Source organism: Setaria viridis, chromosome 3 (assembly GCF_005286985.2).
Source record: "Setaria viridis chromosome 3, Setaria_viridis_v4.0, whole genome shotgun sequence".
Classification (NCBI taxonomy): Eukaryota; Viridiplantae; Streptophyta; class Magnoliopsida; order Poales; family Poaceae; genus Setaria; species Setaria viridis.
This window is the reverse complement of record NC_048265.2, coordinates 26,375,006-26,447,094: the sequence shown is the minus strand read 5'-3', so window position 1 is coordinate 26,447,094 and position 72,089 is coordinate 26,375,006. Positions and strand designations below refer to the sequence as shown.

The window sequence follows — 72,089 nt, the reverse complement described above, 5'->3', positions numbered from 1 at the left end:
TTTTTGGTATAAGTCAAATTTGAACTGCAAGTGATTGAAATTATGGAACAAAATGAGTAGAAAAATGATATTCATGTTATTTGGCCCAATTTGAGACCTGACCCATGAAATGAAAAGAAATTTCGAACATCTTGTTCAAGAAACACGACCATGAACGTGTGGCAGTAGTATTTTTAAATTGTAAAAAAAACAAGCAAAGTCTGAAAATCATGAGATTTGTCATGATGTGATGATATAATACGTGGAGGCTATGGAAAAAAATTGAGAAGGTTTTGCACATTTCATCATGTACAATGATTACAAACTGAAGCATCTCAGAAGAAGAATAGTAATTTTGAGAAGATTCGATAAGATTTAGAGTCGAAGTGACGGTCGAGTTTGGTTTGACTACAAAACTTTTTGTATAGGCAATAGAGAACATATATTGATTCGTGTGAAAATTTGGTATTTTTTTGAGACGGTTAGATATTTTTTAAATTTTTTTCTAAAGGACACTCGGCAAACAGGCAGCCCACAAAATAAATTAACCTCCCCCGGCCAGCCCCCTCCCCCAACTCCCTATCTTCTCCTCCTACCGCCTCCTGCCGCTCCCTGCCCCCTCCCAGCCCACGCCTCCTGCCGCCGCCGCCGCCGCATGCCATCTCCCTCCCCCGGCCCCCTCCCCTCCCTCTCCTCCGGCGGACGCCATCTCCCTCCCCCGGCCCCCTCCCCTCCCGCCCCCGGCCCCGCCGCCCGGCGCCCTCCGCCCTACGCCCGATGCCCGACGCCCCGCCGCCCGCCGCCCAGCCCCCGGCCCCGCCGCCCGGCGCCCGACCCCGCCCACCGCCGCCCCCTTCGGATCTGGCCGCCGCCGCCCCCTTCTTCCCCTTCCCCGGCTCCCTCCCCTCCGGCCGGATCCGCGCCCCCTTCTTCCCCTCCGGCGCGGATCCGGCGGCCCCCACCTCTCTCCCCTCCGGATCTGGCGCGTGGTGGCGGGCGGTAGCGGCGGGCGGCAGCAGGCGGCAGCGGCGTGGCGGCAGCGGGCGTGGCGGCGGCAGCGGCGTGGCGGCATCGGCGTGGCGGCGGCGGGCGGCAGCGGCGGGCGGCAGCGGGCGTGGCGGCAGCGGCGGGCGGCAGCGGGCGTGGCGGCATCGGCGTGGCGGCGGCGGGCGGCAGCGGCTTGGCGGCGGCGGGCGGCAGCGGGCGGCAGCGGCGTGGTGGCGGGCGGCAGCGGGCGTGGCGGCAGCGGGCGGCGTGGTGGCCGTGGCCGTGGATGGCCTGGGCGTGGCGGCGGCAGCAGCGGCGGCCAGGGGTATGTTTTTTTTATTTTTTTTCTGGAAATAGTTTGCCGAGTGTTTTGTGCCACTCGGCACACCCTTTGCCGAGTGCCCGACCAAAGACACTCGGCAAAGTTAACTTTGCCGAGTAAAACTTTGCCGTGTGCTCGTCGCCGAGTGTTACACTCGGCAAACAAGTTGCCGAGTGTTTTTAGGGTTTGGCCGAGTGCCTGGGGCACTCGGCAATTTGTAGCTTTCCCGTAGTGAAACTTGTCATCCAACAGAATATTGGCAGTCTTCACGTCGCGATGGATGATCGTTTGCTTAGCACCGGTGTGCAGATAATGGAGGCCTCGAGCTGCACCAATGCAAATCTCAAGACGTAGTTTCCATGGCAGAGGTGACTTCTTGGTATTATACAGGTGCTCCTGAAGGGTACCATGGGCCATGTAATCATAAACTAGGATCATCTCATTATTTTCTTCGCAGTATCCAATAAGAGATACAAGATGGAGGTGGCGGAGCATGGATAATGTCTTGACTTCAGTTCGGAACTCGTGTAGGCCCTGCTGAGATAGCAGGTTGCCACGCTTGATAGCCACCTTAATGTCACCATCTATCTTTCCAAGGTATACATTCCCAAAACCACCCTTGCCGAGGAGATAGGTTTCATCAAAGTTACTGGTGGCTGCCTGGATTTCCTTGAAGGTGAAGCGGCGGCAAAAATTTGATCGCAACCTGTTGCACTTTAAATGTGTGTTGCCAGTCCCTTCGTAATCCTTTTCTACCATCTTCTTCCACCTACAGATAATGCACATGCCAAGACAGGCAACCAGTAGAATAGTGGAGCCACCAACAGCTCCACCAATGGCTGCTTGTGCAGCAACCTTTGAGTTTCTTCCACCAGGCTTCCCATCAGGTTCAACAGATGGAAGAGGAGGGTTGAGCCCATTAAGACTGTTATTTCCGTAATTCTGTATCTTGAAGATCTCGAGACCATTCAATATTGCATCATAGTACCCTGGTCCTGACGAAAGATCAGGGTGAAGGGCAACCCATAAGTCCATCTGACCGGAACCAGTTGTGATGATAACGTAGTCTGTTTATGCTGTTCTGCCAATTCCTCCGCTCCATGCGATGACATCCATTTGCTGCTGTGCTGTCTGGTTGTTGATGTAGATGAAGAATGACCTCCGATTGACCTCAGTTTTTGGATACTGGATCTCGCAGAAATGGAACCTTAGCAGGTAATAGAATCCCGCATCAACCGGTAAAATCCATGTAAGGTTGTAGTTCAGGTTGACCTGTGCATTTGGCCCCATTGACCGTGCAGATTCATAGACACCAACAGGTGCGGTGTAATTTGGTACACTGGGTGTATATGTGATGGAAAGGTTTTTGTCTTTCCCATAGGATACCCCAAAACCAGAACCATATATGTAAGGACTGTCATCATCCCATTGGCGGTAAAAGTCAACATCACCTTGTGGAGAGATGGCCTGACCACCCACATTAAGCCGGTACATTGTTTGGAAACCTGTTGCAGGATCAATGGGGAATGGATTTGGGTTTCCACCATTTGCTAGTGTTGGTGTTGGTGTCGTGAAGAGGTCAGGTGTGGGCACGATTTCAATCCCATTCACAAATGCATAAGAGCCATTATAGTGTGCAGATGGGCTGAACGTAAGGTGTAGGTTGCTTGAAGTAACATTTACAGAGTATTCACGAAAGAAGCTGGCAACATTAGCTGCCAAAGCAGTTTGGGAAGCATTGAAGTTGTCTAAAAGGACCAGATTGCTTGCCGTGACACCAAAGTAGGCATTTGAAGGAGAATAGTTGCCATAAGTGCTAGGATAGAAGTAGAGGCGTACAAACGTGCGGCTTGGACCAACAGGAAAGGAATAAGTGTAATTCGAAGTGAAGATGCGAGCAGTCATGTAGGGCGTAGTGGAAGTTAGTGCAGGGTCTTGGTGAGAAGCAGTGGCAGCAGTGCCTTCCAGTGATGGCGCAAACTTGGAACCGGTGTCACTGTCCCAAGTCTGTCCATCAGCACCAGGACTTGTTGGATTGGAGGCTCCACAATTTAGACGGATCTGGCCGGATCCAGTGGAGTTTTTATCAGTTGCCATGGCCATTGACAAGATACATAGCAATGTTAGGCATGTGAGGGTAACTAGCAAGGTCTGGTATGCCATTGTAGTGGTTGGTGTCTCAAGAATACATTAAGTTTGAAGATCTCTTTACATCTTGCTGTAAGATAGCTCTATGAAAAACTGCATCATACTAGAAAATTAGACCTTTTCATCTGCGGTTTTGAGCAAGAAAGAACCATGGAAATGAAGGGCAGTTGGGATAGAACTTTTCTAGTATTTTTTCAGTCAACAAGGCAGATTCAGGTCGTTAAAAACCTGCAATGAGAATAAAGATTTCAACTTAAGCATACTAGTTCTTTTGCAAGAAGAACAACGATATTATTCGCAAAAAAGAAAGAACAACGATAAAAGGATGCAAAATAATAATTAAGAGCGATCATGAAATTTGACTACAACGGATTCAGTCCTCCAAAGTTGGCCCTTTTCCGGCTAACTAGTAGTGAGTCTCTCTGGCTGTGCCACAACCATCCTCATATTTGTCTTGGCTTGTCCAATGCCATGCTCCTCTTTTATTGACCTTAAACCAGCTGCATCACTGGGCTTCCACCCGTAGGGCCTTTGTGGGCACTGGCTACTTCATGAATCATGAGGCTGCAGGCTCTGGTGGAAACGATCCACCGTTCCAGCACTCATGTCATGGTTGTAGGTGATGAATGTGGGAACTCAGGAAGTGGGGAGCAAGGGAGCATGACAAGGCTGCAGAGTGTAACAAGGTAAGATATGGTAACTCGGTAAGTAGCAAGCCACCTCAACCTGCCCCTCCTTCACTGGAATAATCAAGCACTTGCCTTCTTCTTCTTGCTGCTGCTGTGTGGACGTGTGGTGGTGTTGAGCAGAAAAATGGCGGATGGTGTGGGTTGTTGCAGGCATCCTAGTCAACATCACACTGGCCCTGCCTAGAACAACGCTGTGGTGGAGGGAGCACACGGAACACACGAGCAAACAGGGAGATATTATCGGATGACTAACAGTTAACGCTTTATCTCAGTATGTGCAGCTGTGGCACACAATGCATGAGATTCAACTTCAGCCTGGAACTGAAGACATCATCTCCTGGAAATGGGACCCGTCGGGCACATACTCAGCAAAGTCTGCATACCAGTTCTTATTCCAAGGAGTGACGCATTTTCCTGCAGCTGCTGCTATCTGGAAGACTTGGGCGCCGCTGAAGGTGAAATTCTTCATGTGGCTGGCCGTCAGAGATAGGTTGTGGACTGCAGATAGGAGACACAGGCACGGGCTGCAGGACAACACAGCATGCGCACTTTGCGATCAGGAATTGGAGACAGCTGACCACTTATTCGCTACATGTTGCTATACCCAGGAGATGTGGCACGCAGTCAGCAGAATGCTGAGCCTGCAATGCCCAGCTCCTAGTCCTGGACTGACAGCAATAGAATGGTGGCTGCAAAAGAGGCTGGGAATGAACAAATCCAAGAAGAAAGGATTGGACTCCACATTCATGTTGATCTCCTGGAAACTTTGGAAAGAAAGGAACGACAGAGTATTTAGCAGAAATCAAACAAAAACTGCGGCACAATTGACATATGGGATCCTCGAAGAGGCTCAAGTATGGATCGAAGCTGGCGCTAAGCATATGGTTTCCTTGGGATGGCCGGCTGCAGTACAAGGAGTAGGAGGTTTAGGATCCTCTTAGTTTCTTGGCCTTCATCAGAAGTATCTCTAGTTGATTCAGTTCCTATGTAATAGAACTCTAAGTAATCAAACCGTGTGCGTGTGCCCGGTTGGCTAGCATTGTAAAACTTTTTATTACTCTTCTTCTTAATACAAAGATACGCAGCTCTCCTGCGTATTCTCGAAAAAGAGGAAGAGATGAGGTGAAGGGTGAAAGGTGGTCCCCACTGCCATGAATATGCCATGTCAGCAGCCAGATACCGAGACTTTTGCCAACTCAGCACCAAAACCTGGTTCTATTGGATGAGGGAGGTCTTTGTCCAGTTTCCAAAGTTCAGCGGCTAATGCTGTCTGGTACTGGAGTTGAATACGGACTCTTGTGGTAATTGGAGGATCAAATGGACTTCTTCATTATCTAAAAAAACATTGTCCAACAAGGTGAAAGAGGTTGAATAAGGGCATGTTTGGCTCCCACGTGCTAAAGCTTAGCACCTGTCACATCGGATGTTTGGATACTGATTAGGAGTATTAAACATAGGCTAATTACAAAACTAATTGCACAGATAGAGTCTAATTCGCGAGACGAATCTATTAAGCCTAATTAGTCCATGATTTGACAATGTGGTGCTACAGTAACCATTTGCTAATGATGGATTAATTAGCTTTAATAGATTCGTCTCGTGAATTAGCCTAGGGGCTGCAATTAGTTTTATAATTAGCTCATGTTTAGTCCTCCTAATTAGCATCCAAACATCCGATGTGACACGGCTAAAGTTTAGCACATGGTATCCAAACACTCCCTAAATCATCTTTTGTGGAAACGTGTGGGACCCTACATTGAGGTGTTACCTGAAGAGGATTACTGGAAAAGGCCTTTTTGTTATTGGCAAATGGCAAGTTTTAGAACTGGTTTTGTGAATACGCCAGTCATCGGCACGATTTGGTACCATTTTCAAATGTATAGGAGCCTTCGGGTGATGGATCAAAGGTAAGGTCAAGGCTTTCGACAAACATTGGTCGGAGCCAGCAGAGTTGAATTTTTCCTTAGAAAAGGATTAGTGTTTTTTTTTCGGCCTCTGCATGAGTTGATTGTAGCAAGCACAATAATATAGAAACTTTAAGCTTGAGTTGCTGTCTGATAACCGCCCAGATGCCGACTGCAAGCAAACCATGAAGGATTTGAGAAAAACTAGCAAGCATCTAGGGAGGAGCAGTGCTAGTTCGAACCAAGGAAGCACGAAGATCAGGTGAGAGCCTGAGAGAGCCTGAGAGAGAGTGCTCTCTCCCGCCGGTGACCACTCCGGTCCCGGCGTCCACCTCCCACCCGACATCAGTCTCTTCGACTTCGCCGGCCATCTCAAGCCTGGCTTCCCCTTCCTGACGAAGGCGACCCAGGCTTCACTGGGCTCTGCAAGTTTCTCACCTCTTGGAGGTGACATCTTTGGTTGCTTAGAGGAAGATGGCAGTCTTAAGTGTTTCTACCGAGCAAAGATCCTCTATCCCTAGGAAGTGCTTGACGGCAAGGTAATCTGTTATGGATCATGTTGTTGCCCTTTAGCTCAAGGCGAATATCTTGCCTTGGCACGAGCTAGACCCTATGTCTTTAGTTTCGGTTTTCGTCGTTCACTCTCTTCAAAAGCTATCTTCTTCCAAAACTGGTCCTTCATCAACCATCCTTCGCTCATGATCGTTGCGGGCTTTTGTTTGATCCCAACCTTCCTTTTTTGCCAAGTTACGTTCTTGGCTCCTTGAGGAAAGTTGAGTAGCCTTTGGCTTTGGTCCTTCTTTCTCTTGCCTTGTTCATTCCGGATGGATTCCTCCAAATTTAATTTTGGCATTGGGATTGCTTTTGAGAAAAGGATTCAGGATTGCCTTAACTCAAAGGTAACTCTAGATAGGAAGCTAGCAGGAAAAGGCTTTCACCTGCTAGTATCTTTTAGTCAAAACAGATTTCATCTCACCTCAGACTCTGTCAACGTTTGCTTGCAATCTGTTTTGGGTGGCCACTATGACCTCTTCCAGGCTGAAGAACTGGAGGATCAGGTTTTCAAATTCACAGTCAGCTCAAGGGAAGTGGGTTTTCTCATCATTGATAGGGGTCTTTTGTCTTCGGATTTCTTCAAGCTATCCTTTTTTCTACTGAATTCAATCAAGCTCTACATTTTGCAAAGATGGATTCTGGACCCTCATACCATTGGCAGTCTGTGACATACAAGAATAAAGGCTCATCTTTGAAGCAGGTAATTCCAGCTCGTCTTCCTTCGGGATCTTTTCATCCTGGTCAGAATAGGCCTCCCTCTTTTGCCTCAGTGGTTAGACATAATATTCCCCTAACAGGGGCTAATGCTATTCCTATTAACAATAAGAGGATTGGCGCTAGGCCTGATAGTATTTCGGGGAGACCTCTTATCAATCCCAAAGGATTAGGCCTTGCCTCCCCGGAATCAGATTTCTCTTTACCTCGCCTCTCGGTCTTCCAAAGAATCCAGTACCCAGAGAGAAGATCAGTTTTTGAAAGATTACAGAATCCAATGCAACAAGTATCGAGGTTCAGCCACAATTCAAGGAAGAGCTACGTCAGTCAAAAGTCTTCTGATACAAAATCTGGGAAGAGGATTCTATCAGACTATGCTACTGTTCACAGTGGCCAAGGAGAAAGAGCAACCTCCAACCACCTGCTTAGGGCCTTCTCAAGACAGCCTACTTGCTGGCATTGTAAGCAGCCAGGGCATAGGTTCCAAAAGTGTCTTAATTGGCTAGATTTACAGAGGTTTAAAGCCTCTTTCACTGCAGCGCCTTCGAGTAACTTTTCACCGGTCTCTGCTGTAAGTAAATGGCCTAAAGGCGTTGGGCTTAACTGGTTCAAAGGCCGTCTCGAGACACACAATGGGCCTATTTACTCAAGCCCACCAGTTTGCTCCTCCTTGACCGAGTTGGGGCAGGTAGCGCGCAGATATCAAGGAAACGTCCCTTCGGCTACTTCATTTCCCACTACCGATCAGCAACTAGTCCCCTTTCGCCAAGAACAAGCCCCTCCCCTCCTCGCAATCTCCGGCGAAAGTCTGAATCAACCAACACAGATGGCCTTCCTCAATGTCGATCCTGAACCTCTGATGTTCCCTGGATTCAACCGTGTTCTGGTTCAAGGAAGACCAAAGTTCACCAGGGTGGTTACTCCAAGATCACCACCAGGGAATGAAGATCTAGCAATCGTCACCGTCAGCAACTTCCCTCCCGGTGAGATTCCTTTTGCCGACGTCCAAAATGCAGTAGTCGGCCTGATAGAGGATGAGTTGGAACTTCATATCCAAGAAATCCAGCGCTGCCCCTTTCATAGAGCTCAAGCTTTTATCAGATTAAATCGAGCAACAGATAGAGATGCTTTGGTTCAACACAGTCCTTTCAATCGGAATGGATTGTCCTTTTCCTTTGTGCATCACAATAGGGGGCCAAATGCTAGGAGAGTACTGTTCAACAGAGAATGCTGGCTGCTTTTGATAGGATACCCTTTGGATTCTCGGAATCTTGATGATATTAGAGATGCCATTAAATCTTTTGGGAGACTGATATGCTGGCAGAAAGACAACATCATGGCCAGGGTGGTGGTGAAGGCGAGAGTAACTGATTTGGAGGATGTGCCACATTACTTGATTTTCTCAGAAGGTGATGATTTTGAAGGTGTTTCAACAACTGTACAGGTAGAAATAATGCAGCAAAATCCTCTAGGTGGGTTCTTGCAGGATGAAGATATTCCACCTCCAAGATTTGAGGACAATTTCATCTTCCCTGGTTTCCACAATCAGCCACAACAGCATGAACAACATCTACAAAACCACCACCAGCAGCATGAGCAGCATCTTCTGGAACAAGCACAGAACAACCAACAAGTCGACCAGCTCCCAGATCTTAATGAAGACCCTGATGAAGAGGAACATATACAGGAGCAGATGCAAATGCTGATGGATGATCTTCAGGATCAAGCACCTGAGCAAGGAGACATTCAGCATGAAGAAGGACAGATAGAGATGGACTTGCAGTTGAGCCTGTCTGCACCTCTTAATTCATCTTCGACTGAAGAAGGCAGTGACAAACAAGGAAAGTTGTTAAGTGAAGATACCCAGCAAAATGAGGGACAAGAGGAGAAAGTCCAAGTACAGGAGATTGTCCTGGCCATTCCCGCCATCCAAAATATTCAAGGGCATCAACCTGGGCAGGCCAATAATGAATACATGATGTAGCCCCAAGAGCCAGCTATGGAGGCCCAGAACATGCAACTGGACAACTACCTGCCGGAATTCCTTCACCCAATTCAACCAGCTCAAGAGGCAGGCCCAGATAACATGCCAAACAACGACTTCAACCTCAACATGTTCAGGGTAGAAGCTCTTCCCAATTCTGTAGCCGATCCTGGATGGGCTGACTGGCTGAGGGAGGGGAAAAAGGCAAGGAGCACCAGTCCAGACCTGCAACAACTATGGGATAGATTCTTCACAGTGGATGGTTCCCCAGAAAAGGTGATCACTTTACCCAACGAATGGGCACCTTTCTTTACTTTCAACCTTTTGAACTCCAATAAGTTTGAATGGGCATGCTCCTTTTTATCCTCAAAAGCAAGTCAACTGTTATTAACGGGTACCAGTAACAGTAAAACTGTGACTATGTCAATACCAAAATCTTGTCCCAAACAAGCAAACATTATTTGTTCCTCTAGTCCTGTCCAAGATCAAGTTGAGAATAGATTTAACTCTGACTCTAATTCTCGTGGCCAGAAAAAAACAAAGGTTTCAGCACCATTGGTGGAAACAGAAGCCAGGAGGAGTCCAAGAATCAGGACTCGGAATGCAGGTTTCAAGCACTCCAGCTGCACTTCCAGGAACTGCCTTGCATGTGCCGCAGTCCCTCCGAGTCTCCCCACAAAAACGTTGGTAGCCCTGGGAGAAGACTTCTACAAAGTCAGCAAAGGAACCTTATCTAATGAAAAGCTCAGGAGGAAAATAGTTAAAGTCAAGGTGATAGGTGACAAAGAAGGGACAGGATCCAAGAAAAACAAGAAGGATGAGATGTCCCAGGATCTGGAAGAAGGGGAGTGCTCGGGTACAGGCTCCAGGTCCTGAAATCTTTGTGGTCTTTTTGGAATCTTGTCTTCCCTCTACCTTTTCTTATATCGTCAAACAATGTTTGGAATTCTGTGGAGAGGTTAACACCTCATCCAGCTTTGTATTTTGTTATGGGTACTCGTCCTTCGAACAATGTGATGTCTATGGTTGTCTGGAAGGTTATTCAGCAAGTTAGCTGGAACTTTATTATCCTGGCTGCAATGTCGTATTGTTATCTACAGAACATGAGCAAGGCTTTGACAGATGTTAATCGTAGTAGGATTTGCTCTCCCGAATTCACAGAACCCATCCAATATCTATTATGAATCAAATTCAAAGAAATAGAACTTGGGTCATTCTTTCTTGGAATATCAGGAGATTAAATTCTATAGCAAAATGGGAAGCTATCAATAGCAAGATTAAAGAATCTGGGTGTGACATTCTGTGTTTACAAGAAACAAAAAGAGAGGAGATTGACTCCGGATATATTAAAAAGTTCTGCCCCCCTCAAATGGATGCCTTTGTCTTTCTACCCTCGGTAGGAAACTCAGGAGGTTCCATCATTGTATGGAATAGTTCAAAATTTTGTGCAAATCTTGAATTTCAGAATGATTATGCTCAGACAGTACTAATCAATTGTTTAGTATCTGGGTATTCATGGTACCTCACCAATATATATGCTCCATGCACTCCGGAAGGGAAAGCAACATTCATCAGATGGTTTAAAGAAATCGACATTGCAGATGAGGATAAGTGGCTGATAGTCGGAGACTTCAATCTCTTGAGAAGACCGGAAGACCGGAATAAGCCAGGGGCCAACTGTCAAGAAATGTTAGCTTTTAACAATGGCATTAGCAAATTAAGACTCATCGAATTGCCCCTAAAGGGATGCCGCTTTACTTGGACAAACAAACAGAGAAATCCTCTCCTAGAGAGACTGGATTGGTTTTTCACTTCGATAGCTTGGACCACTTTCTTCCCTAACTCAACGGTAATGGCTCTCTCTAGAGACATCTCTGATCACACCCCATGTGTCATATCTGTGCAAACGAAGATGCCCAGGCCGGCCACTTTTCGTTTTGAGAATTATTGGTTGCAACATGAGCACTTTACTCCCATATTACAGCATGCTTGGAATTTGCCGTTGGATCATTTGGACCAGGCTAAAAGAGTAACTGCCAAATTCAAAAACCTACGTCGAGTCTTGAAAGCTTGGAAAGCCCAGTTGCCAAATTTAACCTCTACAATTCAAAACAACAAAACCATCTTGCAGTTTATGGACATAATTGAAGAATCTAGGGATTTAACCATTGAAGAATGAAATTTTCAGGAAAGAAATACAGCTGCATCTGGAAAATCTTTTACATCAGCAAAAAATCTACTGGAAGCAAAGGGGGAAAGTCAGGTGGATCAAGTCGGGAGATGAGTGCACCAGGTTCTTCCATGCACAAGCCTCAGTTCGAAACCGGAAGAATTCTATTACACATCTATTTTCGGAGAATGGAACACAAATAACAGAGCATGAAACAAAAGCTGAATTATTATGGAAATCGTTCAAAGAAAGAATGGGCACATCAGAATACACTCACATGTATCTTGATTTACAACTTTTACTACAAAGAGAGACAAACCTTCAGTGGCTAGAAGAACCATTCTCAGAAGAAGAAATTGACAATGTTATAGCACAGCTGCCAAATGATAAGTCACCAGGACCAGATGGATTTAATGGAGAGTTCCTTAAAAGAACATGGCATATTATCAAACAAGATTTCTACAATCTAGTTCAATGCTTCTTTCATGGGGATTTATGCTTACAAAGTATCAACTCCTCTTTCATAGCCTTACTGCCGAAAAAGGAGAGTCCTCTATATGTTGGAGATTTTAGACCAATATCCCTGCTTAACTCAACCATTAAATTAATAACAAAGCTCCTAGCTCAGAGACTGCAGCAAGTCATAAGGTCTCTTATTCACAAAAATTAATATGGCTTCATCAAAACAAGGAATATTCAAGATTGTCTAGCATGGGCCTTCGAATTCCTACATATTTGCAAAAAGTCGAAGAAACAAATAGTGGTTCTCAAGCTGGATTTCGAAAAAGCATTTGACAAGATCGAGCATAAAGCCATCATAGAAATCTTAAAGCACAAAGGTTTTGGCAGCAGATGGGTTCAATGGATTCAACAAATCCTTGGTTCTGGGACATCTTCAGTCCTTTTGAATGGAGTGCCGGGGAAATTCTTCCACTGTAAAAGAGGAGTGAGGCAGGGAGATCCCCTATCACCTCTTTTATTTGTACTCGCAGTGGATGTTTTACAGTCTATTCTTAATCATGAGAAGGAATTAGGGAATTTAAATCTCCCTATCCAGGAAGGGGCAGGAATGGATTTTCCAATAGTTCAATATGCTGATGATACTCTTCTCTTCATGGAAGCCTGTCCTAATCAGTTGAGGGTCCTGAAGGAAGTCTTACATATTTTTGCTCTATCAACTGGCCTCAAAGTCAACTACACTAAATCTGTGATGATGCCTATCAATATTACAGAAGAAAGACTACAATTTCTAGCACAAAGCTTTGAATGTCAGCAAGGATCTCTCCCTTTCACCTATCTGGGTCTGCCATTGGGGTTAGTCAAACCCAAGATCGAGCACTTCATGCCGCTCATTCAAAGGATGGAGAAAAGATTGAATTCGATGTCTATGTTTCTCAGCCAAGGAGGGAAACTTGAAATGGTTAACTCAGTCCTTTCCTCGTCAGCGGTTTTCTTTTGCTCGACTATTAAATTGCATAAGGGAGTAATAGCTCAGATTGATAAATTCAGAAAACATTGCCTTTGGAGGGGGTTAGATCCAAACTCTACAAAGCCATCAAAGGTAGCCTGGCATATGGTTTGTCACCCTAAAGAAAATGGCGGTCTAGGGGTGATAAACATAGTTGCACACAATGAAGCCATGCTAATGAAATTTCTACACAAATTCTACTCCAAAGAAGACATACCGTGGGTAACCTTACTATGGAACAAATATTACTCAAATGGAAAGCTTCCAGTAGGGCAAAGTAGAGGTTCCTTTTGGTGGAAGGACATTCTTAAACTTCAAGATAAATATAAAGGAATTGCGTCAGCTACAATAGCAAATGGCTCTACAGTGCTATTTTGGCATGACTTGTGGCAAGGGGGCATTCCAGCACAACTCTTTCCAGAACTTCTCTCCTTTGCAAGGGACACAAATGCATCATTCAAGTCAGTCAAAGAAAAGGCAAATTTCATAGAAAACTTTAACACTCCACTGTCAACAGAGGCACATGACCAGTTGATGATGTTGCAACATCAGACCGCCGAAATTCATTTGGACTTACAAAATGACATTTGGTCCTATATATGGGGATCACCTATATTTTCTACCAAAAGGGCATACCATTCCATCATGGGTACTAGGAATGTACACCAAGCATTCAAATGGCTATGGAAATCGAAATGTCAAAGGAAACACAAAATCTTCTTCTGGCTACTGCTTGTGGACAGACTAAACACGAGAGATCTTCTAAGAAGAAGACAGATGGCACTGGAGTCTTACAACTGCGAGCTCTGCATCAGACAAAAAAGAGAGACTACATATCATTTATTTTTCCGCTGCAACTTTGCAAAGGCTTGCTGGAGAAGCATTGGGATTACTTATGTGCATACAAGGACGATCTTGAACATATTAGAGCAAATAAGAAGGAAATTAGGAACACCATTTTCGATGGAGATTATAATCCTGATGGAGTGGAGCATCTGGACAACAAGAAACAACTGGATGTTCAACAATATTGATCCTCTCATCTTGGATTGTAAGCACAAATTTGTCTCTGAACTCAAGGATCTCTTGCTCCGGATCAATTCAAGACATCGTTCTCGGCTCGAAGATTGGATTCACTCTCTTTAATTTTTTCTTCTTTCCGCTTGTATCTTCTTTCCTTCTTTTTCGTCTTCAGTCTTTTTTCTCCTGCTCTTTTGTTTCTTAATTGTATTCCTTGGTTTCGAACCTTTTTTTACCTATATATATAATTAATCAGTAGGGGTTCTCAACCCCTCCTGGATTCTCAAAAAAAAAGCACAATAATATGGGAGCCAAAAATATAAGGATTGCATCTTGTAGAATTAGGTGCACAATAGTAAGTGCTTGGTGTCCTGGCAAAGCTGCCTGGCGCAGGCAGCTTCCCCAGGCGTCTGATTTCATCAGCCTGGGGTGGAGATCGCTGCCTGGCTACAGAGCTGCCTGCCAGGTCCGAAGCAAACAGCCCCAAATGTTTTGGAAGATGTCTTCTGACTTTTGAGCTATTCAGTCAAAATTAGGCCTAAGAAAAATCATGTGCTTATAAAAAGACATTCATGATTAAATTTATGGTCTTAGACAGTACACATGGTGAAGAAGTAACAACAAAGATCTTCACACTGCCTGAATCACAGAATAAAACAGAAACATCGAGTAAAAGCTAAAAGTTGAGATATAAGCATGTTAATCAAAGACTACAACATCTGATGAGGAAATAAGGAGCTTCTGTGTATCTAGGAGCCAAAAGAATACAAAATGAGCTAAAAACTGAAGCTGGAAACGATACAATAAACAAGCTAACAACTTAAAGTTACCTGATGAGGAAGGTGTGCTATCCTGCAGGATAGGTGACTGAGCAGCTGTTGTCAAAAAATTTGGAAGGTAAAGAGATGAGGGGGTGGAGCTTTGCAGAAGAATCGGATGCTAAATTTTTATGAACAATGTTAGTTAATTGCTCAGCTCATTGCTTCTCTCTTCCTTTTGCAAAGTCAATGGAGCAGGTAGAGCTCCTTGGCCGGCTGAATGGCCTGAATGGCCACTGTCTGCCGTGTAAGGCAGCAGTGCCGTGAGTAGTGGGCAGTAAGCCCTGTCATGTATATAGTACTAGTAGTTGGTAGATACACTCATAGGTTTGTGTACTCTATTTTGACTTTGTGCTCTATAAAGAGTGGATGAGCAGCTGCAGGCCTGCAGCTCACGCAGTTCAGCAGCAACAGATAGTTGTGTGTGTGCTGTGCTCTTTCTCACCTTCTTCTACCTCTGGCCTGAGTGTGTGTGGGTGAGGGAGTAAGCTCAGGGAGCTTACCTTGGCCATTGCCAACAAACAAGCCCCTGTTGTTTTATTAATTTTCATATTTTGATTTGAGGGATTCAATTTTAGTACTTCAATTTTCCAAGCCAGAAAGAATAATCTAATGCAAAATTATGTGGATATACTACTTTCTCAATTTTCTAAAAAAGGCTGCATAGATTCTTCTCCTTTTACCTTTTTGTTTTGGCAATCTGGTGTGTTGCCTTTGCATAATTTGCTCAATATAACATGAAAAACTGCAAATCAGAAGTAGAGATGCTTCTAGTTGGAACTGAAAGGCTGCAGTGGGCATGCTAATTGAACATTAGGCAATCATCATCTATGGTTCCAAATCAACTATGACTACAATGTTTTTTCTTTCAAATTTAAATTTGGTTTACAAGTTGGACTTTTCTTTTTGAGATGGCCTGGACTCCCAAGTCATGAATCCTGATGGAAAACTCAAAAATATCTGGGGTTACACCGAGACTAAGTGTTTGGTTGGCGATTGCTGACTCAACCAATCAGAGCTAGAGATGCTTCTGTTGTTAATGCAAAACCTGGAAAGTACATCACCTACAATCATCTACATTTCCAGTACATCAAATTGATGATTTGATGTTTTATTGTTAATAACTGTATGTGTGGACTGCTGGAAGTCTCATGTCACATTCATAGACAAAATTTACATCCTCCCAGTCTCAGTCGTGGGTTCGACTGAATGGCAGCTAGACCCTTTGGAAGATACTGTCCAATGTATGCAAGTGGAACAGAAGGACTTTTGGATTTATGCAAAACGAGTGCTTGGTTGCTGTCGAGTCAATGTTCATCTGCTTTGAACGGTAAACAAGTATAACTAAAGTACTAAACACATATCAGATACATTACACAAGTACAAGCAAGCCAAGTAAAGACACCGTGCAATGCTATGCAACTAGCCAACTATGCAAGTGCGTGTTTGAAAACGTGCAAATAATAAAGGTGCATATACAGCACCTACAAAGCAAAGAATGCATTAAGGTTTGGAAATGCACCCCGTTGGCCTCAAAGGCAGAGGATACGGATCCATATTTGATACTGGTTCTCAGTGCAGGCATTTCATCGAACAGCTAAAGCGCGCCATGGTGGCAACACGCCGTGAAAGAGGATCGCGGCCTCACCTTCGCCTGTGCGCAGTCTCCCTGAGCATGCGGACGACGCCAACTCATGCGTGCGTGCGCCATCCAGTCACCCCGCCCGCATCGGTGCTCGAGCTCGACTCGTCACTTCGCCCTGAGTGGCCGTGCCAATGCCGGCGCCGCTCGCGGGCGCCTTCTTGGCGACCGCAGTAGGCCATCGAGTGGCGGCGGCCGGTGCTCAACGGTACAACGCCGCACTCGCGTGGAGGCCGCTGTAATTTTTTTTGAACGGAAGAGGGCACGAGAGTGTGCCTATTTCATTCATAGAGGAGGGGAAAAAGGAAAAGGAAAAAAGAGCAGGGAGGCACCCAGAGTGTTGTGTTTAGTAAAGAAGGGCCGCTAGGCCTCTCGCTCCCGCTGCTACCCACATGTTGGTTGAGGATTTGATTTTCGTCATTAGTGATGTCATCGGGGAACCCTGGTGGCGGAAGATACGGGAGTTTCGCTCGTTCCATATTTCCCACATAATGAGGAGGGCGAGGTTTCGGGACGCTTTACGCGGGATTCCTATTGTTGATGTGATATTGGTCCACCAATCTATGGCCGTTATGCTGTGCTTTCATTGACCCGGTTGCAGGCTTTCTTGTGACAACCATTGGGCCACGAGTTTTCAAATTTGCTTTGTGTATCTTCATTCGGCTAGGAGATGATGCGCAGTCTCCATCGTGCATCGGCATAGGGTGCATGTTGGGGTGTGGTCCCAGCCCCGTTTTGCTAGTTTGTCCGAAGTCCAGACCCTATTTTGGAGAATTAGCCAGACGAAAACTTTGCATTTTGCTGGTGTCCAGGCTTGCCACACTGTTGCAAGATTAGTCGCCTTCACGCTACCTAGGAGTTGAGCCTTATATGCTGAAGCGGTGGTGTATTGACCGCTCTGGGTGAATTTCCATGTAATTCCGTCCTCCTGACTCGGGTTTAATTGGTACTGTTGGATCAGAGGCCATAGGTCTACGAATTCGTTCAAGAGGGTGTTTGTAAGGCCTGTTGTGTGTTGAAGATCTCTGATCCAGTTGTTGTTGTGGATTGCCTCTCGCACTGTCTTCTTTTTCCTTTTGGTTTTTGCGTAGAGTTGTGGAGCGATGTCCTTTGGTCGCCAGCCTGCTACCCACGCATCCTGCCAGAAACGTGTCTTGTCCCCATTGCCGATTTGGATCGTCGTACATGCAGCGAAAAGCAGTCTATCTCAGTCGTCGCATGGTGTTTCGGTTCCGACCCACGTCTTGTCCGGGGAAGCCCATTCATGCCATAGCCATCTAAGGCGGAGCGCTCTTGCGAATTTATGAAGGTCTAGAATTCCAACGCCGCCATGCTCTTTCGGTAAAGTTGTCCTCGTCCAGTTGATCTTGCATTTTTCCCCGGTAAGCTCGTTGTCTCCCGCCCATAGAAAACGTTTTCTTATTTTGTCGATGTCCTCTGGTACTTCTTTGGGCGTTCTGAGGGCCGTTAGGGTGTAGACGGGTTGTGAGGATAGGACAGACTTGGTGAGGCATAATCGGCCGGCCTGCGTGAGGTTCCTTCCCTTCCGCTTTGACAGTTTGCTCGCCACTTTATCGATCAGTGGTTGGAAATCTATGCGCCGTAGTCGTTCGACCGTTAGAGGGGAAATTCCTCTACGCTACAGGGAGGTGAGGCCGCTGTAATTGATCAGGTTCAACCACCGTTTCGTGATTTTCTTCTCCGGGCCAGGCATTGCCTACGAGCGGGCCGGCGCCAGCTGACGCGGGGCCGTTCTCTTGATGGCCCATTTGTCTTCGCCGCTTACTGCTTGGGAGTTTGTTGGGAGCAGAGTGGAACAGCGAATTCACTAAAACATGAGTATCGATTGAATGTTACCATATACACGAATTTAGTACGATACGAACTACGAAGTATGAACATCAGGTCGCCAATAGTTTTTGGCCGTATAGTCTCCAATTGTTTTTGGCCTGCTTTTCCTTTCTTCTTGTTGAGTTGTTGTCTTTTCTTGCAGCTGTGTCATCCTCTGTATGACATAGCTTAGGATGTAACAATATTTCTTCTCTCTTAATGGAAAACGTGCCAAGGCAGAAGGCACGGTCGTAAAAAAAAAACTTAGTTCTGTAGGATTCCGATATGCACATAGCTAGTTTAGCGATAAAAAAAATATTTGTGGAGTATCCTAGGGAGACAGGCCTGAACTCTGAATGTCGATTGCTCCAGACAAGTGGGATGGCCTGAACTGCACAAGGACCAAACGACTCGTGACGGACGTCCATGCTACTGATGAGCCCAGCTCAGGAAGTGAGCATCATGAGAGATTGGTATGTTTGTGTTCAGGAGACAGGAGTGAACAATTCAATAAAACAAAGGGGTCTTTCAAAACAAAGAAAAACTAAAACAAAGGCTCTAACCTCTAAGCCTAAACTGTGGAGGTTAATGTAACTGTGCTACTGTCCGGGACCATATAACCAATAGAAGATGGCATCTTCTTTCACAGAAGCAAACAAAGGAAATGAAAACTGGATTCCTCATACTTGATTCTACATAAAAAGCACCACTCATAAATTTAAACTGGAATCACTAGGTATATCTTCGGTGGGGATGGAACAGTGGTCCTTCCTCAACTCTGTTTGAGGACAAGCATGGCAAGTTCCTACAAAGTGAACCTACACAAGGATAATAGCACATCTGAAATAGAAAGAGCTACAATCACTCAAATGCTGGGGGGTTTGGTCATATCATTAACAAACTAGGTTAGTTCCATTGTTTCAGCTCCTGGATGCACATTGAACATTCGCAAGATTGACTGTTGCCTCTACAAGCAGCCATACAGGGTTTGATGATTCCTAAGTGGATCCGTATGTATGCAGCATATCACTGATTCACGCGTCTTAGATTTCTTCAAGCAAAGATGCTAAGAAAAATTTCTAATACATTGATGAGTTAATTAGATAATGCCATTCAGTCCTCTGCAATTTCTACAATATCACCAAATCAGTTATGGACCATACAGACTAACCAGAAGTGATACCTGAGTATTAATTAAAAAAACTAGACCTGAAGCTCACGGTTATCGGCCTTCAGCATATGCGATATCCGAGAAGACGACTCCTTGTCCTGCGACACTCATTGTTGAGTCTTTTGCTGGATTTGCAGAATCCACACATGTCTTTGCACGGGACGCCATCGCCTCAGCACCGCTGCTTTTATCCCTTGAGCTCTCCTGCAGCTGGCGAGCGACCTCAAGGTTCGAAAGTACATCGCTCATCGATGGCCTGTCAATGCTACGATCAGCGACACATTGAGCAGCACTCTCTGCAAATTTTATGAAGCACTCAGGAGTTATTTCCCCTTGGAGATGAGGGTCAATAATCTCGCTGAGGACATCTTTCTCCAGGCAAGACAGTGCCCAGTCACGCAAGCTCACTTGCTCCTCCGGGAGCTGAGTGTTAATCACTGGGCGTGCACACAGAACCTCAAATAACACGACCCCAAAAGAATATACATCAGATTTTTGGGTAAGTTGCTTTCTTCGAAAGTACTCAGGATCAAGATATCCGAAGGTGCCCTTCACCAAAGTACTAACATGGGTGTCGTCCATGTCTGGACTGGCCTTTGATAGCCCAAAGTCTGAAACCTTTGCCACCAACTTGTCATCCAATAGAATGTTGGCAGTCTTCACATCGCGATGGATGATTGTTTGCTTAGCACCGGTGTGCAGATAATGGAGCCCTCGAGCTGTACCAATACAGATCTCAAGGCGTTGCTTCCAATGCAGAGGTGACTTCTTGGTGTTGTACAGGTGCTCCTGAAGGGTACCATTCGCCATGTAATCATAAACTAGGATCATCTCATTATTTTCGTTGCAGTATCCAATAAGAGATACAAGATGGCGGTGACGGAGCATGGACAAAGTCTCGATTTCAGTTCGGAACTCATGGGGACCCTGCTGAGATAGTGGGTTGCCACGCTTAATTGCTACCTTAACTCTATCATCTAACTTTCCGTGGTATACATTCCCAAAACCACCCTTGCCCGGAGGCAGGTTTCGTCAAAGTTATTGGTAGCTGCCTGGATTTCCTTGACGGTGAAGTGGCGGCATAGATTTGATGGCATATTGTTGCACTCAATTTGATTCAAGTGCTTGTTGTTAGTCCTTCCCATAGTCACCATGTCCCCAGGTCGATCGGGTTGAGGAACAGTATCAAGGAATGTGGCATGATACTTGCGAAAGTTTGTGACATGCCAAGGGCGAAATTGTTCCTGTGTTCCCGGAACAGGTGTGACGTTTCTATGACGAGGTTCCATGTTCCCCTTGACTCCAGTCATTCCATAATCCTTTGCTACATTCTTCTTGCACCTGCAGATGATGCACATGCCAAAACAGGCAAACAACAGAATAGCAAAGCCACCAGCAGCTCCACCAGCCGCTGCTTGTGCAACACCTTTTGAGTTTCTTCCACCAGGCTTACCAATGGCTGTTGGTAAAGCACCATTCGGGTTCCTTGCAGATGGAAGGGGAGGATCGAGCCCAGCAAGACTGTTATGTTCATCATTCTGTAGCTTGAAGACTTCAAGACCATTCAATAGTGCATCGGGAAACGTTAGTCTGGACGAAAGATCAGGGTGAAGGGCAACCCATAAGTCCATCCGACCGGAACCATTTGTTAAAATAGCATAGTCACCGTATGCTGTTCTGCCAATTCCTCCGCTCCACGCGATGACATCCATTTGCTGCTGTGCTGTCTGGTTGTTGATGTAGATGAAGAATGACCTCTGATTGATCTTAGTTATTGGATACTGGATCTCGCAGAAGTGGAACCTTAGCAGGTAAAAGAATCCCGCATCAACTGGTAAAATCCATGTAAGGTTGGAGTTCAGGTTGACCTGTGCATTTGTCCCCATTGACCGTGCAGATTCATAGACACCAACAGGTGCGGTGTAATTTGGTACACCGGGTGTATATGTGATGGAAAGGTTTTTGTCTTTCCCAAAGGACACCCCAAAACCAGAACCATATATGTAAGGACTGTCATCATCCCATTGGCGGTAAAAGTCAATGGACCTGTTTGCTTCAGCTTATAAGCTGGCTGAAAAGCTGAAACGGCTGATTTGTTGTGAGAGAAAAATACTATTTAGTGGCTGATAAGTCGGATGAATAAGCTGAAGCGAACAGGCCGAATATCACCTTGCGGTGAGATGGCCTGGCCCCCAACATTAAGCCGATACATTGTTTGGAAACCTGTTGCAGGATCGATAGGGAATGGATTTGGGTTTCCACCATTTGCTAGTGTTGGTGTCGTTGTTGTGAAGAGGTCAGGCGTGGGCACGATTTCAATATAATTGATGAATGCATAAGAGCCAGTCTGGTGTGTGGATGGGGAGAAAGTGAGGTCTAGCCTGCCGGCAGTAACATTTACAGAGTATTCAAGAACAAAGAATCCACTATTTGTTGCCAGAGCAGTTTGGGAGGCATTGAAGTTATCTAAAAGGGTCAGATTGGAGGCTGTGACACCAAAGTAGGCATATTCAGGAGTAAAGTTCTCACTGGAATCTTGGGAGACATACGTGATAGGAAAGAAGTAGAGGCGCAAGAACATGCGGCCAGAACTGACACGGAAGGAATAGGTGTAATTTGAAGTGAAGATGCGAGCAGTTATGTATGGAGCAGCAGAGGGTAGTCCAGGGTCAGGGTACCAAGCATAAGCATCGACAGAGCTTTCCAGTAATGATGGCGCAAACTTGGAATTCATGTCACTGTACCATGCCCGATTAATAGCATCAGCGACCATGGGACTGGGGTTTCCACAACATAGGCGGATCTGACCAGAGTCGGTGGAGTCGTTATCGATGCCCATGGCAACTGATAATATGATGCAGAGCAGTGTGAGGAATGTGAGGGTAAGTATCAAGGTCTGCCGGGCCATTGTAGTGATTAGTCTGTGAAGAATAAATAAACAAAGTTTGAGGATGTCTATAAATCAGTTTTGCTGTAAGATAGCTTCAGGAACAACCGCATCATAACAGAAAATTAGACCTTTCAATGTGGGGGTTTCAGGCAAGAAGAAATCAGGGAAAATTAAGTGCAGTTGGATAGTACTTGTGTAGTCTTTGTTCAGCCAACAAGGTGGATTCTGATTGATACGAATTGGAGCTGTACCTGTAATAATAAGGACAGTAAAGAATTCCATCGTAAGTACATTCACTCTTTTGCAAGAAGAACAACAATAAACTGATGCAACAGAATACTTAATGTCTGAGCGAGCATGAAATTGAAATGTTCTTGTGACAGCAGTACCTACAAATAGGGCAGAAAAGGTGGCTGTGAAAAAAAAAAAGCTAACATGTTTCTGTTCCGAGATGGAAATCCTTTCGTTCTTTTTTCCAAATAAATTGGAATAGCAATTACCTTCAACTGCCGTACATGTCCAATAAGCCAGCGCATGACCGGACTTGAAAAGAACTAACAGAAAGATATTGCTCACAACGGTCACCAACTTTGTCTAAGATCCAGTTTGTGTCGATGGTGTCGAGTATGTTGATGCTGTCTAATAGTTGGTCTCATGCACTGCCACGTAATCTCCTCTACCCAGGTAGTTTCTTCTCTCCCCTTTGTCTTCATGCCTGCCCATCTACTGCTCGAGCCTCCCCTCTGCGGCTCATGCATCTTCTGCTCTACGTACTGCTCGTGCAAAACTCTGCTCTACTGATTGGTAATGGAGACAATGTGTTGACAACAACTCTAGCGTGGTACGAGTTTGAAATGTTTGTTCTAATTAAATATATAATAATTCCCATACAAGGATAAACTTGGAGTCTTGATCTATCCATGCGGGATGGCGTACCATGTGCTGCTCCTGGTTGATTGATGCAGCAAAATCACGCCTAGCTGAGCGTGGAGAAAAAATTGGATAGACATCTTTAAAGGTTGTCAGCCAATCCAGAACTTACATTCTAGTTTCTGTACTCGAATTTATGCCTTGTTTACTGATGCTTTGGTATGGTGCGTTTTCAGGCTTGCAAGACAATTGCAAAGCTCAGGCAGGATTTCGTTTGTGATGGATATACTATGCTTGTTGGACATGGGCATTTCAGAGTAGTGCTGGAAGTTCTAAAGCTAGCTGCGAGTCAAATGGCAAGCTCTTCCAGGTGCTATGCACAGGTACAGTAATCTAGTTTGCAAGATGTGTTTTTCCCACACAAATTACATGATGGGAATGAAACATGAAGGTGTTTTGCAGTTTAATGGCAAGTCACAGAGGTGTTGTTTCGCTATCTGTTGCTTGATTGTTAGCTTCAATATTCTAATGTTGTTTCGGATCTGCCATCTATTAACTTCTGCCCTCATTGAGTTTCTATGCAGAGAGATCATGTGATGGCTGGCTCTGAGGATACACACACTCTTGTCTGTGATAATGGAACTGCAATGATCAAGGCCAGGAACTGTATCCCTTTGCCTCTTTTTCTTCTCCCCCACTCCTTATGAAACCAAACAACAATATATATTTCTCAATTGTGATATGCACCGGGTGGACATGCACTATACTAGAGACATTAAGAGATCGTGGTGTGTTACTTTCGAAGCTAACATTAGCTGCTCGACCAATATACACGCAGGTGAGACCATGAATTGCATTCTGATTGAGTCAAAATTTGTAAGAAAATCAAAAGATTGTAGCACTGAAGTAGTCACCGTGATTACTAGACTGTTATTTTGCATAGTTAACTTAGCAGTGAACCATAGTAGTAGAATCTTTACTGGTTAATTACTTCAGTATTTTGGGTTACAGTATCCATTAAAAAAGGACTTGATTGTTAAGTGGATGCCAGACATGAGAGGCAATTACCTTGGTCGACCAGTTATGTGAACCAGTGCAAGTGTTGTTTCTGATCTTGAGTATGTTCTCTTTTACTAATATATTGATCTGTTCTTACAGATTGAATGTTCTGAAATGGCAGATATGGCAAAGGAAATTGTGAACACAAATGGACATTCTAATGGTGAGTTTTTCCTGTCTTGCATATTCAAAGCAATTCATGCTTTATTTATAGTATAGATAGATAATGCATATTTGGCTATGATCCATTAACATTAATTTTCTGACCGTCCTAATAATTGTTATAAAAGGGAAAGTGGAAGAAATAGAGCTTCCTGTTCCAAAAGTAGCGTATCATGGTTAATTGAACATTTCAATTATATTAGGCTAAATGTTGGACAATTGAATTTTCTATATACTATAGGAAGTTGTTCATGCCTTGTAATGCGCTGAATATCTGCTAGTGCTTTTGCTCCTAGTGCCATACCTGAATATCTGAATACACAGAAAATGCTCTGTCCAAGTTATTTTTATATTTAGAAATGAACACATAATTCTAGCTGAAGTTATGCAGAGAGCAAACTGCATTCATTCCAGGGTTCTTGCTATTTACCAAGTTTGACTCTAGCATTGTTTATTCATTTCAGATTCCTTACTATAAGAGTCAAGCTGGACAGATAGAAGCCAACAGTCCAAGCTATGGCAGGCTTAGGTCAACCTTTTCTTCTTCTTTTTAGCTGCATGTGTTAGGAGTCTTGTAACATCTATAGCATGTCATTCCAGATTCCCATGAGAACATAGTTTGATATTTCACCTCATGAGAACATGACTTGTGCGATGTATATAAATATATAATGGATAAAGTCTGTGTATTTCAACTGAACTCATGTTGTTCTATTTGCAGAGTATAAAATCTTTAGAAAATAGCTGGCTCTGAGGATATACACAGAGTCTGTGAGAATGGAACCACAATGATCAAGGTCAGGTACTCTATCTCTTAGCTATTTTTCTTCTCCCCCTCTTCTTATGAAACCAAACGGCAATATGTACTTCTCCAAAGTATATGGTGGATTCTGTTCTTAAAAAAGCATTGATATCAACTTCGTCAAAGTATATGCGCGCATCTGAAATGCCTGATAGGTGTCTGACTTAAGCCCTTGCTCTCTGTGCTTCAGATCAGTGGTAGCAACGCCCAATACTTGGATAGGATTTTGATTAGAAGTTTTAATTTGAGTAAAGTCAAACATGTAAGTTATACAGATTGGTCAGTAGCTGCTATAGCAAGTCTCAACTGTTTTTTGACTGAAAGTGCCAGGATTGTTCTAACAAGAAAAAGATGGATGTAGTACTATCACAATTCCTTCTACTTTCAGTTCCTTTACAGTTGTACAGATGCACATGCATGTGAGTACTATATTGATCTGATGTATCTCATTTCTGTGGATTGGTTGCAGGCAATGTAAATTGAAGATGTAAGAAAAGAAAAAGAAAGGACTAGAGAAAGGAAGGCAATAAGAAATGAACTTAACAGCCACTCAATCAACTAGTAGCACAACAAGTACAACTATTTATTCATTAATGGCAAGATAGTTGTTTCGAGAGAGAGAACAAGAAAACACAAGTAGATTGAATTAGATGAATCAGATGTAGTGGTGAAACTATCAAAGCTTCAATTCATTTTAATGTGTCGAGCAATGGCTAGGGGATGAAAACAGGACGGGAAAATCCCGTACCGACCGGCACCAAGTATATTGTAGATTCCGATCAGATATTATTTTCATAGGAAAAATAGGAAACTGGGAAAAACCGGTGAAACCGGGAGCGGAACCGGTCGGGGCCTTTTCCCAACCGTATCGTCAGTTCCCATATTTGGCCGGGAAAAATCCTGCGGTTGTTTCATGTATTTAGTCCCCAAACTCAGCCAACTCCTTCGCTCGGCCTAGCACTTTAGCCCATCATCGAACCCTAAGGCCCGCCTCAGCCACCCCACGCCACCACGTCATGACTACCCCCTCCCCGTCCCCAGCTCCGCATCGATTCCTAAGCCGCCGCCGCACTCCAATCTCTCTCTCTCTCTCTTCTCACATCTTCAAGTCTGAGGCCATAAGAGATCTTCTGAGTCACCTTCTTCGTCGACCGCCGCCGCCCACCCCCAAGCCCAGGCCTCCGGGCTCCAGGCGCTCAGGCTACTCCGCCCCCAGTTGGGTGCCCAAAGAGGCCGCGGTTAGGCCACTCCGCCGCCGCCGACCGGTCGCCCCAGGGGCCTGGCGGCCAGGCCCCCATCCCCACCGCCACCGGCCGGTTCCCTAGGCAGCCTAGCCACTCCGCTGTTGGCCGGTCACCCTCGGCAGCTAGGATGCCAGGCTCCCACCCCTCTGCCACAGTTCGCGAGCCTACTGAGTTGCTATCCTTTCTGAACTTTGTTTTGTTGGCTGCTGCTGCCCATTGTGGCATGTATGTTTTTTTTATTTGGACTTGCCATCTGTGAATCATGATGTATGTCTGGAACTCTAGCTGGAGTCTCCAGGTTGTGTGCCGTGTGTCTATGACTAAGTAATGTTGTAATGGTGTGGTATGTGTGTTTACTATTTAGCTGTTTGGAGTCATTATGTATCATGGTGTTCCCGTTTTGACTTATCGATTCCCTATCGTAATCGACATGTTCCCGATCGAAATGTTCCGTTTATATCCTGTAATATCAATTTCATTTTTTCCATCCGGCTTTCCTGCAGTAGCAGGAATGGTTAAGGTTTTCCCGACCGTTCCCGACCGCTTTCATCCCTAGTAATGGCAACGTGGGCACTCTAAGCCATTTTGTGTAATAATTGTAGTCTTATGCATCCTGTGATCCTGAGGATGTAAAGCTAGAAATACGTCATCCATTATCTGAAAAACGTTACAACTCCCATTGTTTTGTTAAAAAAACTTCTGCGGTTAATTAATTACTTAGTTGCATTGGCATTAGCCGTGTGGGCGCGAGGTAGCAGATTCAGCATGGAGGAGATAAAAGCAGGTAGCGCAGGGAAGATAACCATTTCGAATTTATTGTAAATGGATGTAGAATTGCGATATTTCCACTACAAAATAATCATGATTGCTCCCCCTTCATGATCTGCCTTTGCAGTAAAGAGAAGGTTATTGGCTCGTGATGCATTGCCATTTGCCAGTACATTTGCATGTAAAGGTGAGCAATTACTGTGAAAGGAACCATTTGGTGCTTACTATGTTTATTAACAATTTGGTGCTCACAATGTTAAAAATCTAAAGATCTATAATTTGGGATGAAGGAGGGAGTACATCAGTCAGTACCATTCGCATGCTTAATCCCTGTATTTGATCTGGACAGCTATTACCATTCACATGTTGAACCATACAACTCTCATCCAGAGGTCCACAAATTATAACTAGTCTTCGTTGACATATGCATTTTTTAGATGAAGGAATTCGTCGACAGATGCTAAAATCTGGATTTGAGATATATTTGAATTTTTGGAAGTGTCTGGCACATTGGGCCAGCCAAAAGTCTAAATTGTTTTAAGTTGCAAACATGTTGCCACAACACCAAATTATGATTGTGACAACGTAAATCATCATTAAATTATGCACGAAGCAACATCCATTTCCTAGAGATGATTCACAAACTTACAGAAAGGAGACACATTTAGCTTCAAATGCATCAATTTGGAAATCCAACAGTTATTCGCATTAAAAGTTTAGAGAGACGGTCATGCAGGAAGACCCAGCCTTTAAAAGAGCATATATATATAACAGAAGTATAGACGTTTACTGGCGTAACATATGTCCACCTCTCGTACGTGAAGAATGTATAAGGCGAGTTCAAGTTCATATCTGTAGGTTCATAGCAAGATACAGGCACACTGTCACTTGTTGGTGGGGATCTTGAGAGAATCCAGGTGAAACAGCTGGTTCCCGCCATAGGTGCCATAGCCAACTAAATTTCCATCGCAAAGTTTCTTCACGGCGAATCTATCAGCGCCAAATATGAGGGTGAAACCAGTATCAGTGAGCTGGCTGATCGAGATGATGTTCTCACCCAAGGCCAGGGACATAGCATACGTCAGGGATCATGAATGGCCCAGTTTTCACTGATCCCTTGCCGCACACCTGCAGCCTCGCCCCCGTGTGCGTCTTAACCGTATGACTTGGTCGGATGGGGATGAAGTCAGTGAGGAGATGCAGATCACCTGTCATGTGCTGACTCACATTTGAAGCAATGTACCAGACAGGTCCTCTGATACGTATGTCAGAAAAAAGGAGTAACTATGAGTCGGTAGTTTGCATATATTATGAAACAAAAAGTTAAAATAATGATACAACAACCAATGCGGGTCATATTTGCTTGGTTATTAAACAATGGGAGACGCTGAACATATGCCTCAGTTCGTCAACAATATTAACAATGGAAGATCTGAGAACATGTATAATCCTCAGTTCATAAATAAAACTAGAAAATTGTCCTCTTTGGTGATCAGAGTACGCATATTCAGTAATTCAGCAAAACGGAATAGCGAAATGAGAATTTCTGATAGAAAAATAACTCATTGAAGTACTGGCAACTTACCTACTGAGATTGATGAAGTCAAGCTCATACAATCCATCAGTTCCCAAATGACCTGTCCCCACCACTGCTTGGTCATCAGAACGTCTGAGCAAACAATGATCTGCATCCATATGCCATTCTAAACCAAGTTGAGGGAGAGATACAACATTCACGTTGATGTCTGGAACAAACCAAACATCGTGGAGAATGATGCCATTGCTGTTAACTGATCCATGGGCCAGGACTTGCGCTGGCGGTCCTATTCCCAGGATGCTTCGTATCCAGCGATCATACACTGGAGTAACATCAGTCAATAGGTCAAGATTACCAGTCATATGATGAGAGCTACTGGTGAGATACCAGACTGTTTCATCTGTATTGGGCTTGCTGGATTTGAAGGGTCCACAACTGGGATCAAGGACATGTCTCAATGCATCCTTGTTCTTCTCCCTAAGAGAAAGTAGATCAACAAATAAACAAGGAAAAAAATGAGCATAATGAGCAAATAAACAAGTTAAATACTCCCTCCAACGTTGGTTAATTCTTTTTTGAACTAACCAATGTCAAATAAAACAATATGGGGTAGTAACTGTTAGTTAACTCTAGTAGCTATATCAGCTTTTATTCCTATTTTACCCCTTTGGTTAGCCACCAAGCTGCCTCTTGGTTAGCAGCCTATATATACCGAAACTGGGATATTGCTCTTGGGTTAATGAGAAAGTGATCCATTTGGGCCAACAATTGGTATCTAGAGCCCATCTTTCTCACCCCCTCTCTCCTCTCCCATTCTCCACCCTCTCGTCCTAGCCCAAAACCCTAGCCCGTAGGGCCCACTCCCACGGCAGCAACGCGCGCTCTCCCGGCCAGATCCAGCCGACGGAGCACCTTCCCCACCTGTCCCGCGCGTGGATCGGGCGTCGGCGGCCTCTTTCCCTACGGATCAAGGTGGCGGCGCGCAGCCTCTTCCCCTACGGATCGGGACGGCGCGAATCAAAGGCAGGCGGCGACTGCTCGGGCTCGCGCAGCTCTAGGGCAGTGGCGGCAGTGGCTCGCAACACGCGGGTGGACGAGGCAGGCGACGTGTGGCAGCTGGAGCAGCAGCGAGCGGGGGTGGCTCGGCAGCAGGATGCGCGTGGCAGCCAGGAGCAGTGCGCAGAGCAGCTCGTGACTTCTCCCTCGACCTCTTCCCCAACCGGTTCTCCTTCACCTTCCCCATGGCTGGCTCTAGGAAAGCACCGGCCACGGGCGGCGCAGCGGCTCTGGTGGCCGACGTGGTGCCGGCACTCCCGACCTGCTTCAGGGGCTCCTTCCGTACCTCCTCCCACCGAGCAGTGCGTGGCGCCACAGGGCAACGACCGAGGAGGAGCAGCGTGAGGAGGAGGAGGAGGCGACGGCGGCGGCACAGCGCGTTAGGAGCAGGAGTAGCGCATTGCAGCCGAGGAGCAGGAAGCAGTGGAGCGGCGATGGGCACGGCATGCGGCTACAGCCCGTGAGGAGGAGGAGCGGCGGGCGGAGGCCGTGAGGCGAGAGGACCAGCGCCGCGGCGCGGCGTTGCGCATCGCCGAGGTGCGAGAGGTGGCTGCAGCTCGAGCAGCACACGCGGCGGCTGTAGAGGCTGCGGCAGCGCGTGCAGCCGAGGCAGGCTGCCTAGCCATGGAGGAGGCACAGGCGGCAGCAGCAGCCGCGACCCAGCTCGCTATCTCCATCGAGACGCTACTCGACCTCTCAACGTTGTCGATCAAGGAGCTGATGGGATGACTCAAGGCGTTCGATGAACGCGACGAGCCTTCTTCTGGTGGGGAGATCATCTTCGGTGGTCAGCTCCACCTCACCGAGGAGAGGTGGCTCGCCTGCCAAAAGGAGCGGAAGGAGGGGAATCTTCTTTCTCGATAGGCGGCCATAAGCACGGCAAGCAGCACCCAAGGCGCGAGGAGGCGCCCAGGGCGGTGCCGCCAGCGAGCACGAGGCTGCACAAGATGACACTTGCTACAACTGTGGCAGGACTGGCCACCAGGCTAGGGAGTGCCGCCAGCCGAGGCTCAGCTAGGCCCATGTTGTGCAGGCTATGGAGGAGGAGGAGGAGGAAGAACCGGCTCTGTTCCTGCCTCACGGGACCATCGAGCTTCTTCCCACGGCACCGCGACGGCTGTCCTCCACCTCAACGAGCCGCGCGCACACGTCTCCCTCCACGACAGTACCAGCGACGACAAGATTAATGGTTGGTTTCTGGATAGTGGTGCCTCACACCACATGACTGGGGGCCTGGAGTACTTCTCCAACTTGAATGTTGACGTGCGCAGCTCCGTAAAGTTTGGCAACTCTTCGGCTGTGGAGTTCAAGGGCGTGGGCTCTGTCATCCTCATCGCCAAGACTGGCAAGCACCGGCTCCTCACTGGTGTCTACTACATTCCCACACTGAGGAACTCGATCATTAGCCTCAGGCAGCTGGATGAGAACGGGTCGCGCGTGGAGATTGACAGCGGAGTGCTCCGCATCTGGGATCGCTGCTGCCGCCTCCTTGCCAAGGTGGATAGGGGAAGAACAACCTCTACGTCCTCTACATGGAGGAGGCATAGCTCAGCACCAAGGAGATGGTGCAGGGCAAGATGGTGGATGGTGGCTGTGGGACCTGTGGGAGTGGGCAGCTCTTCTTCGCCGAGCGTGCCTACCTTAGTCCCTGTGTGGCTATGGCGAGCTCTTGACTGGACTGCTCGGTGAGTTCCAGTGCCAGGACAGGACCATTACCTGACGCGCGACGACGGTGAGTCTCGCTCCTTTGCTGAGACTGAGGGACACGCGGCCTGGCACATGCAGATGGACGCTTGATAGTAAGTCCGCTCAAGTTTGTTGAGGAAGGGAGCGTCAAGGCAACCGCAGGAAGGGTTAAGTCTTTATGGTGATAGAATAATATACTAGTAATGCCTGTGAGCACTAGTATCCATGGGTGGTTCGTGCCTATGTGCACCTTATCACCAATTATACTTTCATTTCTACGTAAAAGCTGCTAGACTTAGGGGGAGATTGTTAGTTAAGTCTAGTAGCTCTATTACCAATATGTGTTCCAAAACTGGGCTATTGCCCTTAGGTTAATGAGAAAATGATCCATTTGAGCCAACAGTTACATCAAATAGTCAGACAATAAAACCTAATTGAAAAATTACTGCATGGTGAACCACACAAACATGAATATGAAAAAGCAGAGCACCAATTTAAAATTGGTACCAAGTATAAGATTATCCACAGAAAATCCGTGGAGAGCGTAATGTGCAAGTGCAACCTATGCAGAAGAATATAGTCTGTAAACACTAAAAAAACGGAATTTGCAATGGTTCTCTGTATTGATTCAAGCAAGATCAGATTAGTGAAAGCTTCTCTTAGTTTAACCATCAATTTGTATACATGTTATACCGAATCACCAAGTACATTCATATGTACCGACACCAAATCGAATCAATGGCACGTGGTTATTGATCAAGCACTATGAACCTAATTAGCATGCAGCAGTGATTGCTAGGACCGGAAACCTACCAGAGACCTAATAAAATCACTGCACTGCCCAACAATTAAGTGTTGGCCAAAACGATGGCGTACATGGGCAAAATCAGACCTATGGAATAATATGCTGCAAGCACATAATCAGCACCGCGCGTGTTTCAATCCATCATGAGTTTCGTTAACGTAGCTCAGATCTACGCAAATCTTAAGCCGCCAGCAATCCCCAAGATTTGTTTATCTACAGATATTGGCCTATCAGGTACGCCGTGTGTTGTCGCGCACTCGCGTCATCGATCGCCTTATTAGTTACCTTGCTCGTTTGACAAAGATTAAATCTTTTCTGGACAATCATCAGAACAAAGGATGCAGGTGCGCGCGCGATCGATGTGTAGTACAAGTGGTATACCTGAGGGCCTCCAGGAGGCTGAGGTCTTCTTTGGCGGGATCCACCTCCATGGCCGAGTAACACTTGGCGCTCACCGTTTCATTCGCCGCCTTCTGGGCCTGCTGCTTCTTCTTCCTCGATGGCATTGCGACGCGCGGAGGGGATTTCGGCGGAACGGCGGTTGCAAGGCGCGGAGGGGGTTGTCGGCGTGACGGCAATGTGGGGGATCGATGCTAGGGCACAGGGGTCAATGGGGGTTTTCTAGGCATCACTGCGATGGTAACCGGCGCCGCTAGATTTCACGTGGGACGGATCAGGTAAGGATTCCAACGCCGGTAAAAGGAATCCATTGCAAGTTTCCAATCATTTTGCTGGGCCATGCTTCGGGCCGGGCTGGATTTTCATTAGCAAAATAGTCCATCAACCCGTGCATCCGCACGGGCTAGTACTTATAAGTTATTATTTAGATTAGGGAGAACAATCAATAATATTTTCTATTTTTTGCTTTCTTTTATGTGTTATTTTCTTTATGCTTATGACATCATATAATTTAAATAGTACATAATACATTAATGAGCATTGGTTGTTATGATTGGTAGTGAGACCAATACATTTTTTATAGTGGATACTATTCTTTAAAATTGGTAATAAGTACAATGATAATAAAAAAAGGAAAATCAATATGTTTCATGTGTCTCCTCGGTACTTCCCAATGTAGCAGATATTAATCAAATTTAAGTATATGAGCATGTGGGAGGCCCGTCTTTTGGAACTCAATCATGTAGATATCTACATTGAAAATGGATATTGTTAGCTCACCTATAAATGAATAATTAGCAGCATACTTGAATATGAGATGTTCATATTTACCTGCAATAGGTTCCCTACATTGTAGTCCACGTTTTATGTGTCTCATCAATTTCTTCATCTTATCTTGAAACACTGTACTGTTGATGTTAGGTAATGGTCTTTGACCTTCTTCTTCCTCAACGACGTTACACATAAATGACACAAATAGTTTAAGGTGTTGAATAGAATGACATATCATCATAGCATATTGGTAGTTTTGTCCCCTGTAAATAGTGCGCCCTTGTAAAGGAGACGATAATATTATCCTTTTTTCAACGTGTCCATCTCTTGTGTCTTCTTCTACAACTATTTTTTCTGGTAAAAGAGTCGTCAGTGTCTACCTCTTCATTTTCAGTAGTTATTGTGCATCCTTTGTATGAGTTGTCTTCTACTTCCTTCAAATAATCAAAAAGAAAATAAATTTAGGTCAGAATTTGTTTCAGCGATACAGTAAACTTATCAAATAGTAAGGATTCAAAAGAAAAGGTGCAATAAACTACTTAGTAATAATGAAAATGTGTTACCTTTTTGACACTTTGCATTTCAATTCTTGAACTGATCTTTTCTGTTGTAAAAGTATCTTTGGAACAGTATAATCAGGTCAAAAACTTGTCAAATTGTACTCGGTCATTCTGAACTAAAAAATCAATGTTTGTCCACATACTGCCGATTCATTAATTACCATTTGTGCTTCCTTGTCAAAAGCTACACAAGTTGCAACTGCTGTTGGATCACCTTTTTGAAGCTTAATTTTATATCTGCAGATATTTTTCTCCTATTAGAAATATGGGTACTATAATAAGATTGTAAAGTACTAAATAATTTACTGTGCTTTAGGTTCAACTCTCTTGTCATATTTATTGCAATAGTAGTGATCAAACTTCTTTTCAAGTTGCTTATTACAATCGCCTCTACTACATGAGATGTAGTTCAAACCAAAATGTTGCATTAGTTTCATTTATTGTTGCTTCAACGGTAAATATCTTATCCTGTAAGTAGAAACAATACCATCAGTATGTATGTAAGTCTTTAAACAGGATAATCTATAATGAACAAACTAACGCATACCTGATTTGATATGTCAAATAATATCGAATTCAATTCTTCTAAAGTTCTTCTGTTGTACTGTATTTGGTCTTCCAATGTCCCTTTTAGATGATCCTCAATATGAATCTCTCTTTGATAATATTATCAATTGAACTAACGCTTTTTTCATACAAAAGAATTTATCATGTTAGAGTGCATGCTACATAGCTTAAATAGAAAACAAATATCTAAATTTGTTTTACCTGTCGTGTGCATCCTTAGTTTCAGGAATAGGTAGATCTACATAAACTTTTGTTGCATTGGTTGATGATATTGATTACCCTGAGAAAATATCAATAATTTAATTTCTTAGGAGGTTAGTTTGTTGAATGAAAAATATTGAATAGCTCATATTAAATGATGACTTAGTGCTAAATTTCCTCACAGTTGTAGATGTTATTGCGATGACATGGGATTTTGTCCTATCATCAACCTCCTCAACTTTGTCTCCCCGAAATTAAACTTTAACTTCATGGTCACTACAAATTTAAAATTTTGTATTTAAATATCTGACTGCAAATTAAATTGTTTGGAAGAGCACTATAGAAGATATTTTGAGTTCAACAGAAGTTCTGTAGCATGCATGTAATCATTGAAAGTTTTGTAGCTGTTTTGGATGAGAGAAAGATGAATTAACTTCCTACTCGATCATGAGCACAATATCACAGATTTTGATCAATCCGAAGTCATCTATACCTAGCACGTAGCAGGCCAAACAATAAACAAATGGTTTAGTAGGCGTAACACCTGCCATGAAAAATTAATCTAATTATAGAAGGGAAATTAAACAAATTGAGATTTGAAAGGTCTAAAAGGTTACCTGGCCGTAGCACTTGAACCTTCAATAGGAATAACAGTTCAAGGCAAGTTGATCGTACCTTTCTGTTGAATAGTAGCAGGGCCTAGTTCTGTTGATGAAAGTAGCAGCAGGCCCTAGTTGATGAAGCAGTACACAAATGAAAAGAGTTGTTTTGGGAAAGACGGCACCTCTCTTTTTATAGTATCTAATTTGTTAATTGTATTAGCTAACAACCCTTTAGGATAGATTGTTTTATGATTTAAATATGGGAGAAAGATTGAAGACAAGAGATTACGCTACATCTGATCGGCAGGCATATCTATATGCACGTACGTATCTAGTTTGTTTGTTAGCCTTTCATGATAGACTCTTTTTTATGATTTAAACACTAGTAGAGAATTGGCCTTTAGTCCCGGTTGGTAGGGTGCAAATCTCCTGAAAATCCATCCAGGATAAACCAACCGGGACAAGGGGGGATCTTTTATCCCGGGTCACTCAACCGGGACTATATAGGGGATGCTATCCTTTTGTATTAACTCATGGGGACCCTTTTATTCCGGTTGGAAACACCAACCGGGATAAAAGACCCCCTTTTATCCCGGTTGGTATTACAAACCGGGATAAAAGGGTTCGAGGGATTTAGTTCTCTTTCAGTCACCTTGTTGAGACCCTTTTATCCCGGTTTGAAACACCAACCGGGATAAATGACCCCCTTTTATCCCGGTTGGTATTACAAACCGGGATAAAAGGCTCTCGACCCTTTTATCCCAGTTGGTGTTACCAACCGGGATAAAGGGGGGGTCTTTTATCCCGGTTGGTGTTTCAAACCGGGATAAAAGGCCTCTCAGGATCTTTTTTTCCCACTAGCCTTTGCAACCGGGATAAAAGGTCCCGGTTGGTGAGCCCCCCACCAGTGACCGAGCTTTAGTCCCGGTTGGTAAACCTTTTATCCCGGACCAACTTTAAACCGGGACAAAAGGGGGCACATCGAAAGCCAATTTTCTACTAGTGAAATGTGAGAGAGATTAAGGGCACGAGATTAATTGCGTCACATGTGACCGGCAGGACATGATAGTTAGATGATTTTTTATTTTATTTCAAGCAAAGAGATTTATTATGTAAGATGTGACCGGCAGATCGTTTAGATTAAAATTTTTCTATAGTGGCATATGTGGGTATTTAGACATAGATATATGGGATTATTTTTGTTAATTATAGGTGGGTAATTTTAGAAATGGCCGGATATTTTGCTTTTTTTAAGAATTTTTAGGATTTCTCTCTTTTTCTAAAGTGTTCGTCTAGGAATCCTAGGTGGATTCACTTGAAGGTTTCAAAAGGAGCCTCCAATTAGTAATAGTAAAATCCAATTAATTTATCCCCGATGCAAAATGCACTCAACCGAATTACCAAAATAGAAATTCGATTACAAAGAAGCAGTGCATACTTCCTCTTTCTGAAAATGTAAAGTATGGTTTGACTTGATACGGTCTCCAACCGCTACGGTTTGACTCAGAGTATATTAAAATATTTATGCTCATGAAATTAATTTGTATATATAGTAATCTACGAATTTAAAAAACAAGGTCGGTCAAATATTAGAAAGTACGGATCTTGGGTTGCATGCATTACTTAAAAAAAAAGATAAGATGAAGTAACTGCTACTATCCGATCAATTAAATATGACATTTCAGACAAACTAAATAGGCCAAAAAAATCCAAGTATTTGTGATGTCGGGATACTCAAAATAGAGTATGCAAAATAACTATAGACGATTGACCCACTTTTCTTCTAGTGATTGGATTCTTCATTTCATTTTAGTGTATTTTTTCTGTTGCATATAACATACAGTAAATTTTATTTGATACGTGGTTCTGACATGCTTTTTATAATGGATGGAACCAAAGAAGACTTATGTCAATTCGAACATGACCATCAATTCGCATTTTTTTTAACAAATGAGATAATTAAAAAGTTGAACATAACTATATATCCAAGTAATTGGATCAGATTGTATTTGAGCCAAATCAATTAAAACGGTTGATTGCATAAGAAAGCATACAAAATAGCTTAACTTTATACCGCAGAACTCTAGAGTAAGTTTAGATGATAACAGAGGATAAAAATAAATAAGTAAATAAGAATAACCTATGTCCACCGCATGGATCAGGTGGCACCCCGGCACAATATCACCATGGCTAGGGCGCCCATGGCTGGATCGACCTAGCAGTACTGCTGATTCATTTAAGAATAAGGCAAGCGAGGTTTACAAAGATTGTATTGCATAAAGAATGAAGCAAGCTAGGAAGCATTGGAGAGGTCGAAGTCCGAAATGTGGTGTACTGACGGGTCAGCAGGATTATGCAAACAAATTTATGATCGGAAAAAATAGAGAAAAATCCTATGTAAAAAAGATCGGTAACAACTCTAGGCCAATCAGTGGTCGGTGGCATGCATGAACCCTAAAATCCAGGTCGCAGGTTTCCAGCCACTGAGAGATCAGACATGGGTGGGGTCGGTGTGGCGGAAGCTGTGGAGACAGCAGCGCTATACCAGTGACAATATGAAAATATAGGGCAAATTGTAGATTGATCTATAAAGAGCCTCATGGGCTATTTATATAAAATTCAGTGACCTAGACCTTAAGCAATTGTGGGAACAGTTTGCATCATTCCGTGATTTCAGCATGGAGGAGATAAAACAGCTAGCACAAACAAGAAAACCTTTTCCGATTTGCTGCAAAATGGATAATACATAATTATGATATTTCTACTATCAATAACCATGCTTTCCCTTTTTGACATGTCCTTTTCAACCAAGAAGCTCATGGACTTGAAGTTGAGGCATTGCTAGATGGTAATTTAACAATGCAGTGTCATGTAGTATGTTCTGATAATTTCATATGGCAGTGCCTCTCAAGTTAATAGTGGACACGATCACAATGCAGGCTCTCTGTGTACTATACACATGAACACAGACAGATGGAAAGGTGGTAGCAACAGGTTTTGCTATGACTACTATGGTCTGATAGTCAAATACTGCACTGAACTAAGTTTGTATCTGCGACAGAGGCATTTTGGTCTAAGAAATGAAAATACAGATTTCCACATGTTGCAGTCAGTTGCCCATTTGACCACATGTTGCAGTCAGTAACCCATTTTAACCTTGTATGTCTCCCGATTCGTGTACTATTAAGTAAAGGAGATTGCTGTCAGGGGAACTAAATAGTGACACCTTGCTTGCACATGTAAATTTTACAAATCGATCCTTAAGTGAGATTCATATCTCTAAAAGCTTTTCAATGATAATGGAAAACACAGTACCTTGGCAATAGCTATACAATTACAGTGATTTCGACTAGACAAAAATATATACCGGTTCTATATAATAGGAGCTGAACATGTCTATATGATAAATATACTAGTTAGTTATATATACCACGAAGCTGGAAATACATAGCAAATCTGAAGATATTAACTGCAATTCTAGCTTACAGTTGGCTTTCACCGGCCACCTGGATTCATGAGCTGTGAGAAGACACTGCTTGGGGTCAGCCCGTCTGACTCCATACTTGCAAGGCTCTGCCCTGTCAAGCTCATTGTGGTTGATGTGGTAGTGGTTGTGTCTGTCGGTGGTTCATCCGAGTGAAGCCTGGGCACGATAAGTGGTGATGTGTTTGATGATGTCCCATTGGTGAGGCTGCTGTTGTCCTCTGCACTCTCCTGCAGCTGGAGTGCAAATTCAAGGTTCCAGAGGACATCGGCCATAGATGGCCTGTCAATGCTGTGATCAGCCACACACTTCTCTGCGGTCTCTGCGAATTTCATGAAGCATTGGAGAGAAATTTTCCCTTGGAGATATGGGTCGATGATCTGGCCAAGAATGCCTTTCTTCTGGCAGTGCAGTGCCCAATCGGCAAGGCTCACTTGCTCCTTTGGAAGTGAGGGGCTCAGGGCAGGGCGCGCGCAGAGGACCTCAAACAGCACAACCCCAAACGAGTAGACATCAGATTTCTCAGTGAGCTGCTGCCGTCGGAAGTACTCAGGGTCGAGGTATCCAAAGCTTCCCTTCACAACTGTGCTCACATGAGTGTTATCGACATTTGGACCAGTCTTCGACAGGCCAAAGTCAGAAACCTTAGCAATCAACTTGTCATCCAACAAAATATTGGTGGTCTTGACGTCTCGGTGTATGATGGTATATTTTGCACCTGTATGAAGGTAATGCAGACCCCGAGCTGCACCGATGCAGATCTCAAGCCGACTCTTCCATGAGAGTGGTGCCTTCTTGCTGTTGTACAAGTGCTCCCTAAGAGTTCCATTGGCCATGTAGTCGTACACTAAAATCATCTCATTCATATCCTCACAATACCCAATCAATGACACAAGGTGGCGGTGACGGAGCTTTGACAACATCTCAATCTCAGTCTGGAACTCATGAACACCCTGGTCAGACATTGGGTTGCCACGCTTGATTGCCACCTTTGTGCCACTATCTATCTCTCCAAGGTACACATTCCCAAACCCACCTTTGCCAAGGAGTGAGGTTTGATCAAAATTATTGGTTGCAGCCTGGATTTCACTAAATGAGAAATGACGACAAAGATTAGATGGCAACGTCGATGTGCGGCTCCCTGTGTTGGTTGTCTTTCCTGAGGTGTTTGATTGTGACTTGCTGTAATCAGTGAGAGGAGTCCAGTGACCATCATCAGATTTCCCAGATTCCTTGGCTACCTTCTTCTTTCTTCTGCAGATGATGCACACACCAATAGAGGCAATCAGTAGCACAACAAAGCCACCAACAGCTCCACCAATGGCTGCTGGTGCAGCAACCTTTGAGTTTCTTACACCAGGCTTCCCATCAGGTTCAACAGATGGAATGGGACGGTTGAGCCCATTAAGACTGTTATTTCCATAATTCTGTATCTTGAAGATCTCGAGACCATTCAATATTGCATCATAGTACTCTGGTCTCGACGAAAGATCAGGGTGAAGGGCAACCCACAAGTCCATCTGACCGGAACCAGGTGTGATGATAACGTAGTCTGTGTATGCTGTTCTGCCGATTCCTCCGCTCCATGCGATGACATCCATTTGCTGCTGTGCTGTCTGGTTGTTGATGTAGATGAAGAATGACCTCTGATTGATCTTAGTTATTGGATACTGGATCTCGCAGAAGTGGAACCTTAGCAGGTAAAAGAATCCCGCATCAACTGGTAAAATCCATGTAAGGTTGGAGTTCAGGTTGACCTGTGCATTTGGCCCCATTGACCGTGCAGATTCATAGACACCAACAGGTGCGGTGTAATTTGGTACACTGGGTGTATATGTGATGGAAAGGTTTTTGTCTTTCTGAAAGGAAACCCCAAAACCAGAAGCATATATGTAAGGACTGTCATCATCCCATTGGCGGTAAAAGTCAATATCACCTTGCGGAGAGATGGCCTGGCCCCCAACATTAAGCCGGTACATTGTTTGGAAACCTGTAGCAGGATCGATGGGGAATGGATTTGGGTTTCCACCATTTGCTAGTGTTGGTGTTGGTGTAGTGAAGAGGTCAGGTGTGGGCACGATTTCAATCCCATTGACGAATGCATAAGAGCCATTCTGGTGTGTGGATGGGGAGAAAGTGAGGTCTAGCTTGCTTGCAGAAACATTTACAGAGTATTCAAGAACAAAGGAGGCACTATTTGTTGCCAGAGCTGTTTGGGAGGCATTGAAGTTATCTAAAAGGGTCAGATTGGCGGCTGTGACACCGAAATAGGCATTTGCAGGAGCATGGTTTCCATAAGTGCTAGGATATAAGTAGAGACGGACAAACATGCGACCAGGACCAACGGGAAAGGAATATGTGTAATTAGAAGTGAAGATGCGAGCAGTCATGTAAGGCGTAGTCGAGGGTAGTGCAGGATCTTGGTATGATGCAGTGGCTGCAGTTCCTTTCAGTAAAGGAGCAAATTTGGAACCAGTGTCACTGTCCCAAGTCCGTTCATTAGCATCAGGGGCCGTTGGACTTGATGCTCCACAATCTAGCCTTATCTGGCCAGAGCCGATGGTGGTGTTGTCAGCCGCCACAGCAAGTGACAAGATGCATAGCAGTGTGAGGCATCTGATTAGGTGTGCCATTGTAGATTTATAGATGTTGTGTCTCAAGGAAAGATGTTCATGGATCCCTTTACACCTGTTTGCTATAAGCTGGCTCTAGGAACAGCTCGATCATAGCAGAACATTGGACCTTTCTCTTTGAGATTTTGGGCAAGAAAAAATCAGGAAAATTGAAGGTGGTTGGGACAGCACTCTTGCTGTCGTTGTTTACTGAACAAGGCAGATAGAGATGGCTACAAGCTGGACCTGCAATAAGACCAGAGAAGGAATCCAACTTAGTTCCTTTGACAGAAAAGATGTATAGTGAACATCGGCTAGATGAACAGCAATAAACTGACCCATATGTAAAGTCTGATATCTGAGAAAAAAATCTACCACAAATTAAGGGTTCTACAAAGATCAAAATTTATAGTCCGTCCAGAAACTACTACGGAAAAGGTATCAATTTGCACACCATAACTAATTCATTCAAGATCGCTGCCAGAACAGAGGTAGCATTTGTGCATTTCTTTTCTCGAGGGAGTGAAGTAGTAAAGCAGCAGCATGTTACAGGCGCCACCCTGCTAGTAGCCTAGTATACCGAAGACAACAAACTTAGCGCCCCCAAAAACACTACCAGCAGGCTTAAGTTACAAATTTGCAGTGGAAACAAAACCAAATCATAGATTTAGAGGAAGAGGAAGGAACAGCACCTAAAACTCCAGAATGATCACTGCATCTGGGGGGAAGGACCTGTACCCTTGCTAAGTAGAGACTGTATAAACAAACCTAATATTCCGAACTAACTAATCGGAACCCAACCCCCCCCCCCCCCCCCCCCCCCCCCCGCCCAAAATATGACACTCCAGGTGACACAGCAAGGACGATCATGGGGCAACGAACTGAAATTTGGGGATTCCATAGCCAAATTTGTTGGTAAAAAGGACTTCCTTCAAACCCCTTGATATCCAGGAAGGCAAGAATGGCACTACGAAGCACGAAAACGGGAGAAACAAGGTGATGGAATCAGTTACCTGGCCAGGATGCAGGAGGGGCGATTTTCTTGCGAGCTTGCGCGGGGAGGAGCCAGGAGCGGCGGCCGCTGCGCGTTTGGTGGGGGAGGCGAAGAGGAATTGAGCGTGCGTTTCGCTCGAGGGGTGGATGTGGTGGGGTTCGGGGGTTTTGCACTTTGTCTGGCTGGTTGTGCGCGCGCGTGGGAATCATTCACGGGAAGAACAGTTAACAAAGGTAGTGGAGGCTTCCAAACAAGCCCCTGCAGTATCCGAAATCGCACGTGACGATTTGTTCTTCTTTCTATAACATTTATTAGATAGAAAAGAAGTTGAAAATGAAAACAGGATCCTGCTGGCACATTATATCTCTAAAACATTATTTTCTTTTTGACCGGGAGATTCTCATCCAAGATATGCGTTTGAGAATAACATAAGGCAACAGTTGTTATATTGCAACATATCCAAGAAAGATGCCGAATGCCATGTCCTTCTTACAAGTTCACACAGAAATAATTCTTGGAAATCTATGGTGTTTTGTTAATCATTCAGCGTATTCAAATGACACGGCATCATCACCAGGATAAACAACAACTATCAGGTTTGAGTGGTACCATATATCACATAGGTGCGCCTTGGTGAAGGTTCGTTTGAATCCATACGTTTCTAAAATGCTCCATTTTTCTTCTGCTTGAAAGCTAAGCACTATGTTTGGTCACAAATAATTCAATCAAAATTCAAAACTAGAACAGAACTCTTGAAGAAAACATCATCTTCTCCCCATGGTAGGATTTTGCAGGATTCCACTGAAATTAAAATCTTTTTTTTAAAACACATAACATATGCAAAACTTATACACATGTACATATATCCTCACCACTATGAGTTCTACTCTTATTAGCACTCCTCAGAGAATGATGTGGCATATCTTAAGGTTGATAAAAAGTTACCATGGCATGTCTCCTACCACTTCAAGAATAATTAGTGGTAAATGTAAGTACCTGTGTGAAAACTCAAACCCAGAAAATTAGATTCCACCACAACATACGTAAACAAAGTGAGCTATGCTCAATACGGATATTGAAATCTCTCCGTGGTTTTGTTCCATGTTTTTTAGACGACGTTCTCATAACCACCCATACTTATTGGATTTTTATGAAAAAGTGCACGTGTCCATATACAACTATGCACTACACCTACCAATCATACATGCAGATTTTTAATTAGGCAATTACAGGGTGTAGTCTTACTCTCTTCCTCGTTTTCCCAAAAATATTTTATCAATCTTTCTTGATATTTCAAGAAGGGTGCTCTACGTTTGAGCTACCCAAACAAGCGAAATCAATGAAGCCGACGGCCAACATGTAAATTGTAAAATCAATCACGTCGCTTTCGGTGACATCCATAAGCTAGCGCCAACTCAAAAGATTGATATGATACTGTTAATTTCAGCTACCTCTGCTCGCTGGAATCTTGTGTATCATCAAATCGGCAATCATGATCAAGTTCCCGTGGGGACACGTTTTCCAGGGCAGGGGAAGACCTTGACGAGGGCGACGCCGTCCTTGGTCACCTTTTAGACCCGGTCGATGGATGGAGCCCATCGTGTTGTAGCTTTCGCCTGCTTTGGCCTCCAGGGCAATGCATGCAGCACCGAGTACACTTTTCTTCTCTGCTGGTACGCGAGGAAGATTCATTCCTGGTGATTGTAGCTAGATTTTTAGATCAGTCAATTGATTGCCCTAGAGATGCGATGCTAAACCATTTGTTTGTGTATATATCTTTCCCGTCCGACACGTCTGTGTTCATGATAAGAGTTAAAATCTGGCTGCTAATATGGATTGCCAGCCGCGGGGGAACGGCTGCTGGAATCGACCGTCCGCAGGGCGCAGATTTTTTCGTGAGTGACTACGGCGGCAATTCTAGGCTTTCAATTTCGATGTTTACTGTTTATAAACGGCTAATTTTGTTTTTTTCTCTGGATTCATTTATTTAACAATTATATATGCTTTAACTAATACCTAAATAGTCCAGAGACCTATAGAAGATGATACCAATAGACAAGTTTAATAAGGGCCTGTTTGGGAGGAGGGGCTAAAATTTAGCCCAGGGTTAAATTTTAGCCCACTCAAATAAAGGGGCTAAAATTTAGCACCTAGGGTGTTTGGATAGGAGGCTAAAATTTAGCACCTAATAGTCAAAATGATTCCCATGCCCCTGCTTTTCTCCTCCCGCTCTGCCCCTCCCGCCCGCGCTCGCTGCCCCTCCCGCTCGCGCTGCATGCGCCGCGCTGGCCCTCCTTACATGCATGCGCGTGCTGCGCTGGCCCTCCTGGCCCTCCGTTCTCCTCTCTTGCACTCCATGCATGCATGCATGCATGCCTCCGTTCTACTCTCTTCTTGCACTGCATGCATGCATGCCTCCCTTTCTTCTTGATTCTTCTCCTCTCTCTTCTTCTCTTTCTCTTTCACTCTTACAACAGTGCATGAGAAGGGAATATTATGTCTATTACAATGTCCAATAACTCCAAAATTAAACTAAAAATACATTATCATTACAACATTGAAATCAATTTTTTTAAGACCTATTGTAGAAGGCATGAGCTATTTCATCTCGAAATGCATTCATGTTGCTATCTTCATCTCCTCCTTGGGTACTTGTCCTATCTCCTCCACGATTTGAAGTTCCGGGCATTGGAAAAAAAATTTCATCACAATCGTACAAATCAAATTCCCTATCGGCAATACCATTCTCTCGAATAAAATTGTGAATTGTCATGCATGCCACAATAATTTTGCTTTGCTTGTGCATTGGAAAACTTGGTATACCCATTAGTATCCTCCACTTCATCTTCAAAACTCCAAAGGACCTCTTGATAACATTTCTAAGGGATGAATGTGCATAATTAAAGGTCTCTTGCATACCTTTGGGCATTGGACCATTACGAAACTCCGGTAGATGGTACTTCGTACCCTTGTAAGGTGCTAGGTAACCGGGACGGTTAGGATACCCCGAATCAACTAGGTAAAACTTGCCTACAAATGAAGGCAAACTTGGTAGGTAAAAGAACTAGACAACATATAAGGACAAATGTAAAAACTATCGTATAGAAACTAGTGTACCTGTAGGAGGATGTGGAAACTTGTCACCGTATTTTTCTATGGCATCACTAAACACTCTCATATCATGGACCGATCCAGGCCATCCACTAACAACAAATGTAAACCTCATGTTGAAGTCACAAATAGCTAGCACATTCTGTGTGGTATACACATGTCTCCCTATGTATTGCATGACCTTTTCACTTGGCACCACAACTGGAACATGTGTGCCATCTATAGCTCCTATACAGTTGTTGAAATATTGAGCAAACCGAGGGTTTAGTAATCTTTTGTGCACCGTCTTAAATTGAGGGTCGAGTGGCCTAATATTATCTACTGCTAGCTTAAGAACAGTGCATAACACTTTGTCGAATGTACGGCTTATTGTCTCCAACGACCTCACAAATCGATCCTCAACTTGCCTAAGTGACTGCGGTGCACCAAGTATCCATAGGAACATTCCTAAAGCCTCCACTGTTGACATATCTCGAGTCCCTCTCAAACCATAGGAGTCAACCAATAAATCATGAAGTTGATGAAATAATGGGCAACTCATCCTAAACATGTTATAACAAGAGGTCGTATTTGACAATGTTTCATTTACCCATTCAAGGCCCGTCACTGTTGCAACCCTCCTTGGAGCTTTGTGTATGTAAGATTCATAGTACATACCGAGGGTTAACATCATATTGGCGAACTCCCGATTCCTCTTACGACAGTGCATTATGAGCTCCATAGTTTCATCTTCACTAGATAATTCTTCCATAATATGATTATCCTCATCATCACTTGAAAACTCAGTTGAAGAATTAGCATCCTAAATCATAAACAATGCAAAAGGTTAGTACTGTTAGATAGTACCACTATTTATTTTCCATCATATAACTGTTAGCAATGTATTCATCATCATATATCTCAGAACTTAACCATCATATGAAACCAAATAAGCAAGCAACTATTTCATCCTAAATCAGTCACACTACTCATTTTATTCAAACAACTCAGTTCAAAGACAAACAACTCAGTTCAAACAACTCAGTTCAATCAACTCAATTCAAACACACTAAGACAACAAAGTAGCAAACAACTCAGTTGAACAGGCCCTAAACTAATACATCTTGTGTTCCTCACACCATCTCTTTAAGAAAATCAGCCTAGCTTCAGGACTTGGGATATTGTAGAAGAACTCTATGTGCATTCCATCTTTAAAAATGCTCAGGCAAGCATAGTACTCAACACTATCAGGAGCAGCACCACATTCTAAGGCCAATTCTTGACACTTCTTCAACTCTGCTCTTTCCTTCATCTCCTTGGTAGTTTTCTCGTCCACCTTCTTCTTCAATATCTTGTGGTGCCTAGCATCAAATTCAACCCATTTATTCAACATCTTGTCCATAACCTGAACCATAGGGCTCTTGGACTTTTTTCCAGGACTTGTGGCAGTGGACCTAGTGCTAGTACTACTAACCCTCTTCCTGCTATTAGTACTAACTGGGCTGTCATCACAATCAAAAGGGAACCCCTGCTCTCCACGAAGTTCTTCATCTTCTTCTCCAGGTTCTCCAGGAAGTTCTTCATCTTCTTCTCCAGGTTCTTCATCTTCTGCTCCAGGTATGAAGGAGGTAGACCCATCTACTACAACCTCATGGAATATCTCCTCTAGCTGATCCATATACTCTGGAACACCATATTTGAATTTTTTACATTCTAATTTGGGACCTTGCAAAACAAATACAATGGTGGTTAATAACATAACTATCTCAGAGCATAACATAAGACAGGAGGTTACACAACACTGAAATGGGACTTACCTTTGTGTTTTTCTCCCACCACCAATCTGGAGCTATGACAGTACCATTTGAAGCCCTTCCCAAGCCACTTTCTGTGTGCAAGCCCCTCCAGAAGGTGTACAATGTTTTCAATCCATGTAGCCTATTCCTGAACTGCCTCCTTTCATGTTTCAATCCAGTTGCAGCAAACTATTTTTCTTGCACTATTTTGTAACCTCTTGCGGACATGGTAGCTTTGTGACAATTCCCTTCTCTAATTTGCTCAACGCACAAATTACAGAATAAAAGTGTATTTGGTTCTGACCAATATGCCTTGTCACCTTTAATCTAGTGCACACACACAAGGGTATAAAAAAGTCATACAAAATAGCTTAGCCACTCTTACTAGCTTAGTTACTGCTGGATTACTCATACATATGCCAATGAAGCTCTGCTCATACATATTAATCTAGCTACTCTTACATAGCTTAGCTACTCATACAAGTGATGGCTCCACTGGGTTACTAGAAGAATCAGCAATCAAATGAATCAGCAATCAGCAATCAAATCAACATGTCTAGATTACTACAACAATCACCAATCAACATGTTTAGATCAGTACCTTAGAAGTTGCATACAATCAACAATCAACATGAGTTCAACAATCAACACGAGTTTAGATCAGTACAAGTTTATCTCAGTAATTTCATACAAGCTGCATACATCTGGCGCAATTCAAGTTGCAGCAACATCTGGCGCATTTAGATCACAACAATCAACAATCAACAATCACAACAGCATAATTGCATACAAGCTGCAGTTCAAGTTTAGATCAGTACCTTAGAAGAGCCAGGAAAGATCACTTCAACGCCATCAGCAACATCTGGCACGTTTCCTTCGTCAGCGTACAAGAAACCTTCGTCATCACTGCCTCCACGTCGACGACGCTGACCGGCACGTCCACCGCCGCCGGCACCACCATCAGACGCGGATCCAATGAACAAGTTCCTAGTCGCGCGCCCACCACCTCTGCTACCACCACTGCCACCACCACGGATTGCGCCGCCACCTCTACTTCTCCCGGCGCCGCATCCTCTGCTCCCCCCGGCACCGCGAACCTTGCTCCCCCCTGCGCCGCCACCTCTCGTGCCGCCTCCTCCTCTGCTACCTCCGCCGCCATTGCGGGGCATGCGAAGCCCGAGGGTGCGAGCACCGCCCCCTCGAGCAACTCCGTCATCCTCACCCCGGAGGATGTCGACGTACGAGGTGAAGGTGGGGAACTCATCAACCTGCGAGTTCAGATCCAAGGCCTGCATCCCGGATCGTGGCCCTTGGTACGAATCCGCCTAGGAGAAAAGGTCGAAGGCGCCGGAGGGGAAGGGCGGATCCGGCTGCGAGAAGGGGTCGTCGCCGTGGCCGTCCATGACGACGCACGAGTGGGGTCTCTGGATCTGGATCTGGAGCGGCGTGGGGTGGGGACGCCGCCGCCGCGTGTGGCGGGAAGGAATGGACGGCGGCGGGGTGGCAACACAAGGAAGGCGGCGGGGTGGGGAAGAAAAGGAGGGCGACAGCTTAGTGGAAGGGAGAGGACGGCGGAGGCCCGTCGGCGGAGGGGGCGCAGTGAGGGAAGGGAGCGGCGGAGGTGCGTCGGCGGAGGGGGCGCGGTGAGGGAAGGGAGCGGCGGAGGGGGCGAGATCCAGACGGGAGTGGATGAGGAACGGGAGTGGCGACGCGCGTGCGGGAGTGGGAGGAGAGAGAAGGGGTGCGGGGTACCGGTGGAAAATGGACGAGGGGGACCACTTTTAGCACTTCTAGTCAATTTTAGCACCCCTTGAGGGGCTAATGGATTATGGGCCCTCCATTTTAGCCTAGGTGTTTGGGAGGAGGAGGGGCTAAAAGTGACTAAAATGGGGGTGCTAAAATTTAGCACCCCCTTCCAAACACCCCCCTAACTGCTCAAGTACTTTACATGTTAAAAAAAGAAGTTTAAAGGTACCTTTTGATCCTTTGTTGTTACGTTGCACTAATCCACCACCCCATGCAAATTTTTTAAAGACAAAATAGATCTATGACAACTATTATTGACGATATATTAGAGTATACTGAATTTATAATCCAATAATTTATTTTGTGGTAATTTTTGAAATATTTTTCTAGTGCATTTGATGAGAATTAATGTGGGAGCTCTAATTAATAGCAGTATGGAATTATGATAGAATAATTACGGCACCAATGAAATCCCACAACCCTTAACAATGTGATGAGACCAACTTTTAATCGAACTTGTTATTTTTCAACTTGCCTATTAAACTACTCCTATTCACTTTTCAAACTTGGATTGAGTTTAGAATTTTTTTGGGTGAATGAAGATGTGGCCAACACTAAATTTGTTATTTATTGTATTTTCAAAATTGGTAGAATATCTAAAAGGCTTTATATTTTTTTTACCCGATCGCATAATAGAGTTTCTACAACCTAAATATTCTTATGTATTTTTAAACAAAGTAAAACTTTCTACAGTTTCATTTAAACAAATAAAGCAGTATCTTGTGTGCTAATTAAAGTTTAGTTCTCCCTAGAGCAAATTGATTTTTTTCTGAGAGTTATATTTTTAAAGTGATATACTAATTCCAAATTTGGGCATAGTTCCTAAAATTTGATATTCTAGAAATAACTTTATTTTTTAAGAAAAAAGTTCAGTTACACATTTATTATTATTTAGAATATAAATTTATTTGGTATGAAGTTTAGTTTGATAAATACAAAGAAAAGAGCTTAGTATAGTTCAAGAACACTATCTGTTGTAATTCATATATACTTTATCCTGCTTATAGAAAGTTGTTTAGGTCACAAATACTCAGTAAAAGCAATAATTTTTAAAAGTTGTAGCCATTTATGATTTTTAAGCTAAAGATCCCTCTAAAAATAAAGATATTTTTTACCTCCAACAAGGTATTATGTTAACAAAGGATAACTTATCTAAGAGGGAGTAAAAAATGTTGCTTCTAGGATCATAATAAAACAATTAAGCATCTATTTTTTTAAGTGTCAACATGCTAAGACAATTTGGAGAGTTGTCAATATAGCTACCGGGTTAACTCCACCAAAGTCAATAGCACATATGCTTGGAAATTGGTTAGTAGGCATAAAAAAAGAAGGATAAAAGTTTGATTTTTGTTGGGGTTGCAGCTCTTATGTGGGCGATCTGGTGTACACATAACGATTTGATTTTTGAGAAAAAACGGTTTACCTCTTTTATGCAAGCTGTTTTTAGGGAGCTTATTGGCTGCAATTTTGGTCCAAGAGAGACCGTTCGTTTGTCAAGTATGGCATTGGAGGTCGTCACCTTGGATATTTTTACCAAAAATGAACGGAGAAACAATAATAAACTTTGCTTTTAATTTACCGTTCGTGTAATATGGCCATTTTATTTGTAATCATCATGTGACCTGAGAATATTGTTAGAACTTGGCTGCGTGCGGTCGTAGAGGTCAGAATATTATCCTTTTTCTAAAAAAATAATTTATGATTTTTAAGGGATTAGAATGCTAAAAGTTCGACACATGGCCACATCAATACTAGGTTGCTAAAAACCACCATAAATTCGTGCTAGGGTTGAAACCTGAACGATTTTAAGAGTTGAGGCCCCTTGAGGGTTGAAAAGTAAACATTTCGTAGTTGAAGATTGAAAACAGACTTGGTCTATAGTTGAGAATTGTAAAATGGATCTCTTTCTTAGGATAAAAAATAACAACAAATTGTAGAGAGTCGCACAAAAAAAAAAGCCAACTTGCATCAGGAGCTAGCCAGACCATTTTACATTTAGCATGTCACTCTCTACAGTTCGCTGGTCTCGTCGGACCTTTTCAGAAGAACCAAAATGCTGACTCTACGTTTTCGTTTCTTTGTGTAGCTGCAGGTTGGTGACCTTGACATTGTAGCACTTGTGGGGCGCGCTAGCTACGTGTGCTTGAAACTTTTGTTTGACCCAATTTTGATGGATCATGGAGACTTTGGTTCGTTCCTGCGTGATGCCGGAACGGATAGGTCTTCTGGTATGGCGTCTCTCTCTTGGTCTTCTTTAAAAAGCCGGATCAAGCCAAAGGCTTTTTCCATGATGATGAGAGCGTGTCGATTTAAATATGTTTTTTTAAAGCTTCACCCTTTTATTACACTGAATAAGAGTTACAAACGGATGGGGATAAAAACCACACATTCCTTCCTAAAGATATAAAGCTGCACTTCTAGCTATTCTGTGTGCATCAATGTTGGACTCCCTGCTTTCGTGGATGAACTCAACCCTTCCAAATTATCATCTTCTAGAGTTAATCTCATATATTATAGGGCTATATGGTCCCATCCTCTTTCCCAAAATACTTCTTACTAGCAATAGCTTGCAACTCTAAGATCCTGCAATGAGACATCACTTGCCAATGCTACTGCAGAGATAGTGGAGTTCTTCAATATTGCAGCATCCACATTTATCTTGGTGACCCTTTTAGAGGCGGAATCCACTTTGGTATTGTAACCTTGCCTATCTGATGAACATTCCCCACTAGTTTAACCAGCTCTAGCTCTGCCTATCTGACGAAAATTCCTCACTAGTTTAACCAGCTCTAGCTCAGTGACGAACCTTTCAACAAAGCAGTGAGTCGACAGCAGGCTCTCGAACATATTCCTGTGAACGCTTGGCATGCCATATTGCCCATAATCACACCACAACCCGGGTTAAATTATCATGCGTTGATTTAAATTTGTGTGCAGACAGACTGTCAACTCGCATCACGATCCAGCTTAGAAACGGGCCACTAGCCCACTATCAGTTCGACAAAAGCATACCCAAACGTCCACCCAATTGGTGGACTGAGTGTTGGGCCTGTTTGTACTTGGGCTAGTCCTGAGTCGGGTAAAAGAGGCCCGGCCAGTCCCCAAAGCTGGAAATGTGGTAGCAAGGCCGAGCGGAACTAAAATGTCTCAGTTTCTGGGCCAAGCTGTGTGGCAGACACGCCGCCATGTTGAAACTTGAAAGCTTGCTTTGTCCCGCCAACTCACGCCACGCTACCAACCCTTTGAAGCCACTTCGTTCCCGCCTTGGTGTCCATCCCATGCGGACCTGAATTGACCACTTCCTTTTGCTTCAAACCTTGGCCTAACCAAGTGTTTGAATCTCAGCTACCTCTCGTTGCCCCTAGGAGCCAGCTGCTAGCATTCGCTCGCTTTTCTTGCTTCCAAGCCAATATCAAAACGCGTCGCTATCACAAAATCTATGCTGGGACAAACATGCATCCCATCTCCCTTTGATACATGGTGCAGTGCAAGCATATATACTCAAGTTACACTCATGACCACCTTATTATAGTTTAACTCATTCTTGCTGCATGATTGCAACGACCATGAAGACAATATTCAGAGAGAAAGCAAGAGGGAAAGTTTGGATGATCCAGTTGATCTTAGTCCGAGGTATTGCCGTGGCAGCTACCATTTTGCTCCTGACAGATGGGAGCCATGCTCATGTCGATCGTGTAGAGATGCTCAGAGATGAATTGCCGCCTGTCCAGAGACCAAACGTCAACGGGTAATTGACCAAACTTAATTACTGTCTCTCAGCTCTATTGTTATTGCGCCTCTCAGCATGTTTCAAGGTTTTAGTTTGATCGAGCTCACTGTGATGAGCATTGTACACAAGGTAGCAGTGAGATGATCCGCGACGAGCAGTGGCGCATGGTCAAGACCAGGGGCAGCCAGTTCGTCATCGGCGACAAGCCATTCTACGTGAACGGCTTCAATGCATACTGGCTGATGATCCTCGCCGTCGACCCGTCGACTAGGGGGAAGGTGACCGAGGTGTTCCAGCAGGCGGCGGCTGTTGGCCTGATAGTGTGCCGCACCTGGAGCTTCAACGACGGTGGTTGGAGAGTGCTTCAGAAGTCGCCTGCTGTGTATGAAGAGAATGTATTCAAGGTGAGTGTGGGTGGTCACGAGGAAAGGTTAAATGCAGTAGACATTGCATTATAGCTAGGGGTAGACCTAGCCTAAAATCTAATTGTTGATGGTCTGCTAGTACTTCACCAAACATTGTCCAAGTCCACTAAAAAATCAAAACGTGAGTGGGGCCAGCTGGCTGGCAATCCAAGATAGAATTTGGACGGCGGATCGACTGCAGTGTCGTGGATGGCCAAGTAATCCATGTTGCGTCCTCTGTGAAGTGACTCAAGAGACGGGGCTGCATCTATTCACTGAATGCAGTTATGCAAGGAATGTTTGATCTCAAATGAGCGCCTGGACTAGATGTGAAGGTATGGACCCAAACTGCTGGATCCCGCATGACACTCTGCACGACTAGTGGACAACATTAGTGGGTGTATAGGCCGTGGATAAAAAAGGATTGAGATCATTTATCATCCTAGTACTGTGGGAGGTATGGAAGGAGCGCAACACTAGGATTTTCCAGCTCCCTTGCTTAGTGGCCAAGATAAATGATGAGGCAGCCTCATGGGTGGCGGCAGGTGCTAAGCACCTAGAGCGGTTTCTTGACGCCGCGTGGCGTATTTGAGTGTACATATGGGCACCTTTTTTCCTTTCCGGGTGCTAGCCGAGTTTCGAGTGTTTTGAGTGTTCAGTATGTAAACACCTATCATTATTTCTACCCGTCGGGCATTCTTCTTTATTAATATAGCAGCAGCTCTCTTGCTGACTCGTTTAAAAAAATGTGAGTGGGGCATGTGCCCCTCCCTGAGGTCTTAGACTACTTTCACGTTATTATGGCTCAATGTATTGTACTCCCTTTGTTCTTCAAACATAGATAGGTCTTCATTGTAGAACTTTAGACTACTACTAGTTTGATATGAAATATAGTGAAATATTATACAAATAATTTCTTTATTATGAAAATCCGTTTTTATAAGAAATCCAACATTACTATTCATATATGGTGTCATCTATTTACAACAGATGGTGTATTTTACTTAATATGTACTTAAGATCTGGATTTTATCTTTAAATCAAATTCCACTTTTGTCGGACGAAATATGATTTTGGATTTAACTGACGAATAATAGAAAATTTAATTCTTGAGGGGCAAATAAAGAGGGAGCCTGCTTAACCGGATTTTTTTTGCTTCATCAATTAAGAGCCTTCTTGGATTGAGAGGATTGCTCTATGGTTTGTTGGTATTATCTCAAATATGTAGTACTTCAAATAAGTATCTGGAACCCAATTGCTCAACCAAACAGACCATAGCCCTAGGAAGGAGAATCTTTTAATTTTCTAGATCGGATATGACAGATGCTAAGCATCCAACGACGAATTCGAAAAAAAAATTTCAAGACGCTGACACATTACCTTCTGATAAAAACATTTCAGGATTGAAGAGCAACTTAAAATTGATTCGTAACCGACAGTCAATTTGTACTATGATCAGTTTGGGCGTCCTAAGACCACATAAACAAATTAAACCTTTCGTTATCTGCTACAAAATGTCATTGTCGTCTGTGAAGTAGCTTAATGGATAATTGCCTGGTTCCGGACACGCAGGCGTTGGATTTCGTAGTAAGCAAGGCAAGGAAGTACAGGATCAGGTTGATACTGTCACTGATCAACAACTGGGACGGCTATGGCGGCAAGGCGCAGTACGTGAAATGGGCCAGGGACGCCGGCCTCAACCTCACTTCCGACGATGACTTCTTCTCCGACGAAACCGTCAAGGGCTACTTCAAGAACCACGTCCAGGTGTAACCACAACACCGATTTCTCACAACTAGAATTTCTCAGAACTTCACATGGATTTTTTTTATCGGTTACTGACAAGTAGAGATATAATGCGCAATGTAGAACATGCTAACGAGGGTGAACACGTACACGAACGTGACGTACAAGGACGACCCGACCATTTTCGCGTGGGAGCTCATGAATGAACTGCGCTGCACGTCGGATCCAACCGGCAACAAGCTGCAGGTACGTGTATCGATTAGCAAGAGCACATACTTTTCCTTCGTCCTCCGGTCCCTCTGCTTCATATTCCATCTTCAGGGGCTGAAAGAAGTTTGAGCCATGCATGTAGGCGTGGATCCAAGAAATGGCTTTCCACGTGAAGTCCATCGACCCGGATCACCTGCTGGAGGTCGGGGCCGAGGGCTTCTACGGCCCCTCGTCACCGGCACGGCTTCAGGCCAACCCCAACACCTACGCCGGCCAGGTCGGCACCGACTTCATCCGCAACCACCGCGTCCTGGGCGTCGACTTCGCCTCCGTCCATATCTACCCGGACACATGGTTCGTAGTAGATCGTACCACTGTCGGGCATTGTCACTGACCGATGCATCGATCTCAAGCTCTTGTACAAGATTCATGGCGTGGGTATGTTTTCCTTTGTAGGATGTCGGGCGCGGCTGTGGAGGCACAGCTCAAGTTCGTGCAGTCGTGGATGCAGGCGCACATCGCCGACGCCGAGGGCGTGCTCAGCATGCCGGTGGTGTTCACGGAGTTCGGGGTGTCCACCAAGGCCCGGAGCGCCTTCAACGCGACGTCGAGGGACCAGTTCGTCCAAGCGGTGTACGGGGTGCTGCTGGCCTCGATGCGGCGTGGCGGCGCCGGAGCGGGGGGCCTGCTCTGGCAGGTGTTCCCGGAGGGGACCGACTACATGGACGACGGCTACGGCGTTGTGCTGCCCAGAGCGAAGGACACCGCGGGGATCATATCGGCGCACTCCAAGAGGCTGCTTATCTTCAACTCCAGGTGCGCCTGGAGCTGCCGGTGGGGGTGCAAGAAGGAAGAGCAGTCGGAGGATGGTGATGACCTGCTGTTGCACGATGTGCTGTGAACTTACGACATATGTTTGGCTAGTTGAACGTCCGCCGACGTGTTAAACTGTTGTCTCGCCTGGCTCAGCTTACGTGCCAAATGTCCGCCAACTTGTTAAACTGTTGTTTCGACATGTAGCATCCCAACTTGAAAATACATAGCGTTGACCAGACCGAGAATGTCTCTAAGAATTTGGGACCAGTACGAAATGCAAAATGAAGCTCCAAAATCTTATCTGATCTTATACCTATTATTAAAGTAAGGAGTCTTAATTTTTGGTTAGGTCCAACTTAATTACATGTCATCTCTCATTTCGTGCAAATTGACAGGTGGGCCTCAGTCAATTAAGCACCTGGTTCCAGTTCCTCTACACCACGCTCGACCATCGCGCCGCCGTCCCCCTCTCCTTCCCTCCGTACCCGTCCGTTCCTGACCGTCGGCGTGCAGTTTCCTACCATGGCGCCCGGACGGCGGCTTGACTTGCGCTGCGCCCGCGCGCCGGTGGCGGCCGCCCCTCACCTTCCCCGTTGCCTCCTTCAGCACTGGAGGCGTCTATGCCCCTCATCTTTGCAGTTGGCGGCGGCCGCCCCTCATCTTCGCAGCTGGCGTTGGCTCAGCGCACCTCATCGAGGAGCTCGTCAGCCGCCGCGGGGGACGAGAGGTCGATGACCGGGACGGTGAGCATGGCAGCAACGGGGGAGGACGATGGGCCCGTGCAAACCGCATCCTCTTCGATGCCGCATCTCCTTGTGCCGCTCCCGCCGTGCAATCTGCATTGGTCTCCGACATCAGAGATAGAGGAAGGAAAGGAAACAAAAAAACACGAATTCATAAGAGCGCCTTTGTCATCCTCGGGGCCACACCAGTAATGAAGCCCGCACGCTGCCACCTAAAAAAGAATCAAAAGCAGAATCTGAAAAAAAAAACAACGCGCGAGGCTCGCCGGGAGCTCAAAGCTGCTGCGGCCGGGCCGTGCGGCGGTGCGGGTGCGGCAAGTGGCTCGCTGCTGCTGCCGCCGCCGGGGCTCGGTCGCCGTAGCCGCCACAGCGACCTATTAGTAGCTGCTCTGCTGCTTGGTGCTCTGTGTTCCTAGCGGTGTAGCAGTGGTGGAGAGACTGCGAGAGACGGGGCAGCTCAGTCGAGAAAAAGAAAAATGAGATTGGGAATTGGGATACAGCTTTAGGGGTGTACCAACCCTTCACTTCAGCTGGTGTTTACGGAATTAATTAGACCGCCAATTAAGAAAAATCTGACGTGGTATAGGAGTTAAAGAGAAGAGAACGAAAAACTAAGGAACCGGGTCGCATGTACGACACCGGGTCGACGCATCGATCAAGACGCACGAAACGAGCAAATTTGGCGTTCGGGCAGCTCATCGTTTCTTCCCCCACGCATCTTCCTCGACCTCCCGATCTGTTGTGGCCATCTTCGTTCCGTGCACGATTTCTCCCACGCTCTCGAATCCTCTCGGCTCCAAGGTCCGCCTCTAGCCATTTACCTCGCTGCCTCAGTTTATCCTCAATCACTTGCTGTTTCAAATCTCTATGCTCGTCGGCTACAATCGGCCAAATCCATCCCAAATTTCGCATCCCCGAAGAAGAAATCGCCACAAGCTGTGCGGTACGGTCGGAATCGAAGAAGCGTCAGTTGAGATCCAATCAGACCATTGGTGAATCGGGCGCAGTTGCTCCAGACGTCGATGCTGATGCCAGCGGTGGTGCTCCAGATCCCCTTGTCCAGCCCGTGGCCCAGTTATCGGTGTTCTCCAGGAGCAGGTGGTCCTCCAGCCCCTAGCGCTCCAGCCATTACTGGTTCAATCCCTCGTGTCAAGCCGCCGGTGATTATCCATCCGGTTCCTGCCACCGGTGCTCATGCCGCCGCTGCATGCGTCTCCTGAGTTCTTGCAGCTCAGACTGGTTTGGTTGCCGTCTCTGAATTCATGTACGATTTTGCTTTCCTCATTACAATATTTGTTAGGCCTTGCATTGTGGTATATATCAAGGTTATTTCTTGTCTGTACTGGGCGCAACGAACTGATGAACGTATTTTTGATATCCTTGGATCCATGCATGTATGTATTTCTAGCCGAACATAGTGTCATAAAATAATATTCAGCTTCCAAACTCTACTGTCCACAACTAGCTGGTTGCAAGTTGTTGCTTATGATTCGTTTGATACCTATCCTCTCGAATTTCTTTGGGACAGATAACTGATTCAGTCACAATTTAGACAAAAGAAGTACTCAGAAACTTGACTACTCATTTGTTCATACATATGGCTACCTGGCTACCTGAATAAGTATTCAGTGGGAACTTATTTCAGGTGTCCTTTTCATGAGCTTATCATGCAATTGCTACTTTGTTATCTACATGGGGCGCCTACTATCATCATGTGAATTTTTTGATCTCTATGCTCACAGCTTGCCTGAGTTCCATGTACTGCTCCAATCTAGTATGCCTACTGTGCTATCCTACACACTCTACATGTTGCAAACTTGCCACAACTAATCCTACTCTATTTGCTGAATATGCATGGAGTAATTAATTTTTCTTCTTTATGGAAACTAATGGGCATTAGGAGGTAGTATCTTCATGTACATTTATTATTGTCGCTCTCCTCTAGACACCATCCATAGACACTATGGGTTGGAACTGACTTTATCGTTTCATACTTCTCTGATTTAATTATAGCTAAATTAAATGGCTCCAAAATTCTCTAAAACATTCCAGGTGTTCTCTATGCGGGGTTGAGATGTTTTATTTTGACCAAGAGTTATATATTATAATTTATTTGGTCCAAACAAAGCTGCGATTATTTTCAATGTATAATACAATAACTATATTTAGATTCTTGAACGGAGAAATTACTCTATCAAATAAAAATTCACCAGACTCAAGAGAGTTCGCTGATCAGGTAAAATATAAAAGACTACAACGAGAAGGTACTCTCACCAGCCAAAGTAAGGAGTAATAAATCATATACGATCGTCCCATCGCAATCCCGATCAATCTAAATACAATAACTATATAACCTCATCTCATCATGGAATCAACTCTCACGAGTGATCTACGCCTTCTACACAAAGGCTACTCAGTTTTGACAACGGGTCTGTAGGTCAGAAGTAAGTAAAAGCCATACGTTTTTCCCATTGGTGTCAAAAACTATGACGTTTTACTTAAGGTACAAACCCTTCGGGTACCATGAATATTTCACTTGCTCATGAGGTAAGGCTCCGGAAATGCACTTCATGTGCAAGAAATCACCATTGTTTGCCGAGAAATGGCACTTGGTTTCAATCGCATTTCATATGCACTATAATTCTCACTTTTTGCTTATGGGCAAAGAGGTAATTTTTATGCTTTCTGGTTTTTGCTTTTCTCGCTAACATGTAGGTTCGGCCAATCTGTATAAGTATCCCTTCGCCTTCGTAAGCTAACCATTCGCATGAAGTATTTTGTTGCTTGAATGCAGGACCAACTAGTAAGTATCTTACTATTACCTCGGTTTTATTTCTGCATAGTCTTTACTTAATCTAGCACTTACACTAACCCTTTATATGGAAGGGTATAACATCTCTTTTGGCAGGTTGACCCTTCCCACAAGGTAAGGATTTCCAACGTATCTGCCCTCCGCTTTCATATGTTCGTGTACGTCATCTCAAATGCGTTACGTGCCTATTCTTAATTGTGCTTTGTATCCTATTCACTTTGAGGGGATGCATGGAACAATCATGTTTTGTATGCGTATTTTGTTACATTCTTGCAGGATCTTATCTTCGAATTATTGATTTTTTCGCTGAAGTTAATATTTCCATATGGAAACTAGGTTATCAGTCTATTATTGATTTGGAAATGGCTATGCCATATCAATTGGTTTTCTTTATCTATTGGACTTCATCGATTGGTCTCCGGGCATTCTATTTTGGCTTCACTATCATTGGATTTCAGTTATATTATGTAGCTTTAGTCACACAAAGACACTGGGACTAAACCAAAGCTTGTGCTTCACTTAACTTGCTAACCCTTCATTCTCACCCTCATGCAAAAGGATCCATTCATTCATACATACAAGCATTGCATTGCACCGAAGCATGAAGCCAAGAGCGCTCACGCTAAAGATTCTATTGTGCAAGATGCCAAAGAGCCGTGGAGTCGAGAGTGCCTACATTGTCGGTGTTTAGACCCAGCAACCTACCAGGGGGGTGCTTGAGGTAGTGTTTAGTGTGTGGGGCTTGCTGAGATCAGGAACTCGAAGGTACTCGAACACACAATTTAGACAGGTTTGGGCCACTAGATTGTGTAATACCCTATGTCCTGTGTGTTGGTTGTATTGAATTGCTTTGGAGGGGGTCCTTGCCTCGCCTTATATTGCCGGGGGCAGGGCTACAAGTTGCTTGTTTACAAGAATACTAGTCAGATTCGACTAGATGAGTCATACTCTAATTGATATGAGTAGTTTCCTAATCCTCGACTAGTTCCTATCTTGCCACGTAGACCACGCTGTCTTGCAACGTAGTCTCCATGCCTAACACATCTTGGTGTCCAACCCTATATCTAGGACTGTCCAAACCTTTTGGTGGACCCGTAGATGTATGTACGACAAGCCCTCGAGTACTTTTTAGTCAAATGCAGTTGTTTCGAGTACTTTTGTAGGCTTCTCCGACTAGTTTTGGTGCTCTTCGAGTACTCCATCGGGTTGAGTCTTCGAACGTACTCGAGCACTACCATGCGGCTAGAATATTCTCAAGCCTCATCTAACTTGATATTGAATCTTCAATCTTGAATTTTATATGGAAGTGCGACAAAAGTTCGCACTCCATATGGAGTAGCCCCCGAGCCTTAGGCTGAGAGTCAATCTGTAATTTGCATCTCTTTTTTCTTAAAACCCAAAGAAAAAACTTTTTAGCTGATGGGCACGTGCCACATAGCCCTGGAGCCGTTACACGACTAGTTTGGTGGGTATAAGGGTCAATCACTGGTCAATGTGACCGTTCACCAACAATAACCTTATCTCTTCTGAAAATAATGGAAACTATCAACCATGTGCGAAATCTTCGAGCCATTAAAACAGAATATTCCCGTTAATCTCGCTGTTGTTTACTGCGCTACAATTATAAATAACGGAGGAAAACATCCCTTCCGTTTCACCTATACCATCTGCTCTTTCAACTTCTACACTATAGCCCTAGCGCCACCACTGCTCGATCCTCGAGCTCTAGTGCCACCATCCTCCACCCCTTAGCCCTTGAGCGCATGTGAAGGAAGACCCTCGTGGAAACAAGGATGGGGAAGAAAGCAACTGCATCCAAAGCAGCAGAAGGTGGGAAGAAGAAGGCAGATAAGACAAAGGAGATCCAACTGCCGACTCCCAAATATGGAAAGACTGACTAGACGGCCCTGCCATTCCCTGCGTATGCTTGGAAGAAATCCGTGCTGAAGGAGGATGATATCAAGGTGCTGGTGGCAGCCAATATTCTCCAAGGAAAAGATGTCATCAACTGGAGAGCTGACTTCAGCAACCCCTAGCGAATGGAGGAGTACTCGGAGGAGATGGTAATCTTCTCGCATTTCATTGAACGCAACTTGGCATTGCCTGCTTCTGATTTCTTCCATGGACTCTTGGAGTATTACAAGCTGGAACTTGTTCATCTCAACCCCAATAGTATTCTCCACATCATGATTTTTGTCCACTTGTGTGAGGCATTCTTGGGGATCCAGCCCCACTTCCAACTCTTCCGTAAGTTCTTTCGTGTCAAGCCACAGCCTAAGAGGGAGCACACAGAAGTAGTCGGAGGGCCCGGAATGCAAATAAGGGAGAAGGTGAAGGGCCTATGCTTGGAGTATGAGTTGATTGACTCGCATTCTGGGTGGAAAGAGAGGTGGTACATCGGCAACCACGAGCCCAAGCTCCTCAAGGTGACAGGCCAACGCCCAACTTGGGACAATAGGTGGCTAGACGAGCCAAGTCATGGAGACTTTTTACAGCTACCCAACCTCCTGGATAGAATTGCCAGACTCAAGCAACAAGGTCTAACAGGAGTCAGGGTGGCCTTCAGCTTCATGATGAGGTGGGTGCAACCCCTACAATGGCAGTGTACAAGTGGTTACGACTACTCTGGCCCCAGTGACCCATCCTAGATGTCACCGGAAGAACTCAGCATGGATGAGGTCATGGAATGATTGAGGCGCCTTTTGAAGAATGCAAGAAAGATCCCAATGATTTTACGGGAATTCTACGCTACCAACCTGCCAACAAGTGTAAGTACTCATTGCCGCAGCCCCCAAGTATTGATTTTTGTAATTTTTGATGCACTAACATGTCTGCCTATTCAGGAAGATGTACACTTGTACTACTCTACTCCTCCTCCTCCCGGTTCAAAGGGCTCTAACGCTGTTCCTCGTGTACATATTGCTGCAAGTGTACATAATGAAGTCAATGAGGAGGAAGAAGGCAATTTCGAGTCCTTCAACAGCTCCGACTCAGAAGCTGCGGAGGAATTCGTGCTCAAGGCCTGACCGTCTAATAAGGCTAGATCTTCCTCCGGATCGTCATCAAAGCGTGTTGCTGAGGATGATTTGGATGCTGGACTAGCGCCATCACCAAAGAAGAAGCGGACCGTCGTCGTGAAGCGTGCGGTAAAGAAGCCTCCTACTGTTGAGGATGTGTCTCCACCGGTAATAACCTTCGAAGAAGGACAAGATCCTGAGGATCGAGTACTTCTAAGTGAATCCCTTACCACCATGTCTACTCAATACAGCATTAGTGGATTGTAGGTAGTCGGGGAGGCGACTGAGGTGGAGAAGATGACTATCGAAGTTGTGCAGCAGTAGCTGCCAGCAATTGAGGAGGTCATCGAGATCGAAGACGACGAAGAACCCCTCGTTGCTAGGGCAAAATCTGCCGGTGCACAGACTACTCAAGTGATAGAGGCGGCAACAAATTCTGGTGAGGATCGCACCGTGACCCAACAAGCCGCACCAAAGAAGCTGTCTCTGACCATCAAGTCAATGCACTTCGCGGGGAAGCCTTCTTTGAAGCTGAGGAGATCCTCAAAGTAAGTACTAGTACTCCATTCGAGTACTAATTGTAGTTTGATATTGCCTTGTAGTATATCTTCTAACAAATGTTTTTTGTAGGAAACCCTCTAGCGTGGAGCTTGGAGGCCCGAGCCCGAAGCCTATGACCGATGGCAGTAGCCACTCGGTCCAAGACATCGTCCCGACGCCAACAAATCTGCCGCCCGAAGTTCAAGCTGTGCCAACAACGAATCTAGGTGTTGTATCCCTTGTTGTCACATTAATTGAAGATGTTATTTCATTGCTGAATGATGCTTTAGTGCTAGCACCTGAGCTGCCAGTAGCTGAGGCCACGGTGGCAACTACCTCCAGTGTCGTGGCTACTCTTGTAGCCCCCAAACCGGAGGTAGAGACTGAAGCCGCATTGGCGACTACCTCTGGTGTTGCGGCTAGTCTTGTAGCCCCCGAGCCGGAGGTAGAGGCTGAAGCCATGGAGGGACTGGAAGTGTTGGCCTCCATCCCGCCTTCTAAGCCGAGCCTGTCGACCAGCCGTGCCCTGGTTCCACTTGGCACAATGAATAGCGAAGATCATGACGAACATTGGATAGCTGAAGGGGTGAACCTTGAAGATATTCAACTGATTGCTGACCCGCTGCGCACCACAGAGATGGAGGTTGGGATGATGGAGATGTACTGCCACGTAGGCCAATATGCAGCGGTAAGTTTCCTCTTGCTTTGTCCATATTTTGAAATTAATACTCATGCTTTGACACGAGTACTTGCTCTGATTTTGAAGGATATAATCAAGCGCTCCCGCTTGAAGTCCCAAATGCTCGAGGGCTACAGGGACACAATAATGCGAGCTGAGGCACTCGCCTAAGAGCTTTCCAAGGAGCGGGAGTACTCCTACTGGCTGCTGATGATGTATGACGGCCAAGCCACCGAGTACAGGAACATTGTCTAGCAGTTTGAGGAGGAGAAGGACCGCCTTCGGAAGCGTAACAAGTCCCTGAAGCAACAACTGAGAGGTAATTGGTCTTCTCTCTTGTTCTTCGAGTACTGATTTCATTTTGTGATATTGAATTTCCCTTTGTGTTGTTCCTGCAGTGCTCAAGAAAACAAAGGAAGATCTCCAAGGGTGAGCTGTTGATTGGCAGAACTCCTACTACCGGGCGACAGACCAGCACGACAAGTTGTCTGCACTGTACGAAAACTTTGAACATCACCTGGAGAAGGAGAGGAAGATGCACACAGATAGGGAGGTCGACTTGGTGAAATCATGAAGACCATCCAGGAGCATGAGGCTGAGCTGGAGTCCACAAAGCTTGCTCTAAAGGAGCTAACTGAAGAAGCTCATCCCATTGTAGACATGGTGGAACCCCCAGTTGAAGATGTGGAGCCCCACCCTCTGTCTGAGATACTCAAGGAGGTGCCAGCCAAGTTCACTGGCTATGTTCAGAAGATGGCGGAGTCGGTCTCAAAGCAACTACTAGCTTTTGTGAAGTCCTTCTACCCGCAGGCGGACCTAGCTTCGGTTGCGAAAGGGATAGCAGAAGACTACTCTGATGAGTAGTTCCAACAGTTCTGCAAGAGGTGACCCCTATCGCAAAGGAAGTAGCTAAACAATTAGACCTTGAGTAGTCTTTGTAAAAAGCGAACATCAGTTCATTGTAATATAAACATGATATGAATGAAATGTAAATTATTTGAATTCTTGTTGCAATTTTTATTGCTATTGACTTATTTGTTTTTAGTGCACCTTGCGAACTACCCTGATAGCTACTCGTAAGCGTCCATGCACAAGGCTACTCTGATGAGCCACTTTAGATACACGGTGTAGAGTACTTTAGGATTCGACCCCCTTCTGCAGAGGGCGAGTACTCAAGGTATCTGGGTAGTCAGATCTCGGAGGCGAGTAGACTCTTCAGGATTTCTTCGACTTGAGCCTATCTTTGCAACCTCTATGGGTTGTTCAGATGCCATGCTCTTGAAAGCCTGGAACTGCAAACTTGTTATTACAAGCCGTGACTAGATAGACTTGTCTAGATAAGATTGGCTTGGGTAGTCTGAATAACTCCTGAATTGCTGACGACTTCTTTTTTGAAGGCTGTCGAGAGGACAAACTTGTCCAATGAGCTGAATAACTTTACAAAATACTTTTGCTGACTTGTTATCACAAGTCGTATGTAGGCAATTTTGCCACGGAAGCTAAATATCTTTGTACAGACTTGTTATTACAATCTGCGAGTTGGGTGATAGTACCGGGGGAGCTGAATAGCTCTGCGAACCTACTTTTGCAAGTCACAATCGGGTAGAAATCAGTAGTTGTTTTACGATGAAAAATAAATTTTCTTTATTAAATTGTAATTATACAACTGAGGCCGATGACCAATTTACATGAATATATAAACTAAGGGTAGAATCAAAAAAGTTGCTCGATGTTCCATGAGTTGTCGACGTCTTTGCTAGAGAGTTGTTGGATCCTATACGACCCAGGTCCAATGACCTTGGATATGATGAACAGTCCCTCCCATGGCGAATTTAACTTGTGCAGTCCCTTGGTGTCTTGGATACGCTTGAGAACCATCTCGCTTCTATTGAACAAACGTTCTTTAACGTTGCGATCGTGATAGCGGTGGATTCCTTTAAGGTACCTTGCAGACTAGACAAGTGCTGCACAGCAAGCTTCTTCAAGGCTGTCTAAGTCTAGATGCCTTGTTTCTTCCGCTGCACCCTCCTCATACTGCTTGACTACTAGAGATTTCCACATGATGTCAACGGGGAGGACGGCTTGTGATCCATAGACCAGGAAGTAGGGGTGATTGCCCTGTAGGCTTGCACGGCTAGGTGCGAAGCCCCCCCAGAGGACATTGAGTAGTTCTTTGATCCACTTGCCCCTTGTTGTGTTTCCGATGTTGTGTTGTCTTTTCTTGAGAGCCTCTAGTATCATCCCGTTGGCGCGCTCAACCTAGACGTTAGCCCGTGGATGAGCAACAGAGACATACCGGATGTCAATCTCGCTGTTCTCGCAATACTCCCAGAACTCGTGGTTGTTGAAATTGGAGCCCATGTCTATGATAATGCGATTGGAGAAGCCGTAAAGATGGACAATTTTGTCAAGGAAATCGAGTACCCTGTCTACCTTAGGGCAGGTTACTAGCTTCACCTCGATCCACTTAGTAAACTTATCGATCGCCATGAGTATTTGGTTGAATCCTTCAGGCGCTGTAGGTAGTGGACCAATCATGTCTAGCCCCTAGCATGCGAAGGGCTAAGAGGGTGGTATGGTGATCATCTTGCAGGCAGGGACGTGTTGCTGCTTGGCGAAGAATTGACATCCTTGGCAGCGATGGACTAGTTCCTTGGTGTCAGCGAGATCTGTAGGCCATTAAAACCCTACACTGAAAGCCTTGCCCACGATTGTTCATGAGGCTGCGTGATTGCCGTAGATGCCTTTATAAATTTCCTCCAGTATATCCTTGCCATCTTGCCGTGAGACACACTTCATGAGTACTCCTGATGATGCGCCTCTTCTGTAGAGCTTGCCTTCGACTAGAATATAGTTCTTCCCGCGTCATGAGACTTGCTCTGCTTCTGTTTTGTCTGGAGGTAACTTGTGCTCCTTGATGTAGTCGATGAAGGGGTTTCTCCAGTCTACATCATGTTGGAGGTATGCCCTAGAGGCAATCATAAAGATGATGATGTTCCTTTGTATCCATGTTTTATATTGTGTTCCTTGAATATCCATTAAAGGCTACTTGAATTGATTTGCAATTATGTGAATTGTGTGTGAAACTCTTTACTGTATGGTTATTCTAAAAGTTGTCCCTAGTCGGAGTTCATGTGAGGACACATATGAATATTAGACTAGCACATGTATTAGTTGATGACTATGTTTGACAAGTCATGGACATGGAGATATCAAACTAATAATGTGGTCACGTGTAGAGACATGTGCTAGGCCTGACCCAACACAAGTTACGTAGTTCTCTCTTTACACAACGTGTACGCTTTGTCCTTCGACCTGAGATTGTCGCATGTACTCAAGATGTGGATCGACTTACTTAGGGGCTATCAAACGCTACACCGTAATTGGGTAGTCATAAAGGTAGCTTTCGGGTTTGTCAAGAAGCATGTTGTGAGGCATGGTCAATCAAGATGGAATTTGCCCCTCTCTATTTGAGAGAGATATCTCTAGATCCCTCGAGTGATCGGATCTGGAAATGCATGGCCATGCTACGTTAGGTTAAGAGTTAACCTAGAAAGGGATTCCAAATCATAGCATCGAGAAAGAGTAGTGGGCTTGGAGCTAGACCAAATATCGTGAGGCAAAGGGAATAGCATGTACGTGATGGTTCATCTGATATGATCTTCGTGTGCGTATAGGAGTTAGTATGTCTTGCTAGAGGCTGCTGCTAACTATTGGTCGAGTAAGAGTACTCGGGCCATGTCTATACGTATATGAACCTATAGGGTCACACACTTAAAGGGCTGGAAGCCCAATTCGGATGTGATCTGAATTGGATCAGGTTTAAGAGTACTAATAGGCCTCGGAACCAGATGCCCGTTAGGAATCCCTATATATTGAGGGGTGGGGGGGCACCCTAGGGTTTATTCTTTTCGCACCAGCAGCAGCCGCGCCTCCCACACCCTCACCTTGTTGCAACTTGCGAACCTAGCAGTCCGGCTTGCAACACTTCCTCCCCGCACATGTGGATACCTTGGAGGTGTTGCATCTGCAGCACTTGGACGAGCCGCTGCACGGGAGCTCCGACGACGAAATTCAACTGCTTTGCCATTTTCGGCGAAATCAGATTTCCCAAATTCGGCTTGGAAGATGGAGTTTCGGGTCATTTAAGTTTGGAACGTTAGAACGCCTAACTCTGTTTTGCAGGATTTTTTACAGTATGGCCCTTATGTATGTGATGCATGTGTGTAACTGATTCATGACCTGCGTGTCACGCGTGCGGCAATACGGCTGGAGCCATGTGCATTGTCACCTTAATGTATTTAATGGCCTGCGTGCCAATCTGTGATGATCCAAGCAACTATGTAATCTTCTTTACTAGCTATTAGATGTAATAGCGTGTACTAGTTCTTAGAGGACTCATCACTGGAAGGATGGCGCACATGGATCATGGAGATGGAGATCATCATGGTGAACAAGTTCTATGGAGATGGAGATCGCCAATAGAAATTGGGCCATACTGTGTCACAACTGTGTGCATGCTATTTTGTTTTGTTTTTGTTGACGTCAGATTTTGACACGTGTTTGGATCGGTTTAGAGGAGAAGGATAACATTAAAGGCTGCTGAAATCTCTGAAGATAACGTCATCGAAATCACTAAAGTAGATCTCAAGGATGACTAGAGGGAAGAGGTGGCAAAGGCTTTGGAAGAATACAGGAGGACATGCCTACAATCCTTTAGTCGCACCAGAAGCGGGGAGACCATCAAGAAAGCTCCTTTTCCAACTCCTCGCCATATCACTGTCACCGAGGACTTGGGAAAGATGTTTGAGATGATCCAGCAGTCTGTTTATCAGGCTATGATCGACAGTCCAACGTGATGACCAACACAGTCTACAACGCTATCGTCAGCTCCATGGTCAACGGCACAGCTCGAGGGTATTAGGGACCAGCTTATGCCTCTCCCATCGTGGCACCAATCAGAGGCTTCTCAACGGTGCCAAATACGTCCCAGTCGTTTCCTCAGCCAATGCAGATGCAAAGTGGAGGGCACAAAACTTCAATGCCCCCGGTATCTAACGGTGCAACGCTTTATCAATCACAAGCGTCGTTTTACCCTACACCAGTCCCCCCCCCACAACCACCGTTTCCAAACTCGGCGCCGTGGGGGACAACAGCAACACTTGCCGATCTGGACCCGTCCACTAGTTACGGGAGATCTCCATTACAAGCATCATTTCCATCAGCCTCTCGATCGACAGCCCCGCAATACTAGCAGACTACCTCAGAAATCGGCAGGGGGGCAGGCACTCCAAATCTACTCAGAACTGCGGCATCGATAATATTGTACGATGAGACGACAGAGGCACTACGTCAAGTTGACCCTATGCGACAACAGCCATCGGCTCCTCAGCCGACAGCCCAACCGCAAGATCTGGAGCATGTACCAGCCTATCACCCGGTTGTGGTGCAGCAGATCCAACAGCATGTACCAATTCCTCAACCGGTTGTGCATCAACAACAGCAGCACTAGCAACAAGTGGACTGGACCACAAGAATAGCTGATATAATTCAAGACCAGTTCGGGCTAAAACCAAAGGTACAGACGTACACATACAAGTCGCCGTACGCACCCGCTTACGACCTGTTGCCATTCCCTCATCGGTACAAAGTCCCCGACTTCACCAAGTTCTCAGACCTAGATGTCACATTGACAATAGAGCACGTTAACAGATTCATCATCTAGTGCGGAGAGGCTGCTACGCAGGACGCTCTGAGGGTACGCCTATTCTCATCATCTCTGTCCGGGTCAACCTTTCAATGGTTCACTACGTTGCTGCCTAACTCCATTGTTACTTGGGCTGATTTGGAAAAGCAATTCCATAAGTACTTCTATGCGGGGGTCCATGAGATGAACTCTCAGATCTAACTAGTCTTAAGCAAAGAAGCGACGAGTCAGTGGCCAGCTACATATAGAGGTTTAGGGAAGTCAGGAATAAGTGTTATACCCTAGTCTTGACCGATGCCCAGTTGGCCGATATCACTTTCCAAGGACTCCTGCCGCACATCAAAGAGAAATACGCTTCCCAGGAGTTCGAAAGCCTGAGCCAAATCGTTTACCGGCTGTCCGGCCAGGAAGTGCGCCCTTTCGACTAGCGAAGAAATTTTCAGAAAAAGGTGGCGTACGTGGAAGGGTCTAAATCAAAGGAGGCAGAAACCAGCCTGGCAGAGTGGGTAAAAGGGAAAAAGCCAATATCGTGTCCGTTCGGTAAAAAGGAACCGGAGACATTTGGTTTCGACACGTCCAAGGCCGACAAAATCTTCGACTTGATGCTCCAAGAAGGACAAATCAAGCTTTCACCCTATCACACAATTCCATCGGCCAAGCAGCTTAAAAAGATGAAATATTGCAAGTGGCACAATGCCACATCTCACGACACCAATGAGTGCAAGATCTTCAGTCAACAGATACAGTCAGCTATCGAACAAGGGAGATTGAAATTCGAGGTCCCAGTGAAGCCAGCGAAGTCGATGAAGATTGACCAGCACCCCTTCCCTGCTAACATGGTCCACGTGGGAAGGAACGCGCTCCAGACCAAAGTGCTGACGTTAGAATCGGCCAGAAGGAGCACCGCAGTGGACCCTAGAAACCAGGCCTCGACCGAAGACGTTAAAGGTAAAGGCCGGATGGAAACCGATGGCGAGGGCTCAGAAAGACCACATCAGCCCATCACATCTCGGGACTTGCTCAGCAAATACTAGAGGCAGCGGGAGGACACGAGACACCATGAGGAGATGATGCGCCGACACGAGGATCACTGGAGATTCCCGTTCTTCATTCATTGCTGGGAAAATAACCTCAGATTACCATCGGCCGATAACTACCCTGAGTGCAACGGTCAGTATCGTGGCAGCCACCCGTTCAAGAGATCACACTCTAGAGATCAAGAACTAGAGCCGATCAGCAGAAATAGTCACGAGCAAGGAGATTGCCGCGTTTCAGTGCGTGATCGGCAGGGGGTAGAGTAGACCAGCGTAATCGGTTGGGGGGTAGAACCAGTGCACATGATCGGCTGGGGGAGATAGCCGACGCAAGGGTCTCAGAAAAAAACCCTCTGGGGCGGGAGACAGACTGGGAGTGTGCAAAACCACCAAGCAAACCAGTAAACCCCAGATGGTGCCCAGACGGCTTGACTAAGTCCTAAAAAAGGAGGTTCCAACATTTACACCAATCGGAGTAGCAAGAAGAGGAACGAAGGCAAGCGGTGGACAAGAGAGGGGACAGATCTCGAGTTTGGCGCCCCAGAAGAAAAACCAACGAAGAGAACGACGATCAAGATTCGGCAGCTGACGTGAACATGGTGTTCATCTTGCCGATGGAATTCATGGCTTCCGTCGACTGTAACGACACGACAGAAATAGAGGAGCAGATGGCACAACTGGCTTTGGAACCAATGTCCGCCACTTTTGAGAAACACGAAGATGAAAACGCTAGCATCTCAAGGCTCTGTTCCTCAAAGGACACGTCAACGGGCGTCCGGTCGTCAAGCTGTTGGTGGATGGAGGCACTACCGTGAACATCATGCCGTATGCCATGTGAATCAAGCGAAGAGTCGGATTCTAAATCTCATTGCACTAGGGTGCAAATTTGCCATAGACAATCTGACTGGAGATTTCACCCCAAAAACCATGTCTAGAAAAACTGCAGCAAGCTTCGTCAAGAGAAACAGCTCAATGAGGACCAAAACTGAGGTGATGGCTAAATTCCTTCCAAGTAAAATGGTATTCCATCCCAAAGAGTCGTAAAGAAACACCATCCATAACCTCTTGAAGAGTGCAAAGAAACTGGATGGTGAGAGGTCGAGAACCAAGCTCCCCAACTGGTGAATACTCGTCCCACCCAATAGCAGACCAAACGGAGGCGAAGTAAATATCCATACCTATTTTCTCCAGAAGTTCCAGGTCGTAGGCCTTGGTGTGACCAAAGGCTTGGTCCTTGAGGATGGTGTAGGATTGCTTCTCTCAATTGCCTTGCAAGTGGAGGTAGGGGGCATCACCTATGTCCACCTCCAAAGCTTCGACTTGTAGTTCAGCTTGTTCTTCTTGCTCTTCTTCATAGTCCATCGAGGTTGGGCTCGGTGTTGGTTTAGAGGAATGAGGAGAGCTCGTGCTAGCCTGCGAATGGGATGAGCTTGAACCTGTCATCCTCCTGAATGCGCCGGCAACCTGCTTCATGCTTGCCACCAAAGAA

At 45.0% G+C, this 72,089-nt stretch overlaps 2 protein-coding genes, 1 long non-coding RNA gene and 2 pseudogenes across 3 annotated transcripts; 1 reads left to right on the top strand and 4 right to left on the bottom strand.

The window, feature by feature from the left end:
* Window positions 1–3,451, bottom strand: part of LOC117850443 (receptor-like protein kinase FERONIA) — a 4,387-nt pseudogene extending 936 nt beyond the window's left edge.
* Window positions 3,452–13,382: 9,931 nt separating this feature from the next.
* LOC117847659 (uncharacterized) lies at window positions 13,383–17,241 on the bottom strand. Its single transcript, XR_004638681.2, has 2 exons — window positions 14,771–17,241; window positions 13,383–14,176 (listed from the first exon to the last, which is right to left on the bottom strand). It is a non-coding gene; the product is annotated as an uncharacterized lncRNA (long non-coding RNA).
* A 2,211-nt stretch (window positions 17,242–19,452) lies between these two features.
* On the bottom strand, window positions 19,453–22,309 carry LOC117850372 (receptor-like protein kinase FERONIA; annotated as a pseudogene).
* A 16,331-nt stretch (window positions 22,310–38,640) lies between these two features.
* Window positions 38,641–42,673, bottom strand: LOC117849445 (receptor-like protein kinase FERONIA). The gene is made up of 2 exons (XM_034731002.2): window positions 42,490–42,673; window positions 38,641–41,722 (listed from the first exon to the last, which is right to left on the bottom strand). The coding sequence occupies exon 2, from the start codon at window positions 41,495–41,497 to the stop codon at window positions 38,876–38,878; it is 2,622 nt and encodes an 873-aa protein (XP_034586893.1). The 5' UTR covers window positions 41,498–41,722; window positions 42,490–42,673; the 3' UTR covers window positions 38,641–38,875.
* A 9,872-nt stretch (window positions 42,674–52,545) lies between these two features.
* On the top strand, window positions 52,546–56,392 carry LOC117847801 (putative mannan endo-1,4-beta-mannosidase 5). The gene is made up of 6 exons (XM_034729087.2): window positions 52,546–52,910; window positions 53,026–53,296; window positions 54,869–55,063; window positions 55,166–55,288; window positions 55,395–55,606; window positions 55,709–56,392. Exons 1-6 carry the CDS (start codon window positions 52,714–52,716, stop codon window positions 56,151–56,153), a joined length of 1,443 nt encoding a protein of 480 aa, XP_034584978.1. The 5' UTR covers window positions 52,546–52,713; the 3' UTR covers window positions 56,154–56,392.
* Window positions 56,393–72,089: the final 15,697 nt, after the last annotated feature.

What these genes read in the sequence shown, in the direction of transcription:
- LOC117849445 (XM_034731002.2), bottom strand. Translation starts at nt 41,497, where the DNA reads ATGGCACACCTAATCAGATGCCTCACACTGCTATGCATCTTGTCACTT.
- LOC117847801 (XM_034729087.2), top strand. Translation starts at nt 52,714, where the DNA reads ATGATTGCAACGACCATGAAGACAATATTCAGAGAGAAAGCAAGAGGG. An exon ending in ATGAAGAGAATGTATTCAAG is followed by an intron (nt 53,297 to 54,868) that starts GTGAGTGTGGGT and finishes CCGGACACGCAG; the next exon opens with GCGTTGGATTTCGTAGTAAG. An exon ending in CATATCTACCCGGACACATG is followed by an intron (nt 55,607 to 55,708) that starts GTTCGTAGTAGA and finishes TTTCCTTTGTAG; the next exon opens with GATGTCGGGCGCGGCTGTGG.